At 24.4% G+C, this 66,908-nt stretch overlaps 2 protein-coding genes across 2 annotated transcripts; both read right to left on the bottom strand.

Annotated features, from left to right (window-relative positions):
* Positions 1-24,635: 24,635 nt before the first annotated feature.
* On the bottom strand, positions 24,636-30,470 carry LOC145841098 (aldehyde dehydrogenase, mitochondrial-like). Its single transcript, XM_082948471.1, has 9 exons — positions 30,461-30,470; positions 29,456-29,646; positions 28,906-29,019; positions 28,541-28,690; positions 27,812-27,949; positions 27,149-27,313; positions 26,669-26,826; positions 25,603-25,717; positions 24,636-24,755 (listed from the first exon to the last, which is right to left on the bottom strand). Exons 1-9 carry the CDS (start codon positions 30,468-30,470, stop codon positions 24,723-24,725), a joined length of 1,074 nt encoding a protein of 357 aa, XP_082804597.1. The 3' UTR covers positions 24,636-24,722.
* Positions 30,471-45,993: 15,523 nt separating this feature from the next.
* LOC145840585 (aldehyde dehydrogenase, mitochondrial-like) lies at positions 45,994-61,493 on the bottom strand. Its single transcript, XM_082947889.1, has 13 exons — positions 61,409-61,493; positions 60,660-60,764; positions 59,297-59,437; positions 55,957-56,036; positions 55,497-55,546; positions 53,063-53,253; positions 52,525-52,638; positions 52,160-52,309; positions 50,361-50,498; positions 49,781-49,945; positions 49,284-49,441; positions 48,521-48,635; positions 45,994-46,108 (listed from the first exon to the last, which is right to left on the bottom strand). Exons 1-13 carry the CDS (start codon positions 61,454-61,456, stop codon positions 46,076-46,078), a joined length of 1,488 nt encoding a protein of 495 aa, XP_082804015.1. The 5' UTR covers positions 61,457-61,493; the 3' UTR covers positions 45,994-46,075.
* Positions 61,494-66,908: the final 5,415 nt, after the last annotated feature.

The raw sequence follows: 66,908 nt of genomic DNA, 5'->3' as shown, positions 1-66,908 counted from the left end.
AAAACTTAGCTACTACAGTTTTCAATGTGGTCATTTGGATATCTATACTGTCTTAGAAATGGTGAAAGAGAAAAAAAAAATAAAAATGTTTATTTAATTCAACAAATTGGTGTAGATTGTGTGACCTGACACTAGGAGTAGCTATTTTTTGTAAAAAACTATATAGGACAAGATTTAGAACTTAAATTTTAAAAGTCTGTAGGCTTGGAAGTATATATAAATTTGATACTTATTTTAATTTTAACATTTGTATAAATATTTGTATTAATGACAAAACATTTTGGTAGCTAAATTAATCTAAAAAATAGTAACCATTTATTTTATTCAATAATTAAATCTGGTAAAAAAAAATTGTTAGTACTGTAACTTTAAAAATACTACTGTTTTTAACCAACATTGAATAATATAATTGTAAAAACTTATTCAATTTTAATAATTATAAAAAACAAATTTATGATTTAAAGCTTTAGTGTAGAGGTCAAAAATAAAATAATGATATATTTTTAAACCAATACTTTTAATAAAACGAAATTCAGGGATTTTAAAGTATTTTTAGCAAGTTTATTTTAACATGTGACATTAAAACTTTAATATGACAATTAAATTTTCTGTAAGAAAAGTAAGCACCTTCCATCATACAGTAAAGTTTCAGATTCATTTTTGAACTTGAAAAAATTTATTTTATTCCTAATTTATCAACTTAAATTTTTGCAATAGGTTTGAAAACTTTAGACTGTATTTTTGGGATGTTGTTTTTCATATTTTGATATCTGGTTAGAATTAGATTCTCAAACTTGTTTTGACTAAAATGCTCTTTTTCTTTTATTACTTAAAGTGGTGATCCTTACTTAACCTATATTTAATTTAAGTACACACTGTAAAAACAACCTTTTCTAGTTTAAAAAAAAATACATAAAAATAACAATTGCGAATACAAACTAAGAATACTTAGTGTCTAGTTTTTATTGACTATAATTACAGACAACGAATAAAATTTCATAATGCAAGTTAAAATAAATAACTTTAATTTAAGCTATTCAGCACATTTGGCCAAAATCAGGTAGAACTAGAAAAAGAGAAATAAAGTTGGTTAAATGTTTCTTTTTTTTAAATCTCTTCTACAATAAAATTTTTTTAATACCCAATATACTGTAATATATTATTTATAATGTAATATCAACTGAATATTTAATGTAAACTTTTTTTTCAAGTTTTTGAAATTAAATTGAAGACTTTTTTAGCTGTATTTGCTTTTTCCATTACACTAAAATTTTCATTTAAGCTTGAAAAAAAAAAAGAAAAAACGAAGCAAAGGTTATGTTTTAATTAATTTCGTGTCGAAAAGATTGTGCCCTATAGAAGGGCTGCTACAGTTTAAAAATAAAGATTTCTGAACACTGAAAAAGCTTTTTTTAAAACTAAAAAACTTATGCTCAAGATATAGTCTGGCAGTTTTATCATAGATATGAGCGTAATATAAATATAAGACTGATATATGATATTAATTTGTTTTACGATAAACCAACAACCGGAATTTATTCAATATAAAAGACTCGTGAGTTTCTCAATAGCATCATTGTAGCAATAAAAATCATTAAAAAAAAAACATTTGGTAACTTTTATGCAGTTAACATGGTAGCAATATACGATAAAGTTTAATTCTAACGTTAGTAACTACGCCACATTATACATTAACTCACAAAAATTGATTAAAAACCAATGATATAACTGACTAAACTCTTTGAAATAAAGACATAGGGAAAGATATCTTTCGTTTATTAAAAAAAAAAACATTTTGTTTTCTTATTCAAGAAAAGTTTATTCATTTTCTATAAACATAAATAGATTGCTTTCAGTTAAGAAATAAAAATGTGACTTTGTACATAACTTATGGCTTGCTTGCTGTTTTTATTTATACGAATTAAGACAGTTATTTTCAATGGTTTAAAACGTGTTTTTATTTATAAGAATTAAGACAGTTATTTTCAATGGTTTTAAACGTGTTTTTATTTAACAAATTATCAGAAGCTGTCCGGTCAGAAGCTGAAGTTTTAAAATATGTATAAATATAAATAATAATAGTGTAAACCATTTTTATTTATAGATTAAGAGTTACAACTAAGTACTAAACTAAAATTTTATTACAACATAGAGCTTTTTGATAAAAAATTGTTGTACACTATAAAACAGGGTACACAAAAGTCATTTTCATTGATGATCCCTTTTAAAAATTAAGCTAAACCGCTTTTTAATAACTGTTGCTCACTCTGGAAATCGTGTCTTGGTTTAAATCTTGCTCCAGGATAAAATATTTAAAATCAAATTGAAATTAGTAAAATAACAAGCTAGGAAAAAAACTGCCCGATTTTCAAAATTGATTTCATCTTTTTACTATTTATTGCTCCCCAACTTCTTAAAATCGCCCAAGAAAGGTAGATATGACACTTTTTGGGAAAACCTGCTTAATGGGAGTCAATTGCACTCACTTACTGATATAAGCCTAAAATAAAAGCAGTAAGTTACACATTAGAAATCAAAAAGTTAACGATTAATGTTGAAATCTGTCCTTTAAATTAAAAAAATTAGTACATAGTGTGAAGTAAAATAAAGAAGATTTCTTAAAAAGATAACTTTTGCAACAAAATTGCGAATTATTTCCGTAATTAAAAAAAAAATAGTTATTTTACATTCAACCTTACAATAACAGGCAAAAACATTTCACTATTTATAAGACTATACTTTTGTGTGTTTTATAAAACTTAATATCTAAAAAATAGACTTCAAGAAATAACAAAATATTTGTTTAATAAAAAACATTATTTTTAAGCTGTAGACAAATTTAGAGAAAATTCTTGAGAAATGTATTAATGTTTTTAACGCTTAGAACAAAATTAGCTTAACTCCAACAAAAAGTGTCGCTATCACAATTTTTGTTTGTAGCTTTATAAATATCAAGTTTATCAGAGCTTTAAAGCAATCATTTATGTCTAAAATGTTTACAGCTCAGTATTTAAATCGTATGCACATAAAAGTCTTGATGATAAGTTTTTTAAGCAAAGTTTCCAAAAACAAACAAAATAACTCGCTTTTTTAAATTTGATCTAACAGTTTAAATAAACTTGACGTGACAAGCGTACCAAATGTCTTGTGGACAATGTTTCAAACGTTGAACGGCAAAATACAATGCTGACGTCACTGATCATTGACAGCAAAGGGTTGCTTCATGTGAAAACATCACAAACCGTTTGTAGATTGAAGACTGCAAGTTTTTCGGTTGTAACTGACTGATGAGTCTTAATAAGGACGAAACCGGTCTCAGTCTACCGAAGGCTTGTGGTCTGATGATCGGATTGGCATGATCAATCCTTGTTGAGTTAAACTATCTTCTCTTGTAAAAGTACCAGAAGATAGTTATGCATTAATCATAAATTTTAATTAAACCAGAGTATAATATTTGTTAATGTTTCGATGAAAATTTCAGTATTAGAATTAAACTTGTTTTTTTTTTCTTTCAGTAATACAAGTTAAACTTGATGCTTTTGAGTTATACTTACTTGAATTACTTATAAAAATATAAAATTCTACATGTGATTGAGTAAATTAATTGTTCAAATATAATCATAATGGCAGTTCTGCTTTATTTATAAAACAAGTACCACAATAATTTTTTTTTGTTTTACTTCGTCCGGTTTGTTTATGACAATTGAAAGTTAAAGTCCCAAGGTAACTTCAAGAAGAGATTTAAAAATCTATTATTTGTTAGTTTAAGTAGTATCAAAAATTCTTACAAAATAAAAGTTTATTTTGTACTTGCATTATTTAGTTTAAAAAATGATAATTCTATAACACATTCTTTTTACGAGAGTTCATACCAAACACCCATTTGTTGTTTGAGTAAAGCTTTTACTTTTTTGTTGATGTGTTATGATTTTTGTTTAATTCTTAATTCAAGAATCAGCTATAACAGTAATTAGTTTTATAACTTGTCAAACAAAATTGTCAAAGCGTTGGAAAAAAATTGCTTATTATTTGATTGTGTGAATTTTACAATACTAGTTTATGAATATTGTTAAAAAACTACTGTTATTACTTCTTAGAAAAATTTTGCTTACATTCTAAATCGTTAATAAGTTACATAATTTATCAATTAGTATAAAAGAGAAAGAAAGTCGTCAGAGTAAATAAGGTACGTCAAACCAAACAAATTTTATCGCTTCGATATTTTTCAACTTTATTTAGTTGCAAAGGGCGTTGTTGAAGTTCAACAGAATGGCTGTTTGCATTTATAATTCAAAGCAAGCTGTAGAAGTTTAGAAAACAGATTAGTTTTGTTCGTTTTAGCCAAATTTATATTTTATTGCTTATTTTTAACTGATGATTTTGTTTTGATTGATAAATATTTTTTACAATATAGTTAATTTTTTAAATAAGTTCAGAACTAAGTTGTAGAACTAGATGAAAAAAAGTACTAAATATATATATATATATATATATATAACAACTGCTGAGGTAGATTAAAGGTTTTTTTCAATTATACTATGTAAAAGTTATTAAAAAGTAGTTAAATGATAAAGTTCAAAAAACTTAGAATAGTTACAATATTTGTTAAAAATACTTTATCATAATCTATTTTAAATATTAAAAATAAAATATGCGCACTATTGAGTAGAGCATAATAATAAAAAATAAAGAATTTAAAAATTATTTATCCATTTATATACTTAAATAAAAGTATTTTCTTTAAATCAGACTGTTTACAATTTTTAAGTAAAAAAAAAAAGCTGAAAACAATCGAAACCGTGTTATACTTTACAAAGACATGCTTATAATTTATTTTTTGCAGATGTTTTAAAATTTTCGTAGAAATCAATGCCATTAATGATTTCGATTTAAATTTAACTATTTTAGTAGATAATAGATTAGTAATATTAAAAAAAAAATTATGTAGTTTTATTTTTAGTGCTATTATTACTGTTAAATATAATTAACGTATTTTCACTGTAGTATATTTATGTTCAAAAAAATCGCTTTTAAAAAGGTATGAGTCATTTTAAAAACAACTAAATCTTATTTTTTGTTATAAAACTTATTTAACCGATTTTGATATAGTAGTAGAAACCAAAAACAACTTCATAAATGTTTATTGTTATACAGCTTAATTTATATGTTAAGTTAAACAACTAAGTAAAATTTACAATTAACTTCAATTTTTTTAACTAACTGTGATACTTTATTAACTATATTCAACATTTTTACTTTAGGAAACGGGTCAAAATTGCACGAAGACAAAATTGCACGAGGTTACTGAATTACACGAGGGGACAAGATTGCACGAGGTTACTGAATTGCAAGAAAATAATATTTAATAAAAAATAAGTTACGGACCGAAGGTTAGGGTTAAAAGTAACAGTGATAGTGAAAAAAAAACTAAATTAAAATAAAAAATTAATAATAATAAAAAAATCTTTCAAACAATATAAACAAGACTCTATTTTTAAAAACAATATTTTTTTTATGCTTCTTTCGTCAGTTGTATACTAAGCGATAAAAACAAAATTTCAAATCTAGCTTTTATAGTGAAAATGTAATCAACGTAATTAATAATAAAGCAAAGAGTAATTAAGAATACATAAGTACTTCTAACTACAATGCAACTAAAAAAAATATTAAAACAGAGCAACAACTTATAAAACAGTTTAAGAAAACAACGAAACAGTATAATCAAAATCTTTATGTTTACACAACTTAGGTATTCTTAACAAAATACAAATAGTCTCAAGTTTAATTAAATCAGAAATGTAAAAATGTTTTTTAATAATTTTAAATTTTTTTAAGTTATAATTACTAGCACAATCAAGGTTATTTACTAAGTGTTCAGCAATAGCAGATCTTTTTGAAGCATTTATTACTGTAGTAGATTTAGTTTTCTTATTACTCATACAAAATTCATTGATACTTTTTGGAATATGTTCCTTTATTCTTTTGCCAAATTGTCTTGAGGTAATTCCGACATAACTAGCTTCACAGAAGCAGTTAAAATGGTTAACTACCATACTTAGTTTAAATTCTGATACTTTTGCCCCCAGGTCTAAACATTGGTTTGGATATGAAAATAACGATCGGCTTTGCCCAATGACAAGTCATACTTACTAATTAACAGATATCTGTTTCTAAAGCTCCTGAGTTCTTATTGAAATAAGGCAGTACTGAAGGAATTAAGATATTTTTCCGGCTCTGCTGGCTTTATTTTGTTTAAACTATAAGGATATAAATTTATTATTTTATTAATAAGTTCTTGTGGATAGTCATTATTATTTAGTACCAATTTTATCTGTTAATAATAACGCTCTGCCATCGAGCACATAAAATCTGTTCAAGACAATTATTTGCTGACGAGATAAAACAGATAAAATTGATTCTAGATAATTAAATATAAATTAAATAATTATATATTAGAATTTATTATTAATTACGTTGATTACATTTTCACTATAAAAGCTAGATTTGAAATTTTATTTTTATTGCTTAGTATACAACTTACGAAAGAAGCATGAAATATATATTGTTTTTAAAAATTTAGTCTTATTTATATTGTTTGAAAGAATTTATTATAGTGTCAAAAATTGTTTGAATATCTAAAATAATAAAAAAATTAAAAAACAAGAATAAAAAATTTTACCCGTGCAAAATTGTCTACTCGTGCAAAAGTGACCCTTCGTGCAATTTTTTATCCTCGTGAAAATTTGTGCACTCGTGCAATCTTGTCCCCTCGTGAAATTTTGTACGCTCGTGCAAATCTGACAGCTACCCTTAACTTTTACTAGCAGTTCATCTATAATTTTTTTTTTGAATTATCATTTTAGCGTGAAACTTTTGAAGGTCAAATGTTAATTATGACGTGTGTTGATTTCTAATTGCTTTGTTTGAGTTCAAAGTCATTCCAAAATTTGCTTTGAAACTTTTGTTTGCAGCTTTTACTGACAAACTATAGGTAGATTAAAAAAAAAGGATAAGTTTTTATAAAGTAGCTTGAATAAGAGTTTGTTTTAACAAAACTGTTTTTATGAACAATTTTTAATTAGTTGTGTTAATATAAAACGTTAAATTAACTTGAGTGGTTCTACCAAACTGCAGAAATCTTAGTTGATACTCATGATATAAACTTTGTTTTAACAATGTTCTTGAAAATTTTCACTTACTCATATTGATTAAAATAAAACAATAGCTTTTTATAAATTAAAGTGTTGTAGAAATAAATCTACCATATAGAGTTTTTTTAAGACTGTATAGATTTTAAATTGTTATTTTTATTATAGAAGGTTAAAACATTGGTGGCTTAGTATAAAAAGCTCAGTGTGTTTGTACCTTTTTTAAACAAAATTTTAAATTTTTGTTATTCGAAACAATATTTACGTAATCATTACTAAACAAAATATTGTAAAAAGTAAGATGTTTGTTAAAACTAAAACAAAGTTTTTTCATTTGAACTGGTTTTAAATTTAAAAACAATCGAATTCTAGATAATTTTGTGGAGTTTTACTTAAGTCGCCATACTTATTTTCCATATGTTCACTTTAAAACAACTTACCACAAATTTTAAATGAGAAAAAAATGTTTTAAACGCGACTAAATGAAAACTTGATTCGTACTTAAGCGTTTTGCTTACGGATTACATTGTAAAACAAAATAATGTTTAAAAACATTGTTAAAAATACATACGTGTTAGTATTTTGCATTACAAAGTATTTTTTACACTATAGCTGTTTGTCTAAATAGAAAAATTAAATGATTTGAAAAAAGTATAACGGTTAAATTGTTGAAATAATTAGAAAAAATATTTTTGAGTATTTATTAAAAATGTGAGGGAATTTAAGAGACGATCTAGGATAGAAAATTCGATCAATAAATTTTGACAAAGTTTGAGCCTGTTAAAAACAAATAAAATAAAATTACACATTGAAAACTTTTTTAAATTTAAACTAAAAAAAACACTTTCAAAATACAAAGTAGTTGAAATAGATGAAGATGAGTTGTAATAAAATCAAATAGATTAGAGTAGTACGTGGTAGAGTATAGATATTTTTAAATATAGTAAACAAGCATTGATATTAAAAAAAGTCACTAACTTACTGAGATTACTTTTTCGTGTACTGTATCAGCCCATCCTGCGTAATATCTCTTAAATATAAAGTTTGAAAATAAATGTTCAAGTATTAAAAAATTAAATTTAAAATAAAACATTATGTACTTTTGGTACTCTTTAAAGCTACAATAAAAAATGTAAATAAAAGTTAAAAGTTTAAATAATCAATTAATGCAATGTTTGTTAATGTTTATTAACGTTAAAACCTAGCATACTAGATAGAGAAACAGTTTTTTAATTAAGAAATTTGTAAAAAGCAATCGTTACCTAAAAAAAACAACTGTAAAAAATAAACTTAACAGAACATATAAAATATGTAATAACTTTGTATCAATCAGCTATTCATTTTTAAAAATCTAATTATTATTCTGAATCTTGTTATTTAGTTAGTTTTCCACTGTATTACACTTGTAGAAAATAATAGTTACGTAAGTACCATTTGCTATTTTTTTATAATTTCGGCCTGTTTTATAAAACTTGATGTCTTTAAAACATACTTTAAAAAATTAAATGAAATATTTGTTAAGAAACTATAGTTTTAAGCACTAAACTTTTAATAAATATATATAATGCTTTTAACGCTTAAAATAAAAATAGTTTAACTCAAACATTTTTTTTAATAAAATTTTAAATATGTAATTGTTCCAAGTTTTAACATATTCATTATTATGTAAAATGTGAACAGGTCAGTATATTTTAATTTAATCGTTTCGTAAAGGACATATAAGTTTTCATGGTGAAACTCTAAAGTAAAGTTTTGTAAAAACTAAACACAATTACTTACTTTTTTTTTATCGCCCTAATAGTGAAAATATAATACCTACTTTTGTAAGTTTACTAAGATATTTTTACAGTAATAATAGATAAGCATTGAGATTATAACTTATTTAAACTTTTACTTTTATGAAAAATAAAGACAATTCTTCATATCGTTCTTCAATGGAAATTAAAGTTTATAACTAATTTTAAACTTTTTTAGTAATTAAGAACTAAATTTGCTGCTTTTGAATTATATTTACTTGAAATAGTTTGAAAATCTTTTGAAGTTTTAATGTCACGATTAGTATTCAATGTTGTTTTTTAAATAAACTTAATTTTGTGATATATTTTGTCTTCTAATCAACAAAAAATGTTTTTATAAATCTGCTATACTGAAGAACGTAGGCATAAATGTATAGAGTTAATGCTAGAATATAATAGTTTATAATATTGTTTTAGATATTTAATAGCTTCAAAATAAAAATAAATTTTAACAAATGTCTCCTTTATGTTAAAACTCTACATAAATCTATATTAAAAGTTGATAAGCTTTATGACTATTAAATTTAAGAACACAATTGATTACTATTTGATTGTTTGAAATTTAAATTATTATTAAACTAGTTTTTTATTTTGAAAAGTTTTGATTATTGCTTCTTATAAAAAATTACCTTAATAATCATTAATAAGTAACAAATCTATCAATTAGTATAAAAGAATAATAAAAGTCATCAAAGTAAATAAGGTACGTCAAACCAAACAAGTTTTATAGCTTCGATGTTTTTCAACTTTATTTAGTTGCGAAGGGCGTTGTTGAAGTTTAACAGAATTGCTGTTTACATTTATAATTCAAAATGGTCATTTAAATTTTTTTTTAGCTTTGTTCATTTTATCAAATATATATTTTATTGCTTTTTTTTACATGATGATTTTGTTTTGATAGATAAATATGTTTTCATAATGTAGTTAACTTTTTTAAACAAGTTCAAAACTAAATTATCACATTAGTTTAATAAAAAAAGCATAATATATATAGCAAAAGATAAGGAAGTTTAAACTTTCAATTATACTATGTAAACGTTACTAAAAGCACTTTAACATAAAACTTTAAAAAATTTAGAACAATTACAATATATATTAAAAATACTTTATTAGTCAAAAATATTTTTGTTGAAAAAGTATTGTCTATTACTTCTTATGAAAATTGTATTTAATTCATAATCGTTAATAAGTTACATAATCTATCAATTAGTATAAAAGAGAAAGAAAGTCATCAGAGTAAATAAGGTACGTCAAATCAAATAAAATTTATCGCTTCGATTTTTTTCAACTTTATTTAGTTGCAAAGGGCGTTGTTGAAGTTTAACAGAATTACGTTGCTGTTTACAATTATAATTCAAAATGGTCATTTAAAAACTTTTTTAGCTTTTTTGCTAAACAATTTTAGCCTTTTGTTCATTCTAGTTACAGTTGTAAATAAGTGTTTTTTTCAAGTAATGGTTTTGTTTTCATACGTATTTTACAACGATTTAGATAGTTTTATAAACAACTTTAAGCCTTTATTGTCACATTTACTGAAAAAAACATGATATAGCAACAGCTATAAAGGTGTAAACGTTTCTATTGAGTATTGGTATACGAACGTAACTGAAAAGTATTAAAATGATTGAGCTCCGAAAAACCTAAAATATTTATAAAAATTTATTGACGAAAATAATTTTTGAAGTGGAATGTTTTTGGATACTATCGTGCCGAGCAAACTCTGGAAAAAAACTGATTAAAAAGCTTTGTCTTTTCTAGTTACCCAAACAGTTTTAAATAAATTTTAATTTATACTTTAGATAAAGCTGTTTAAAAGTTTATGAGTTCAAAATATAAACTTAATAGTAATTAAAATTATTTTATATCAATAAAACTATGCTTTTAAGTCATTTAGGCAGGTGTTTTAATTTCTCATAAAATAAAATATTTTAATGATTTAGATTTTAATATAACTGATTCAAAATTCACTCGAAAACCAAAAGGTTTTTTTGTATTCCAGGTAAATGGACAAACTATTTTGAGCGCCTTTTTGTCGTTCAATAAACAACAGGCAGCATTAATAAATACAATTTTTTTTTTAAAAATCATACAGTTACAGAATTGTTTTTTGCTGTAGTTTTTGTTCTACCTGTTTAAAAAACAATCACTTTTGAACATTTTAAATTCTTTTAAAATTTAAAATAGCTTTTTTCTTGTTTATAAAAATATAATTAACCCTTTCAAAGTAGTACTGGCGACTAAAATTTTGTTAATAGAAATTTTTCAGCGCATAAGCTAATTTATTTTCTGTCTAAATTTAACTAAATCAACTTACGTTTATTTCATTTTGTGTATTATATAAATAAAATAATTATTATGTTTGAAGTATCTTATAAAATAACAATAAAAACAGTTGTGTTATAAAATATAAAAACAATATTTCACTTAAAATGCTGTTAAGAACTAATATCTTCGTTTAAAAAAATTCACTTATTGTTTTTTTTTAATTTTTAACGTGAAATTTCCGAAGGTCGAGTGTTAATTATGACGTGATTTGTTTTTTATTTATTTAAATTCAAAGTCGACACAACTGTTTGCTTTACAAGTTTTGTTTAAAATTATAAGAATTTACATTAATGGATGTAGATTAAGTTTTCACAGAAAAAACTTACTGTATTTCAGTCGCCATAGAGAAAAAGGAATCAAGCATATGAAAATAACTAAACTATAAATAGTGATAGTTTGTTTAAGTACTGAGCTTTGGTTAAGTTTTTATTTTTCTTTAGACAAAACTTATCGTAAATTTTAAATCACAAAACAAGATTTTGTACAATTAGTTGGTATAAAACTTATAACCATAAAAACTTTGCAGTAATTTTCGTACATCATTCTGAAATATAAAACTTAGATTAAACATTAAAATTAAAATATGTTACATATAACAATGCATAAAGATCTTTAAATTATAATAACAAACAAATATTAGTGTATAAAACTATTCTATTTTTACTATATTTTTGACTTTAACTCAGCTTAAATTCTACAAAAAAATAAACCAATATTAAAATGTGAGCTAGCTTAACCAGAGCAACGACTTACTTGGTTTAAATACTTTGTGTATACATATTTATGTAAAACTTGAAAAAATAGTTATAGGTAACTTTGTAATAGCAGCAACTTTTATTAGAAGTTAATAAGCAAAACAACTTATTACAACTGATATAATGGCCGGTCAAGATAGCAACGATTCAAGAAATTGGTTGGTTTTTTTCACTTATAATTGAATTATAAGTTTTACAGTTCAAAACAGATCTCTACTAACTTGTTTTTTTGTTAAAACTCAATTAATTTTACTAAGTTTCAATTTAATTACTTAAAGTACAACAGTATAAAAACAAGTTAATAGCTGGTTAACTAATAACCAAAGTATTCTAATTAAACAGTAACTTCAATTAACTTAGCTAAATTATACTTTCTAGGTGTGACGATTTGCACGATCGAGTTTTTCTTTTTAAACTCAACAACGACATCGCTCTAAACACCAGATTTACAGAAAACTTCAATTTTTTCAACACAACAAGCACTATTGGAATGCCTCACGATTTGTTTGTTAGTTGTTTAATTATAATAGATGATTAATTTGTGAAATAATTAAGTTAAATAAATAAAAAGCTAAGATTTTAGCAGGTAAATATCATCAACAACTAAAAACTAGCTTTTTTATATATTGGAATTGTACTAAATAAAGGTTATTTTAACTAAAAAAGATTGTGATCTTAGAACAGAAGCTTTTAAAAGGTATTTTTTGTATTAAAAAAATATCGAATAACTTTTCTTAATACTGTTACTCTGTAAGAAATTTTTTTTTTGAAAACTGTATAACTAAATAACTTTGTAAATTGTAATTTTTTGGTAATTGATAAAATTGATATTTTTCGCCTTGATTATTGTTAATAATTTATTTATATATGAAAGTATGGTTAAAATTAATAATCTTTGCAGCGAACATGAGCTTACAAAACGAATAAACATCGTTGTAAAAAAACGTGTTAACCAGAATTAATGATTCTATTGTATAAAAAAAGGTTTTTTTAACATAACTAATGTTTTATTAGTTTTATGTTGGGAAACTTGAAATTTTTTGAATTCTTTTACAGAACGTAAATTAAACGAGCAAAATAAGTTAATAAAACATAACTTCTACCAAACTGTTATGCGATGCGTATTTAGTTTATAAAGAGTATCAAGTTTTTTTTCTAGGTTTCACGATTTTAAGCTATTAAATAAACTGTAAAAATAAAATACATTTAAGTATTTTGCTGTAGGTTCAACCAAAAAGCTATATTAAAAGTTTAAAACTAAACTCAGGCTTAAAAAAAATTCTGATATCAAATTTTTTAATTAAAGGTAAGTTTTACTACTAAGGTATTTAAATCATTTTTAGTCAATAACCACTGACTTTAAATTTAAGAACACAATAGAATAATTTCGAGTTTTATTTTCAAACAAATTTTTCAAATATTTAACAGTAAAAATGTTTAATTAATTAGCTAAGTTCAGGCACACAAAAGTTTATATTTAAACTATTAACGTTTTAAATTAAACTAAGGTCGAATTTGCCAACAAACACCAGTTCCAGAACGCAGTGCTTGCGTTACACGACTACCTAGTTCATGCGAGGAACAACAAACTAAACAGTGGATGGTCAAAGCTCCTCATTGATGTGATGAACAACAATTTCCAATCTGATCTTGCCAGTGAACTGAAACCAAGTTTGTTGTTAAAAGAATAAGAGTTTACAAAAAATACGTATTTTAAGAAAATAAAACTGTACGCTTCCATCTTACAAGTGAGCCTACACGTAGCTTGGTACGTTGCTGCAAATCTGTCTCTTTTATACTCGATAGAAAATACTTAATCAGAAAAGACTTATAGTTATTAACTTCAAATGTTCGGATAAAAACTAAAAGTTTAAAACTTTATAAAAGCAATTAGAAAAAATATATCTTAAGAAAAATTTAATGACATCTTTAATAATTAATTTATAACTATTTTTTTCTAGTAACTTTTTGTATAATTTAGAAAAATTGTGTTTAATTAGTATTATGTACATTACATTTTGTACATGTGACTTTCCACACATTATAGAAAATATGTGATAAAACTTGAAATTTTTTTTTTGATAACACCTAATACTACTTGTTAATCAAAAGTTGACACTTACTTTAACTTTTAAAATTTGGTTATATCTTTACTAATAGTTAGAAAAAAAAATCGAATTGTTTAACTGATCAAAAAACAAGGTTTCTTAAACATCATTTAAAACTTATTTTAGCATTAGAAGACAAAACATCATATGAAGTGTTTACAGAAAGAGAAAATTTAAGAAGAATGAGAATTAGCTCATCTACTAGCAATCGTGCCAATGAAAAGTAAATACATGCTTAATAATTAACCATCTGTAGCTAATAATTGATTTATATATCAGTTAAAACTTAATCATTAAATAAAAATATTAATCTACATCTAAGCTATTTTTATTGTTTTTTAAAAATTTTATACTCTTTGTGTAAAATTAGTGTTCGATCAACTTTTAAAGTTTTGCTAAAGTTTACTCAAAAAACGTTATCTTTGTATGATTTTATGTATAAATACAGTTTTACGTTAAAAATGTTTTAAAAAACTAAAAAACAAAATAAATTCTAATGTATATGAATTAATGTAAAATTTTTGAAAGTTTTGGTTTTTAAATAAAGTTTTTTTTTTGAATTTAAAACTACTAGAACATTTTTTTAACTTTTGATTATTTTGAGTTTGATAATAATTTTATAAAATTTAATGTGTCTAAACTTTCAATATCCGTATACTTTCGTACAAAAATTTAATATTATGTTTTCTAAACAGTGATCAATGTGCAAACTTAGAGAGCTATGAAATAACACCTGCCATATTATTAAACATTGTTAGTTTTTTACTTTAGATATTGTTTAAATTTTATTTGATTGTAGTTTTTATTAACTTTTTTAATATACTGTTCATTAAACAAAGTTATTGTCACTAAAAATACTAAAGTTAGAAAAAATACTTAAAAACGGACAAAAAAAAAACGAAATTTAAATGCTTATGATAACAAAGTTTAAACAGAACTTTTTTAAATTTACAAATTGCAATAAAGTAGTTCACCAGAAAATTTTAACTCATTGTCTAAATACTTAACAGTTTGTGATAAAATAAAGATCAACATAAAAAATACAGGCTACAATAGTTTCCCTGCCTGGAGTAGAGTTTCGAGCTAAGTTTATGGAAATGCTACAAGAAGACAAACTTGAGTTTTATTCCGTGTATAGAAAGATACTGACGAGCCAAGTTAATCAGAAAATTATTCCTAAAGGTACTATAATCAATCAATAGTACTTACAAACAAACAGTGAAATACAAGCTAAATAAAAAATCTCATAAAATATTATGTTGGTATTTTAACCAAGGTTACACAAATGTCTGAATATTTTTATTATTTTAGAAAAAGCGAAAATTTTTTGTGATGAAGTCGTAAAAGTTGTTCTAAATTCAAGTAGAGAAAATGCTGGTAAGTTTTTTTAGTAAACTTTTATTTTTGCTTTTACCATAAATTTTAACGTCTTAAAATATAAGTTTAGATTTGGTTATAACTACCTTCGGATAATTTTATTTTTAATTTGTGTTGTGCAAATTTAAGTTTAAAAGTTTATGAAATTAATTTTTGTATCGATTTTAACTTGTTTGCTCTCTAGAAAATAATGTATACATTAACATAATAAAACGTACAACATACACATTTTATACTTTTCAACTTAAAAGAGATTAAAAAAAGATAAGCTACAAAAAATTTAAAAAAGTTGTCTTAACAAGTTAGAAGGAACAAATTATTTTTAAAGCACTTGAGAAATAATATAAACTATTACTTGCTTTCTTTACACTAAGTTGTTAAATATAAGATATTGAAAATAAACAATTTTAGAGTAATTTACTATTCTCATTTAGCACAAAACATTGAAGCAATGAGGATTTTAACTTTAATCGAAGAAAGCGCGATCTTAATATCCAAAATTAAAAGCGAAAAAGTAGATTACGAACTCTTTCCTAAAAATAATGAAGAACTTGACATCATATCTCAATTCTTAGCAATTTTCGATATAAAAACTAGGGATTTTCGTTTAACTCTACCTACAAATGTACAAGATATGAAGCTTCTCGATTTCACAAAAAATATTGGAAAATATACTCACGTGGTAAAATAAATTTTTGTATTTTATAATTAAATTTATATTATAATGAGCTGTTATGAAATTTTAACGTTTTCTGTTTATAAAGTATCATTTAAAGCTATTTCATCAAACTAGATTTATTTCAATTATTTTTATAATATTTTTTTCTAACAAACTTGGAATTTTCAGATTACACATTTGTTTATTTATAACATTGAATCAAACAACAATGATGTCATTTCAATAGAAATCACAAAGACTGTGCGTAATATAATGTTTTTATACTTTGTAAACGATTTTACACCTGAACAATTTCAAAGTTTGAAAATTAAACTTAGAGAGTGTATGGAGAATTCTGAGGTTGTAAGAACTTGTTTTATAGTTTAGCAAAAACATTTTAGTTATTATTATTTTTTTAATAGTTTTATATTTCTGATTATGTGTTATTAAGTAGTTCAGCATTACTATATTTAACTATTGAAAATGAGAAGTTAAATTTGTGATTTCAAAACAAAATCAAGTATACTTTTCGAGTTTCATAAAAAATATTACTGTCACAAAAAAATATCTGTTTTATCTTGGACTAACTTTTAAAGTTTGATTAAGAAATTAGTGTTTTATTTCAAAAAAATTGGTAATTAAGTTGTACAACTTTTTTTCTTAAAAAAAGTTTAAGAGTATGTTATTATGTTTACAATTTATACGATAAAAAAACAAACAGACGTTAAGTTATTTGAATAAATTATTGTCTAAATGTTCACGTTGTTTATTATTTATGTTTTAATTAGTTTTTAGTGAAACTCACTTATTTTTAATTAAATTTTACTTACAATTACTATAAGTAAACAAAGTTGAATTAAATTGTTAGTTAAACCAAAAATAAAGTAAAAAAAACATGTTTATATATTACAGACCTCGCTTTCTATTTTTGTAATTACAAATAAAAAACAACATTTAATCAGAAAATACTTTGTTTCTCGAACAAGGCATTATGAAATACGTTAGTTATATTTTGTTTAAATAAATTTGCGCCTTACATTACTACTTAAAAGTTTTACCTGAAAATTTACGTTTTTAATATACAGATTGTAAAAATTAAGTGTATCTGGCGTGATATCATTATTAAGTTTAGCATAATGTTTAAGAATTATAAATTATAAATATATCTAGCTTTTTAAGTACTAAAGCTTATTTTATGATTTCTAAACAACTTCAATATTTATGGTATATTTAGTCAAACGTTATTTTATTTTTATTTTAAAAGATAAATTATACAAGCTAACTAAAACAATTCTTGCTATTTAAACTCAGATAACTTTTAACAAAAAATACTTCGCAGCTGATTTTGATGAACCACCATGGAACCTTATAGATATTAGAAATTTGAAGTCAAACGAGATTAAAAATTTAGTTGAAAAAGTTTCAAAACTAAAATACGTCATATTTAGAATATCGAGTAAGCAGGAGATAGTACATTTGGATAAACTAGTTTCGTCTTTAAATAAACAAAAACAATTTAATGAAGTACGCATATTTTTTGACGATGAAACTTTTGAGGAACTAGCATTACATCTTCTTTTTATCGCCCTTACACGTGAACATTTTAAAGTAAGTAATTTTTATGAAAACAAATTATATACTGATTTGTTTATTTGTTTCAACTTACTTTTGTTTGTTTAACTGTAAGTGTTATGTTAAAACATTTTTGAAAGCTTTAATAAAATTAACATTTGCACTCCACAAAGATATATTGATATATAAAATATTTTACTAAAACCTATGTAAGTTTTCATAATTAGAAAAAGTTGAAACACAAAAAATCTAATTAATTAAATTTCTTAATGATGTTTGTTCGGTAACAGCTGTTACAAATAGTTCCTATTTTATTAAAAAAATTACAACAACAGGTCTCACATCTACGCTTGTACAATGTAAAATTCAACGAAAGTTTTTACGAAGGGGTACAAAAAGTAACTGAGAATGTAACAAATACGATATATATATACACTGAAGATAACTTTACAAATGAAGAACAAGAAGTCATTATAAACAAATACAAAAAGCTTAACAGAAACAATGTTAGTTTTTTAATATTTACAGTTATTTCGCATTGATTTATTTTTAGTTATTTAACTAATCATCAGGATATACTTACTTAAATGAGTATAAGTTGTAGTTTACATAAAAGAAATAATAGCAAATATTCAAACAAGAACTGAATAGTTTTGTAAGGTTTAACTGTTTTAGTTTGATTCTATTCAGTTTTGTTAAAAAGTTTGAAAGCTAAACAATATTTGCAATATACTTTAATTTGTTGTTTCATTAAAACTAAAAATACTAGTATGACTTTAACTAAAATTCTTAATCACGATAAGGTTTTTAATTTTTTTTTTTGAAACATCAACTTTAAATATATTAAAAGTTAAACACTTTAAATTACCTGTAACGACTATAGTTATAAAATATTGTTATAGTAAAATGTTAGTAACATTCGCTTACTTTAAATTTCACTAAATTATTATCTTAAGTATGTATTGTTATAAAAGCATTTTTTGTTATTTTAGATACTAAACTTTAAATTAGGTATGTATTTACTTGATATTTTACTTGAATTTCTACTTGAATATTATTTGTTTCTTGTTTAGTAAGACTTGAATAACTAAGAATAATTTAATTATTGTAAATGTTTATCAACTCAAGCACTTTTTGATTATACAAGTATGTAGTACTGCTTTACTTAACTAAACAATTAAGTACTAAAACTATTAGCTTTAATTTTTTCAATTCTTAGTTTTCTTTTTCTAATCAATTTGACTTTTTATTTAATATACATTAGGAAGTATTGTTAAAACTAGCTTTATTGCGATTAAGTTATACAACTAAATAAATACAACTAAAACTTGTATACATATATATCTTCAAAATTCTAACTTGAAAAATCTTAGTAAAAACACTATGCCAAAAAACTTCTGTAAATATTTTTGAGAAAAACTTCAGTATTCCTACTACTTAATCAATACCAAGTTGCACTTATTATTTATTTTTTTGATTAAAATATTTTTTGAACTGTTAATTTATTCATAACTGTTGTTACTATTTTGAAATGATAATCGTAGTTTTTTATACACTAAAACAATTAAAAGTTTTTTAGTGTTGAAAATGAATGAAAAGGTACTATTTTTGTCTTTTAATTTCTTAAGGTATACTTTTTTATTTTCTAAATATAGTTGTATACATAGAGATGTGTACTACACCTCATGATACTATTAAATGTACGTTTAATGTTTTTTTTTTAGCTTTCAAACAAATACAAAAATATTTTGCAGACCAAAAAGTTGGAAATTATTTTCAAAGGAGATTGGAAGACTGTGTGGTGACTTCTACTAAAAAAGGTATAAACTAAATTATCGAATGAATTTTTGTTGAAGCCTTATAGACACCTTGTTTAGTTTACCAACCAGTAAATTATTAATTTCTATAAATTCAATAATCTGTCTTTTAGTCAAAATTTTTTGAATCATTAAAATTTACTATTTTAGTTGATACTTTTTGGAAACAAAATACAAAAACGGTGTCAATATTGTCAAATACAATAAAACAAAAATTCAAAGTTTAACAAGCACAAACTATTTTGTTCCACATTTGATATTAGAAATAGAATTTTTATGTGAAAATACTTATAACTTTACAGATGAGAAATGCTAAGTAAGAAGTTGTACGCAATTGTTATCTGAAAAAATGTTTTGTAAACGGTGAAGACAACTGAATAGGAAGATTTTTTTTGAGACTGTTTTATTTTATATTTTTTACTTTTATTTTTCAACTCAGTCAAAATTGTTTTGTTTGTATGATTTTTTGATGTTTTATAAACAGCAACTTGTGAAGTTATTCCTAAATTATTTTTTACAAAGTTTTATATTTATTTACTTTTAATATTTTTTAAATCTTTTGTATTCTTTTTGCCCATTAGTCTTTCTTTATAAAAATATTTTGATATTTTGTTCAATAAGGATACTATTTAGTAGTGAATAAACATTAAATGTTTGTTTGAACTTTATAATTTAATGATTTGTAATGCAAAGTCTTCTAATTTTATAAAAAAATTACTGTTTGTATATTCGAAAAACATCAGATAAGTAGCTATATAAGCAACAAATACAAAATCAAAATAATTTTAAAGTTTATCAAAAGCTTTAAAGCTTTTAAAATGTGCTGTTTTTTTAAGTTAGATTTTTTTAGTACTAGTGATTTTTTCTTCAAATAAATTAATTTAATAAATTGAAAACGCTTTTTTTATATAAAGCTGTTTGTTTCTAATAATAAATCTATTTTGCTTTGGCATAGCTTAAAAAGACTCTATCATTAAAAATACAAAAATAAGTGTTTATATTATGCTTTTTATTAACTTGTATTGATTTAAAAATTAAGTTTATAGTTTTAAAATGTAATGAATTATAATTTAATTAGAAAACGTTTTAGAAATTAATTACTATATATACCCTACTAGCAACATATTTTTACAGCTTTTTAAATAGTTTTTGCTGGACCACTTTTAAACAATACTTAGATAGAAAAAACTTATATAATTAGTTTTTTATAGGTATAATTTCTCGATAAAACTCTGTAATTTATACCTTAAAAGTTTTTCATAAAAAACATTCATTTCCAGGGCTTATTTTGGTATTTATTAGTTGTATCTAGACAAATGAGGTTTAAAGTTTTAATTTTGACGTTTAACATTATAAAGTTTATCCTTTGTATTTAATGAAGAGATAAAATGTTTGCATTACTTCTAGAACATAATGATTCTTGATTCTAATATCAAAATCGTTAAAACTGTGAGTAATATGGTAAGAAGGCACAAATAAAATGATAACTATAATATACTTTTAACAGTTGTAAATTCTAAATTATTTACTGTTTTACAAACAATCGTTTTAAAAACTTTTCAAAAGTAGGTTTAAAAGTTAGTTTTGTGCAAAGCACGTAATGAAAGTTTTAACAAGCTATGTCTGCACTTAAGCTGTTTTTTACTTGTTGAAACATAATTCTTTATAAAACTTAAAATGATGCTAATAAGAAGTAACAACTAAATGCAAATTTTCGCTGAAGAACTCAAAAACATGTTATTTGATTATTTTACAAATAGTTTAAATTATAACCTTACTGCAAAGTATAAAGTTTTATTTTTTGGTATGATTGTTTAGTATAATTTTATTTTATATTTATTAACTAAAAACTCAATTCAGAAGATTTCAAAATGCCTAAAAACTAATACGTTGCTAAAAACGCTTAAATTTTTCCCATGAAACAAAAACAACGCACAAGTACTAACAAAATAAAATAAGAGCGTTTTTTAACTTGTAACTTAGTCAAATACAATCCGATAACTATATTTATATGCAAAAAATTAGTATCTAATTTTTAGCTTTATCTAGAACTACTATTCAAAAATTTCATTACATTTTAAAACTCTGGAAAAACTGTGACGTTTTAAAACAGTTTCAACTGTTTTAAATGCCAGTTTCTCTTTAAAAGCCTTTAAAAGTTATTTTAAAAGCTAAACGTAAAGAAATTATTTTTAGCTTTAGTAATTTAAAATATCTAATTTAAAACAATGGAGTCAACAGGTTAGCTAGAATAAAATATAATAAATGCTAAGATTCACTTGACAAAGTTGTTATCTTTTTTAATAAAAATGTTTTTTTACGAGAACAATGAACGTAGAACAGTTTACTTAAAATGCTTAAGTTTGCTGTATGTACTGCTAAATACTAATTTTGAATCTAGATAGTATTCAAAAGCTTTATTTTAAGAAATGTTATGCAAATTACTACTTAAGAAATTGATATACATTTTTTATCTTTACAAAATATTTTTTTTAGTTACAAATTACATTCGAATGGTTTATTAATATTCATTACTTTTTACTATTAAAAAACACATATATGTGTTTTAAATAAATACCTGGAAAGATAATATAAGACATATCACTTTATAGGTTGTTTCATTATTCCGAAAAGTTAAGCTTATATAAAATGCAAACAAGACTTTTAAAGTTTTGACTGTAAATGACAAGTAAGTTTTATTTTCAAAAAATGTTTTATGACACCATTATTATTATTGTAGCACATCTAATATACTTTATAAGTACTATTATAGGAAGGTTTTTGAACGTATTTATATACCATTTGCAACTTAATATCAATAGATTATTCATTTTGTTTTTTATATATTTTATTTTTTTATTTTATTACACAAAGCTTTTAAAAACCATACAAGTTTCTTTGTCAAGTGATAAATTTTAAATGAAATTTGAATTTTTTTTTGTTAAGTGAATAGCTTAAAAAATAACTTTAAATTATGACGTATGAATAAATTCAAATAAATACAAAAATTAGAGATACAGTAATTAAAACTAAAGGTATGTTTATTAATAGATTGTTAATAATTTTGTTTTACCATTTAATGCAACTTGCGTATTTAAGTTAGGTCGCTCTTCTTAAATCAATATTGATTTCAGGCTGTAGAGTTCGATTTTCTTACATCGTTTTAAAACTTTAAAATTTTGAACAATGTCAGAGTTTTGACAGGATGTGCAATTAAAAAGATGTTTAAATATTGCGTTGTTTTTATCTGTTCCGCAGTGGTCTGTAATTCGTCGAAATATTTGCCGTGATGTTTCTCCAATGTAAGAGATGCTCTGATCTGCAGAGCAGGTATATTTTGAATAACATTTGCGTCAAATACTTCCGAGCATTTACTTTTGTTGTTGAAGTAGTCAGAAGCTTTTTTGCTGGTGTAGGCCGGTTTAATATTAATGTTGTGTTTTTGAAATATGGATGCTATTCGTTTTTGGAATCTTATTGAACAACTACCAACGTAAACTGTTGTGAAATAAGAGTAGTTTTCGGTTTCTTTTTTCTTTTCATTTTTTGTGTTAATATTTTCATTTTGTTTAAATGTTGAATTGTCGATTTTGTGAGCTTCAAGAAATTTGTTGGTTTTGGATACTATAAGGTTTATTGGACACTGATTCTTCAGTAATAAGTTTTTAATTTTTGTAAGTTCATCTTTAAAAGCGGTAAAAAACCAACAGACACAGGTCTAATAATGCAATATACTAGTATTTGTACTAAATCTTGGAAACTCGGTTTAATAAACTTTTATCTAAACAGAGCGCTTAATATATGCTCAAGTTTAAAAAACGATAAAAAAATCGAAGTGATTGTATTACATTGAATTTGAAAGTTCATTTTTTTGTAAGTAAACAATATAACATCATAAGTTTACTTTTAATAGTATAAACTTATTTACTAAATTGTTTGATGGACACAATTTTTTAATGTTTATGTGCACATATTTTGGTAAATTTAGGAACAATAAGTTAAATTTGCAGTAATTAATTCTAAACTTTTACAACTTAATAAAAGTAGATAACTTTTGAAAAAACAAAAATTAATAAATGTACAGTGGGACGCTTAGAAAACTTTGTTTGTAAACAAGTAAATAAATGTTTCACTATATTTTTTGTTAAGTCGCATAGTATAACCAAAAATTTAATTGAAACTTCTAATAGCTACTAAAAAATTGTTTATAAACCAAACATAAAATAAAACATATACAGCTGTAAGAAAATATTTGAACACATTATAAAAAATACTGTTTAAACTTTGAGAAAAACTAACTTAGGATACTTACTAAACTTATGTTAATAATGCATTGATACAAAACCTTGAATTAAAAATTCACTCAATGAATTAGGTTAAGATTTATAGCGTAGAAACAAGCATTTACTACCAAACAAATTTTACTTATATATTTTTATACGTTTTCGACTACTGTCCTGTACAAGACGTTAAAAGGTGCCATGTGGTGTGTGACCCGATAATTAAAAGGTCTTAAGACACAAGGTCTTTCGTACACCAGGTCTTAGGACCAAATTATTTTAAGCGCTTTTTTGTTATTGTTAAATAAAGAACATATTCTATTTACTATGGTGTTAAAAAAGTGTTGCTTTTCAAAGAACTATGACCCAAAGTTCACGGTTAAAATTGTTTTGAAAAGTAAACAAAATGTATTTTACTTTGAGGTGTACTTTTCAAACTATATGTTCTTAAAAGTAATTTTGACATACTTAAACTATTTTTATCTTTAATGCATTAGTCACATAAAACCATTTAGAATTATTTTCTTATTTTTGCATTACTTGCAAATATTTTGCTCGTTGCTTAAGCATAATTGTATTCGAACTGATTTCAAAAGACTTAAAAGACTCGTTTGCTTACATATTTATAAACGTCTTGTGCATTAATTTGTATAATTATTAAAATATATAATAAATGTTTAAATGAATGTGTTAAAAGTGTTTAAGTAGTAAAAAATGATTATTAAACATACTTTAAACACTTTGTAAAAACATAAATCTTTGTTTAACATTTAAAAAATGTAATTTGAATTACAAAAAACAAAGTTTCGAAACAAATATTTATTTAAACAATTTAATTACGACTATACAACCACGTCATTTGACATTTAATTTATTTGAATTTTTTTTAGGAGTTTTTCTTAGAAATCTTGGTTGTAACCTGTAAATTAAATAAATGATCACAATTTGTATTTTAAAATACTGTTTTATTCTAAAATAACTTTATTATAACTTAGTTCAAGTTTAAAAAAAATTCAGATTAAAATATTAAAATTAACTTCACTTTTACCTTCACTGTAGCTTTAAAGCTTGCTCATTTTATACATATAAAAAAAATATTAATAAATTAAACATACTCAAACAACTAAGATCAGTGTAATTTTCTATGAGAATAATTAAATAACAATGAATTAAAAATATTTACACACTTAACTTCAGTATAAAATAATTATGCTAACACATTTAACTTCAGTACAAATCACATATTATTAAACATTTAACTACAGTATAAATTAAATGTATAACACATCTAACTTCAACATAAATTAAATATACTTACACATTTAACTTCAGTATAAATTAAATATACGCACACATTTAAGTTAAGTGTAGTTTTTAAATGAGTAATAAATAATTAATATCATATTAGATACACTTACCCATTTAAGTTCAGTATAAATTAAATATACTAACACATTTAACTTCGGTGTAGTTTTCAAGTCCATATTATTAAAAAAATAGTAGTAATTATAATAAATTAAATATACTAACACATTTAACTTCGGTGTAGTTTTCAAGTCCGTATTATTAAAAAAATAGTAGTAATTATAATAAATTAAATATACTAACACATTTAACTTCGGTGTAGTTTTCAAGTCCATATTATTAAAAAAAATAGTAGTAATTATAATAAATTAAATAAACTAACACATTTAACTTCGGTGTAGTTTTCAATTCCATATTATTAAAAAAAATAGTAGTAATTATAATAAATTAAATAAACTAACACATTTAACTTCAGTGTAGTTTTCAAGTCCGTATTCACCCAACTCTCTGCCTTGCCCGCTCATTTTATATCCGCCAAACGGCGTCATTGCGCTGAACTTGTCGTAATCGTTAATCCTGTTTGAAAATATATTAAAATAATTATAAAGTAAGTAAGTGTATTAAAATTAAAATGTTTCTAGCTTTCTATGACCATACGTAGCTTATAAATGTTTTTGAATAAACAAATAAAAAAACTAAAAAACATAATAATAAAACATTTACAAAAATAGATTTTATTTGTTTATTTTGTCTTTCCTTGTAAAAAACCAACGAAGAGACTAATTTAAAACAAACTTATTCTCCCTCCTTATACAAAACCGAAATATGAAACCAACCGTATTGACCTTCCTTAGAAAACCCAAATATGAAACCAACCATATTGTACCTTTGAATACAAAAACCCAAATAAGAGACCAATGATTTTAGTCCCTTCTTACAAACACCCAAATATAAATCCAACTGTAATGACCCAATGTCAAACCTCAATTATGAAATCAACCATTTTTCCTTCTAATATAAAGCTTGAACATGAAACCAACCAAATTGTTCCTCCTAATATAAAAAACCCTATTATGAAACCAACCATATTGTCCCTAATATCAAAAACTCAAAAAACTTCTTCATACAAAACCCAGAAACGAAACTGACCATATTGTTCCTCCTCATACATTAGCCACAATCAAAACTGACCATATTGTTCCTCCTCATACAATAGCCACAATCAAAACTGACCATATTGTTCCTCCTCATACATTAGCCACAACCAAAACTGACCATATTGTTCCTCCTCATACAATAGCCAAAATCAAAACTGACCATATTGTTCCTCCTCATACAATAGCCACAATCAAAACTGACCATATTGTTCCTCCTCATACATTAGCCACAACCAAAACTGACCATATTGTTCCTCCTCATACAATAGCCACAATCAAAACTGACCATATTGTTCCTCCTCATACATTAGCCAAAATCAAAACTGACCATATTGTTCCTCCTCATACAATAGCCACAATCAAAACTGACCATATTGTTCCTGCCCTGAGTGACTGTGCAACCACGTGAGCCTTATCCAAATCGGTGGTGAATATGGATGCTGCAAGCCCGTATGTTGAGTTGTTGGCTCTCTCCACCACTTCGTCGACTGTCTTGAACTTCAGAATCTGCTGCACCGGTCCGAAAATCTGCGTACGGAAAATTTTAGCTAACAATTAGTCAAACAAAAATAGTTCATTATTGTTTCCGACAATATTTGTAAGTATTTAAAATAAGAAGTTACCAGAAGCTTAACTCTTGAGAAAATAATTACAGTTATAATAAATATTGTTTTTCTAATATTTGTTGTGTTATTAAAGGTTGCATTTCAATGTTATGCCAGAGTCCAAAAAAAATTATAACTATTAAAAAAAAAGTTAAACAAAATATTTATAACTTTCAATTTTACTTTTTCAAAAAAAAAACAGTTTTATAACAAAATCTATTTAACAATATATTAAATTTTCCTACTTCTTCCTGTGCGATCCGCATGTGGTCTTGTACGTCTGCGAACACCGTCGGTTGTATGAAGAACCCCTCGTCACCATGGCGACCGCCCCCGCACATCATCTTGGCCCCGTCGTCCACTCCCGATTTGATGAGCGAACAAATCTTGTCGAATTGCTCCTTGTCAACCTTAAGTATAGAGCATATATAATTGTATTGCTGTAATGTTTATTTACTATACGTTTAATAACCCAATAAGCAATTTTTTTTGTCAATTTTTTTGCTCATTGTCGACCTTAGACGATCATTGTAACCAATTTGAATTTGTGTCGTTAAAATTACAATAATATAATTTTACTATAACTTTGTCGACCTAGTAGAAATATCGGTTTTGTATGTGAGGTATTTTGTATACAAGGCAGTTTTAGATAAATATGATGATCATACTTTATAGTACTTCAATTATCTTACTTATGGAATGCTTCAAACATACAGTGTTACAAGTAATTCTAAAACTACCTGAGGTCCTTTTCAAAACTAACAACTGCAATAAAAACATCTCTTATATTCATATCAAACCTGCGGCCCTTGTTCGACGTCCACCGTGCTTCTAGCTTTTTAATTTATCAAAATAAAGAAGTTTAGAGAAAAGATGAGAAAGTGCAGTCAACACAGCTAATATCAAACCTGCGGCCCTTGTTCGACGCCCATTTCCCACGGGCTTCCAACCTTCCTCTTCTGAGCTCTCTCAACGCTCCTCTTAACAAACTCCTCGTATATGGACTCCTGAACAAAGATCCGGGACCCAGCGCAGCAGCATTGACCCTTGAAACAATTTGGTTGTGAAACTTTTACAAAGTGTTTATTTGTTAATTAAAGAATGAGATACGAACAGTGTTCACCATAGGAAACGTATATACTTAAGTGTAAAAGCTACGTGTTTACTCTAAACTTTATAACTTTTTTAATGATAAAATACTTTTAGCTTGTATGTTTAAACTGTCTAAGCAGAAATCTAAGCAGAGTTTTGGTACGTTTTATTTTGAGGTAAGATATGTAAAAGTGTCTTTTTTACTAGTGATCCTGTATCAAATTCTTAATTTTGAATATTTCACTGTTTTTAAAGTATATTAGCAAAAAGTTTAACAAAACTAAACAATCTACATTTTCAAAAGTAGGTACCTTATACTACAAATTTTAATACTTTTTAAGCATTATTGTTCGATGTTAGTAGTTTAAGTTTTATGGTATAGTATTATATAAGTAGAATCTTTGATAATAAAACAAAAGTGACAAGTATTAACTAAAAATGTATTTCGTTTAAGAGGTTTAACTGATAAATAAAATTAATTTAGTTTGAAAAAAAGGTTCACATTTAATTTCAAAAAAAAATCTTACAACTTCATTATCGCGTACCTGGTTAAAAAATAGTCCAAAATGGCTTTTTTCTACAGCCAGATCGAGATCGGCGTCTTCAAATACTATATTAGGGGATTTCCCTCCGAGCTCCAAAATGACCCTTTTCAAATTGGAAGATGCGGCAGCTTTCATCACAATGTGTCCGACCTGTTAGGCTGATACTCACTATAAATACTTTTTATCAACTCAACATAGAACTACTTTTAGCACTTTAAGAAATCATATTTACATTTGTTATATAAACTTGCTTCAGTCAACCCAGTGACTGCGACCTTATCTACACCAAGTTTAACTTAAGTTCTATAGAAGTTTTATCTTTTTAAATATCAATTAGTCTCATATGGTTGTTATTCAAAACATACTTCGGTCGACCCGGTAAACGCCACTTTGTCAACGTCCAAATGTTCACTTAATGCAGCTCCTGCTGTTGGTCCGAATCCTGGAACCAAGTTGACAACCCCGGCAGGAAATCCGGCCTGTTGATTGGTTAATAAAACTAAAAAAATAGCAATGTTTATAAAACAACTACATTTTCTAAGCAGCTTAAAGTATAAGTAAGTTAATTGAAAAAATTTGTATACCATTACAAAATAAGTAGTATTAAATTTACTAATTTTAAGCTGCTTAGTACGGCTTGAAACTTGGAGTATTCAAATATTTAAAACAATATCTTTGGTTAGCTATCTGAAAAATGATACACTATGCAGTAAAATATTAAATACCTAAATAACAACGTTACCAAACCTCTTTGATGAGTTGTCCGACGTTCAGTAATTAGAGTGAGGAGTTTATCAGAAAGTTAGTTTAATTAATTTGTAAACTTTAAGTGTTATTTTTAAACCGAATCATAAAAGATTCAATTAAACTTATAACATTTGTTTACAATGTTAAATATATTCTGATAATTAAAACCTCTTTGATGAGTTGTCCCACATACAGCGCGGTCAGCGGGGTCTGTTCGGCGGGCTTCATGACGACGGTGCACCCGGTTGCTAGGGCGGGCCCCAGTTTCCACGCCTGCATGAGCAGGGGAAAGTTCCAGGGGATTATCTGTCCGCACACCCCTACCGGCTCGTGACGGGTGTAGGCGAAGTAGTCGCCAGCTGGAGAAAAAAAAACTTATCAATTATATTTGTTTTTTACATTGAAAAAATTTCACATTAAAAGTAAGTTAAACAACCGCTGTCTTTAAAGTATTAATTTTTTTAATCAATTTAATATTTAATTTTGATGCTTTCTTTTGTCTATCGCAAACTATTTTGAACTCAAGTGAAATTTATGTTTTTAAACTTTAAGTTAGAAATTCTATTAATAAAGCTTTTTCATTAAAAAAAAGTATAAGCAAAAACATTTAAGTTGCTTAATATTTTGTTAGTAAAAAAACTAGTTTAGTTTTATGAAGTTTTTTAGAAAATAAAATTATAATTTTAAATAAAAACTAATTAATTATTTAATAAAAAACGTTTGTACTGTAACTAGCTTATAATATATAAGTTTTCTTTGATCTATTGTTTAAAAACTTTTAGTGCAAAGATTTTGTTTCATAAGGTTAGTTAATGACTTAAAAACTAAATCTTAAATCAAACTGTTATTCAAAAAAAAAACTATTTTACTTTTAAGTATTAATATCCAAAATTTACAAGAATACAGCAAAAAAGGCTTTTAGATTTTATAGTTCGTTAAAACTTCTTAATGCTTGTACAACTTTTCTGATGGTTGATAATGTAATTTGTAAATTTTATATTTATTTCTAATAAAACTTTATTATTGTACTTAAAAGTTTTCACAGCTCTTATACAAACTATATTATAATCTTCTAACAATGTTGAAAAAACTGATTTAAATCAAAGTAGTGATTTAATTCTTGTAGAAAATTAAAAAGTTATTTTTCTAATAATTTTGTTAAAGCTTAAAAACTGTCAATCATCTTTACACGATTAAAGTTAAAACTCATGAACAATATCGTTTAGATTTTTTGGTGCTGCTGTTTAAAAAAAAAAAATTAGTTGTTAGTTGAATTTTTAATTGATTTACATATATTATATGTTTTTGCTTTAAGAAAACAAATAAAGAGATCTCAACTTAGTTTGATCTTAACTGACCGAAACTTATTTTGTAAAATAAATTGTTGAAAGAATAAATTCATTGATTTACATACTTTAGAAATAGTATTTACAAATTTAGAAATGATTAATTTTACAATTTTTAGTGTTAGTATTTCTTAGGTAAATAATTAGAAAAACTTTACAGATATAGAAATTTCGTGATAATGTGCTTTTTATTCAAAATTTGTTCAAAACTTTTGTTTTAGGTAGTGTAAATTGATCTCCGTCTAAAACATTAACTGTTAATACTTTTTGCAGAATTATATTAAAATTAGCTTTTTTTTAGTTTAAAACTAATGAAAAATTGGTGGATTGAAATGTTCTATTTTGATGAAAAATAACTGTTTTATTTGTATTTAAAGGACGAAAAAATTTACTTCGATAAACAAATAAAAAATGCTTGTTACATGAGTAGTAGAAGAAATATGTTATCTTTAAGTACCAAGAACTTATTTGTAAAATCGTATTGAAATTAAAAATAACCAACTATAAACAAATAATAATAATGGTTTTTAATCAATTTAAGATAGCTGTCATACTTTGTTGAGTATTAATATTAAATAAGCCACGAGAAAGTAAAAATTTATTATTTCTAATAGAAATTTTACACGCCGACCTAATAAAAATTTGTTTATAATCAAAATATTTTGTTCACCGAGTACATTAAAAACAAGTTGATGCATATAAACAAAAACAATAAGACAATTTTCAAAATAAAAGCAAACATGCACACGTGTTATTTTTGCAGTGCAAAGTTTTGTTTAAACTACTATTAAAACGAGGTGTTCCTATTTATGCTAATTATATAGCTAAAGCTATCAGAATTAGCTAAAGTCATCTAAGAACTGTTTGTAAGTAAGTTAAAAGTTTTAGTCATCTATAAACACACTGTAATGAGTTTACAGAGCAACCAATTGTACAAAAGAGAAAGAAAGTCATCAGAGTAAATAAGGTACGTCAAATCAAATAAAATTTATCGCTTCGATGTTTTCAACTTTATTTAGTTGCGAAGGGCGTTAGTAAAGTTTATTGCAATAACATTGTGTTAAAATTTCAATTCAAAGTGGTCATTTAATTTTTTTTAAAGCTTTTTGAGTAAATAATTTTAGCTTTTTGTTCATTTTAGTTACAATTATATATTAATGTTTTTTTTTCGAGTAATGGTTTTGTTTTGATAAGTATGTTACAACGTTTTAAATAGTTTTATAAACAACTTTAAGCCTTTATTATCACATTTACTAAAAAAAAATGATATAACAACAGCTATAAAGGTGTAAACGTTTCTATTGAGTATTAGTATGCGAACGTAACTGAAAAGTATTAAAATGATAGAGCTCCAAAAAACCAAAACTATTTATAAAAATTTATTAACAAAAATAATTTTTAAAGCAGAAGATTTTTAGATACTATCGTGCCAAGCATACTCTGAAAAAAACTGATTAAAAAGCTTTGTCTTTTGTCTGAGAAAAAGGAATCAAACATATGAAAATACCTAAACTATAAAATAGTGATAGTTTGTTTAAGTACTGAGCTTTGGTTAAGTTTTTATTTTTCTTTAGACAAAACTTATCGTAAGTTTTAAATCACAACACAAGATTTTGTACAATTAGTTGGTATAAAACTTATAACCATAAAAACTTTGCAGTAACTTTCATATTTAATGCTGAAATATAAAACTTAGATTAAGCGTTAAAGTTAAAATACGTAGTATATAACATCGCTAAAAAATTATAAAGTTATAATAACAAATAAATATTACTGTATAAAAATGTTTTATTTTTATTATGCTTTTGACTTTAACAAGTTTAAAATCTTAAGAAAAATAGACCAATATTAAGAAGTAAGCTAGCATTACCAGAGCCTTGATTTACTTGTTTTTAAGATTTAGGAGTTTTCTATACTAACTTATGTAAAACTTGAAAGAATAGTTATAAGTAACTTTGTAAAAACACCAACTTTTATTAGAAGTTAATAAACAAAACAACTTATTACAACTGATATAATGGCCGGTCAAGATAATAACGATTCAAGAAATTGGTTGGTTGTTTTACTGATAGTTAAATTATAAGTTTTACAGATCAAAACAGATCTCTACTAACTTGTTTTTTTTTTTGTTAAAGCTTTCTTTTACTAAGTTTCATATGAAAAATTTACTTAAAGTACAATAGTATAAAACAGGTTAGTAGCTGGCTACTAATAACCAAAGTATTTTAATTAAACAGTAACAAAATTCGACCTTATTTCAATTAACTCAACATAAAAATATACTTTATAGGTGTGACGACTTGCACAATCGGGTTTTACTTTTTAAACTCAACAACAACATCGCTCTAAACACCAGGTTTACTGAAAACTTCGATTTTTTCAACACAACAAGCACTATTGGAATGCCTCAGGATTTGTTTGTTAGTTGTTTAATTATAATAAATAATTAATTTCTGAAATAATTAAGTTAAAATAAATAAAAAGCTAAGATTTTAACAGAAAAATATCATCAACAACCAAAAGTAGTTTTTTATTTATTGGAATTGTACTAAATAAAGGTTATTTTAACTAAAAAGATTGTGTTTTTATAACAGAAACTTTTAAAAGGTATTTTTTGTATTAAAAAATATTAAACAACTTTTCTTGATACTGTTACTCTGTAAGAAATATTGTTTATTGAAATCTGTATAACTTAATAACTTTGTAAAAAGTTATTTCTTAGTTTTTGTTAAAATTGACATTTTTCGCCTTGATTATTGTTAATAATTTATTCATATATGAAAGTATGGTTAAAATTAATAATCTTTGCGGCGAACATGAGCTTACAAAACGAATAAACATCGTATTAAAAAAACGTGTTAACCAGAATTAATGATTCTATTGTATAAAAAAAGCCTTTTTCAACATAAGTAATGTTTTAGTAGTTGTATGTTGGGAAACTTGAAATTTTTTGATTTCTTTTACAGAACGTAAATTAAACTACCAATATAAGTTTATAAAACATAACTTCTACCAAACTGTTATGCGATGCGTATTTAGTTTATAAAGAGTATCAAGTTTTTTTTCTAGGTTTCACGATTTTAAGTTATTAAATAAACTGTAAAAATAAAATACATTTAAGTATTTTGCTGTAGGTTCAACCAAAAAGCTATATTAAAAGTTTAAAACTAAACTCAGGCTTAAAAAAAAATCTGATATTAAATTTTTTAATTAAAGGTAAGTTTTACTACTAAGGTATTTGAATCATTTTTAGTCAATAACCACTGACTTTAAATTTAAGAACACAATAGAATAATTTCGAGTTTTATTTTCAAACAAATTTTTCAAATATTTAACAGTAAAAATGTTTAATTAATTAACTAAGTTCAGGCACAAAAAAGTTTATATTTAAACAATTTACGTTTTTAATTAAACTAAGGTCGAATTTGCCAACAAACACCAGTTCCAGAACACAGTGCTTGCGTTACACGACTACCTAGTTCATGCGAGGAACAACAAACTAAACAGTGGATGGTCAAAGCTCCTCATTGATGTCATGAACAACAATTTCCAATCTGATCTTGCCAGTGAACTGAAACCAAGTTTGTTGTTTAGAAAAATATTTATTTAAATTGTTTTTAAATTAATAAATTTATAGTAATTAACAACAACAACCAATCTAAACTCGCTAGTTAACACAAGCCAAGTAAGTGCATTGAATGTTTTAACACATAAAAATTAATGATAAAAATGCACGCTTTTATATTAAACTTACTTCATCTTACAAGTGAAGCTACCAGGCACGTAGTTAGCACCTTTCCTACAAATCTACATTTTTGATACTCTTTATAAAAAACTTTAATCAGTTAACTAAACACTCGAAGCTACTAATTTTCAAAGATAAAAAAAAAGTTTTAAAGCTTTCTCTAAGAAAATCTATATTTTCTTAATTAAGGTTTTAAGATAAGTTTAATAAAACAAGTATACAACTATTTATTTTGTAGCTGTTTTTAAAAAATAACTTTCGTATTTTAAAAATTATTTTTTTAATAAAAAGTTGTACACGAGATTCATGTATACGATCTTCAAAAGTTTATTATAAGTTTGAAAAATTTCAGTTTATATAGAATAGAGTAATACTAAATAAACAGGAGTTAGTACTTTTTTAATTTGAATTTTTTTATTACAGCATTAGAAGACAAAACATCATATGAAGTGTTTACAGAAAGAGAAAATTTAAGAAGAATGAGAATTAGCTCATCTACTAGCAATCGTGCCAATGAAAAGTAAATATTTGTTTAATTATTAAGTTAGTAATTAACCTTGAAAAATTTAATTTTGTTGATTTCAATCTACCTGAGTATGAAATGTTTTTACTTTGATTTAACCTAACTAAACTCCAATAGTAGTTAAAGATAAATAGTATATTTACATTTTTCTAAATAATAATAACTAGTTTAAATAAACGAGTTTTAAAATATTCTACTAAAAGATAGTTTCAAAATTTTAACACACTAGTAATTATTATTATGTAAAAGTATACATTTTTTTATGTTCTCTAATAAAATCTGGTACTTTTAATGTAAACGAATATTAGTTTGTCTTATTGTCTACTGAATAAACTAAAAACATTAACCATTTCAACTTAACTTCTTCTTTAAAACAGTTCACCTTTTTCTAACAGTGAAAATTTCGAAATATCTACAAACGTCGTGAGTTTTTGTTTTTCTTATATACTTAGAATTACTTTATTTGTTATTATTTTAAATATGTTTGTTCTTAGTTGTTAAAATTGGTGTTTCAACTTCTTATGATGATAATCTTTAAATCTAACTTTTAATAAAATGAAGTTGTTCTAAGTAAATAACCAATTATAAATAAACTTTAGGTTAACGAAGTTTGAAAGAGTTACACTATGTTTAATTGTATTTTGTAAGCGTAACATAAGAGGTTATAAATCTAGAACCGAAGTTTATCCTAAAATAACCAATTAGGAAAGTTAAAATAAATGACAGTTCAGAAACAGCTACCTTAGCTTGCAAAAAATTAATTTATTTCTTTGATATCAACTTTTAGTTTTACGTAGTATTAAAGAAATTTCAGAAACTTTAGCACACTTTTCCACAGATTTAAAATTTATCTACTATATGTTTTTATAAATACCTTAAGAAAATACATCATCCAGGCTACAATAGTTTCTCTTCCTCAAGAAGAGTTTCAATCAAAGTGTAAGGAAATGTTTCAAAAAGAAAAGTTTGAATATTACTTCGTATATAGAAACAGCATTGCGAATCAGATTAATCAGCACATATTACCAACAGGTTTCTTATGCATAATTTTTGAATAAATTAACAATATAATATAAATTATACAAAACATAAGATAGATTTTAACTAAACTTCGCATTTCTTTTAATTAAATATATACAAAATATATTATTAATAGTTTTATTTTATTAAGGAAAAGCGGAAATATTTTGTGATGAAGTCGTAAAAGTTGCTGTGAACTCAAGTGAAGAAAATGCTGGTAAGTATTAAGCATTAGTTTTTACATTGAAGTTTGATGACTAAAACTTTTAATATTATAAAGTTAAATTTAAATTTAGTAGCTACTGTAGTTCAAAACTTAAGTTTAATTTTACTATACATTGAACAACTTTACTTATCTGTTATCTAAATTTCTTTTAATCTTCTACCAAAATAGACAAAATTTGCAAAAAAGTAAGATAAAAAGTAAAATATAAAACATAAGCAATTTTAAACATGTTTTAAAACTAACCTTTGAAAGTTAAGTTAAATAAAAACAACCAAAAAATAAAATTTGATAGACATAACATTTAATTAACTATTCGAAAGTTATATTTTATATTATATATAATATATCTTTTATATATTATAGATAATATAAACTAAAAATCAATATGTTAATTTATAAATTTTAATTCAGCACAAAACATTGAAGCAATGAGGATTTTAACGTTAATAGAAGGAAACGAGATAATAAAATCCAAAATAAAGAACGAATTAGTATATTACGATCTCTATCCTAAAAATAATGAACAACTTGACATCATCTCTCAATTCATAGCAATTTTTGATATAAAAACTAGTAGTTTTCAAATAACTCTACCGACAAATGTACAAGATATGAAGCTTCTCGATTTCACAAAAAATATTGGGAAATATAGTCACATGGTTAAATAAAGTTTTGTATTTTATAATTAAACTTATATTATAATGAGCTGTTATGAAATTTTAACGTTTTCTGTTTATAAAGTATCATTTAAAGCTATTTCATCAAACTAGATTTATTTCAATAATTTTTATAATATTTTTTTCTAACAAACTTGAAATTTTCAGATTACACATTTGCATATACGTAACATCGAATCAAACAACAATGATGTCATTTCAATAGAAATCACGAAGACTGTGCGTAATATAATGTTTTTATACTTTGTAAACGATTTTACACCTGAACAATTTCAAAGTTTGAAAATTAAACTTAGAGAGTGTATGGAGAATTCTGAGGTTGTAAGAATTTGTTTTATAGTTTAGCAAAAACATTTTAGTTATTATTATTTTTTTAATAGTTTTATATTTCTGATTATGTGTTATTAAGTAGTTCAGCATTACTATATTTAACTATTGAAAATGAGAAATTAAATTTGTGATTTTAAAACAAAATCAAGTATACTTATCGAGTTTCATAAAAAATATTACTGTCACAAAAAAATATCTGTTTTATCTTGGACTAACTTTTAAAGTTTGGTTATGAAATTAGTGTTTTATTTCAAAAAAATTGGTAATGTAATTGTAAAACCTTTATTCTTTAAAAAAGTTTAAGCTCATATAATAATGTTTACAATTTATACCATAGACATACAAACAGACTTAAGCTATTTATTGTCTAAATGTTCACGTTGTTTATTATTTATGTTTAAATTATTTTTTACTGAAACTCACTTGTTTTTAAATATAAATGTTACTTAAAACTACTATAAGTAAACAAAGCTGAATTAAATTGTTAGTTAAACCAATAATAAAGTAAAAAATACCATGTTTATATATTACAGACCTCACCTTCTATTATTCTTATAACAAACAAAAGACAACATTTGATAAGAAATAAATTTGGTTTTGCAACAAGGCATTGTGAAATACGTTAGTTATATTTTGTTTAAATTAATTTGCGCCTTACATTACTACTTGAAAGTTTTACCTGAAAATTTACGTTTTTAATATACAGATTGTAAAAATTAAGTGTATCTGGCGTGATATTATTATTAAGTTTAGCATAATGTTTAAGAATTATAAATTATAAATATATCTAGCTTTTTAAGTACTAAAGCTTATTTTATGATTTCTAAACAACTTCAATATTTATGGTATATTTAGTCAAACGTTATTTTATTTTTATTTTAAAAGATAAATTATACAAGCTAACTAAAACAGTTCTTGTTATTTAACCTCAGCTAACTTTTAACAAAACATACTTTGCAGATGACTTTGATAATCCACCATGGAACCTTGTAGATATTAGAAATTTAAAGTCAAACGAGATAAAAAATTTAGTTGAAAAAGTTTCAAAACTTAATAACGTCATAATTAGAATATCGAGTAAGCAGGAGATAGTACATTTGGATAAAATAATTTCCTGTTTGATTAGTGAAAAACAGTTTTTTGAAATACGTATATTTTTTGACGATGAAACTTTTGAGGAACTAGCATTACATCTTCTTTTTATTGCCCTAACACGTGAATATTTTAAAGTAAGTTCTTTTTATGAAAACAAATTATATACTGATTTGTTTATTTGTTTGAACTTACTTTTGTTTGTTTAACTGTAAGTGTTATGTTAAAAACGGTTTCGAAGTTTAAAGAAAATTAAACTCGGCGCTATAAGAATAAATTCATGTAATTGTTTATATTTTACTTAAAGTTATTTGAAATTTACTGTTATTAAAGAACTATAAAACACAAAAGGTTTAGCACTTTTAAATTTTTTGAAATATAAATAGATAGTTTTCTAATTAATTACATTACAACAACAGGTATCGTATAAGCTTGTTCAAATATAAAATGTTTTATTAAAGTCTGTGTAAGGGTTCATAATTAAAAAATTTAAACACAAAAATTCTAATTAATTAAAATTCTTAATGGTGTTTGTTCGGTAACAGCTGTTACAAATAGTTCCTATGTTATTAAAAAAATTACAACAACAGGTCTTGCATCTACGCTTGTACAACGTCAAATTCAACGAAAGTTTTTACGAAGGGATGCAAAAAATAACTGAGAAAGTAATAAATACGATAAATATATTCACTGAAGAGAACTTTACAAATGAAGAAAAAGAAGTCATTTTAAACAAATACAAAATGCTGAACAGAAACAATGTTAGTTTTTTATATCTACAGTTATTTCGTATTGATTTATTTTTAGTTATTTAAATAATCATCAGGATATACTTACTTAAATGAGTCTAAGTTATAGTTTACATTAAAAGAAATAGTAGAAAATATTCATCTTTTTTATATTCAAACAAGAACTGAGTAGTTTTGTAAGGTTCAACTATTTTAATTTGATTCTATTTAGTTTTGTTTAAAAATTTGAAAGCTAAACAATATTTTGCAATATACTTTAATTTGTTGTTTTATTAAAAGAAAAAAATACTAGTATAACTTATTAGAGCACGTTTGTAGAACATTTTATCTTATTAATATTAACTAACATTCATTAGCATGATAAGGTTTTTAAAATATTTTTTTTGAAACATCAATTTTAAGTATATTAAAAGTTAAACACTTTATATTACCTGTAACGACTTTAGATATAAAATATTGTTATCGTACAATGTTAATAAATAATTGCTTACTTTAAATTTCACTAAACTATTATCTTAAATATGTATTGTTATATAAGCATCTTTTGTTATTTTAGGCTTTTAACTTTAAATTAGGTATGTTTTTATTTGATATAAACTTGAATTATATTTGTATCTTTTTTAGTAAGACCTGAATAACTAAGAATAAATTAATTATTATAAATGTTTATCAACTCAAGCACTTTTTGATCATAAAAGTATGTAGTACAGCTTTGACTTTAACTAAACAATTAAGTAGTAAAATTATTAGCTTTAATTTTTTTTTTAATACTTAGTTTTATTTTTCATTTACTTTGTAACTTAAAATCTTAATTTTTTTTAATATACGTTAAGAAGTACTGTTGAAATTAGCTTTATTGCGATTATGTTATATAACAACTAAAACTTGTATATATATCTTCAACATTCTAACCTAAAAAATCTTAGTAAGAACATTATGCCAAAAACTTCTGTAAAATATTTTTGAGGAAAACTTCAGTATTCCTACTACTTAATCGAAAGCAAGTTATACTCATTATTTATTTGTTTTTGATTGAAATATTTTTTGAACTGTTAATTTATTCTTAACTATTGTTACTATTTTGAAATGATAATCGTAGTTGATAATACAATAAATCAATTAAAAGTTTTTTAGTGTTGAAAATGAATAAAAAGTTATTATTTTTGTCTTGTTATTTTCTTAAGGCGTACTGTTTTATTTTTCTAGATAAAGTTGTATATATAGAGATGTGTACTACACCTCATGATACTATTAAAAGTACGTTTAATGTTTTTTTTAGCTTTCAAACAAATACAAAAATATTTTGCAGACCAAACACTTGTATATTATTTTCAAAGGAGATAAGACTGTGTGGTGACTTCTACTAAAAAAGGTATAAACATAAATTATCGTAAGAATTTTGTTGTAGCCTTATAGAAACTTTGTTAAGTTTACAAACCAGTAAATTATTAATTTCTATAAATTCAATAATCTGTCTTTTAGTCAAAATTTTTTGAATCATTAAAATTTACTATTTTAGTTGATACTTTTTGAAAACAAAATACAAAAACGGTGTCAATATTGTCAAATACAATAAAAAAAAAACTCAAAGTTTAACAAGCACAAACTATTTTGTTCCACATTTGATATTAGAAATAGAATTTTTATGTAAAAATACTTTTAACTTTACAGATGAGAAATTCTAAGTAAGAAGTTGTACGCAATTGTTATCTGAAAAAATGTTTTGTAAACGGTGAAGACAACTGAATAGGAAGATTTTTTTTGAGTTTTTTTATTTTATATTTCTCACTTATATTTTTCAACTCTGTCGAAATTATTTTGTTTGTATGATTTTTTGATGTTTTATAAACAGCAACTTGTGAAGTTATTCCTAAATTATTTTTTACAAAGTTTTATATTTATTTACTTTTAATATTTTTTAAATCTTTTGTAATCTTTTTGCCCATTAGTCTTTCTTTATAAAAATATTTTGATATTTTGTGCAATAAGGATACTATTTAGTAGTGAATAAACATTAAATGTTTGTTTAAACTTTATAATTTAATGATTTGTAATGCAAAGTCTTCTAATTTTATAAAAAAATTACTGTTTGTATATTCGAAAAACATCAGATAAGTAGCTATATAAGCAACAAATACAAAATCAAAATAATTTTAAAGTTTATCAAAAGCTTTAAAGCTTTTAAAATGTGCTGTTTTTTTAAGTTAGATATTTTTAGTACTAGTGATTTTTTCTTCAAATAAATTAATTTAATAAATTGAAAACGCTTTTTTTTTTATAAAGCTGTTTGTTTCTAATAATAAATCTATTTTGCTTTGGCATAGCTTAAAAAGACTCTATCATTAAAAATACAAAAATAAGTGTTTATATTATGCTTTTTATTAACCTGTATTGATTAAAAAATTAAGTTTATAGTTTTAAAATGTAATGAATTATAATTTAATTAAATAACGTATTAGCAATTAGTTACTACATATACCCTACTAGCAACATATTTTTACAGCTTTTTAAACAGTTTTTGCTGGACCTCTTTTAAACAATACTTGATAAAAAAAACTTATATAATTAGTTTTTTATCGGTATACTTTCTAAAAAAATGGATAAACCTCTGTAATTTCTACTCTAAAAGTTTTATAGAATTTATAAACCTCTGTAATTTCATTCAATTCCAGGGTTTATTTTTGTATTTAATAGTTGTATTTAGACAAATGAGGTTTAAAGTTTTTATTTTGACGTTTAACATTATAAAGTTCATCCTTTGAATTTAGTGAAGAGATAAAATGTTTGCATTACTTCTAAAACATATTGATTACTAATTCTAATACTAAAATCGTTAAAACTAATGAGTAATATGGTAAGAAGGCATAAATAAAATGATTATTATAATATAATTATAAAAGTTATAAATTCTAAAACATTTTACAGTTTAACAAACAGTCGTTTTAAAAATTTTGCAAAATCAGTTTAAAAATTATAATATTTCGTGCAAATCACGGTATAAAAGTTTCAACTAGTTTTGTCTGTACTTAAGCTGTTTATTACTTGTTAAAATTTGCTTTTTTATAAAACTTAAAATGATGCAAATAAGAAGAAACAACTAAAATGCAAATTTTTGCTGAAGAAGACAAAAACATGTTACAGTAACCTCTCGCATCGTTTCACTCGTGACGTTACGCACTCTCGTCTAGTTACGCATTTTAAAATTCTAAAAAAATAATTTTTTTTTAATCTTGCACAAATTAAGTCTATAGTATTTTTTACTTTGAAATATGTTTTTAAATGCTAAGTCACATCTCTTTTTCATTTTAGACTTTGTAAACTTATGTTTCCTGATTAGTTGATAAACATTTAGTTATACGTCAGTATATCAGAAATTTTGTTAACAATAAGAGATTAAATTAAAATTCTGAAAGAAATATGACTCTGTCAAATAATGAAAATATAATGAAATAATGAGAGTTTAAAATACAAATAAATAATACACCACTGTATATAGACATCACGCCATTTTTTAATTGTAAACAAATGCTTAATTATAAATTAAATTTGCTAAGTATAACAGAATATAAATGTTAACTATCAAATAAGTAACATATAAATAAGATAAAGATAAAATCTACTTATTATTACAATTAGTAAATTAATCTACAAATTAAATATTGATCTACAAGTATTGTTATTTTTTGTAAATCTAAATCCTTTTTTTTTAATAAATGTACAGTTTTATCTTTTGTTTTCATATTTTAAATTAAAGTAAATAAATTTTTAAAATTGGGAAAGTCCCCAGTCTGCTTTTAACTAGAAGCAATATCAAAAAACAGCCATTATAGTAAGTATATTAGGTACCTCTCGTATCTTTACGCACTTTTTCTGTGGACACAATGTGCGTAAATAAGCGAGAGGTTACCGTATTTGATTATTTTACAAATAGCTTAAATCATAATCTAATGCAACGTCTAAAATTTCGTTTTTTGGTATAATTGTTCAGTATTAACTTGTTTTATATTTGTTAACCAAAAACTTAATTCGGAAGACTTCAAAATGCCTAAAAACTAATTATGTTGCTAATAACGCTTAAATTTTTCCCATGAAACAAAAACAACGCACAAGTACTAACAAAATAAAATAAGAGCGTTTTTTAACTTGTAACTTAGTCGTATACAATCCGATAACTATGTTTATATGCACAAAATTAGTATCTAATTGTTATTCTTATCTAGAAAAACTTTTCTACAATTTCATTAAGTTTTAGAACTTTGGAAAAAATGTGACGTTTTAGAACAGTTTAAACTGTTTTAAATGCTAACTTCTCTTCGAGAAAAAAGCCTTTAAAAGTTATTTTATAAGCTAAACGTAAAGAAATTACTTTTAGCTTTAGTAATTTATCTAATTTTTAAACAATGAAGTCAACAGGTTAGCTAGAAGAAGATATAATAAATGCTATGATTCACTTGACAAAGTTGTTAACTTGTAAAAAAAAGATTTTTTATACGAACAATAAGCTTAGAACAGTTAACTTAAAATATTTACGTTTGCTATAATGATAATTAGTAGAATAATAAATAGAATAAAAAAAAAAATATAATAGAATAATTTACTAATATTCATTACTTTAACTATTAATAAACACACATGTGTGTTTTAAAACAAAATCTGGAAAGATAATGTTAAACAAATCACTTTATACGCTGTTTTACTACAGCAGAATTACGAAAAGTTAAGCTTATATGCAAACAATTCATTTAAAAGTTTGACTACAAGTAACAATTAGAAATAAGTATTGTTTTTTCAAAAAATAATTTTGTGTATAAGACTACTATTACAGCATATGTAATATATTTTGGTTTTAGGAAAAGAATAAATTGAGTTATAAAAAAAAAGTACTGAAACAAAATAGATTGCCTCTTAAGCCAAAGTAAATTTACGGGCACTTTTATTTTTAAACTCAGTTGTAACAAATTTTTATTTGAAATGGTTTTAACAATACTTCTCAACTTATGCAAAGGTTATTTTATTTTTTGAAAAAGTTCTTTTAAGTGTTTTCATGAAATATAGACTTACTAATTTGTACGAAAAGTAAGTTAGGCAGTTAAAATACTATGCATATTTTTATAAAAGCAACCAAAACTTTAAAGGTTCTAATTAACTTAAAAATTTCCTTAGTTTGAGCAAAACTTATATTAAATATTTTAATGTCTAGTTGATATTCTACGCATAGCTTACAAAAAAGTATTCTAAACAACATACAAACTTACACTTGAAGATTTTTCTAAAAGTGGTTTAAATTGCAAAATACCTACTTTAAAATATATATGAATTAAAATTTCATTTACACTAACTATGAGTGTTTATACTACTACTTTCAAGTTTAAAGCTACTTTTATGAGCTAAATAAGTAGTTTTAAAAAGTAGATTTACTGATATTAAAATTTATTTTATAGTTTAGATTTTACTGTAAACAAACAATTTTTGATTCATAACTAGTTTAGGCTATTAAAAAAAAAGTACTGTTACTAGAAGTAATTAAATTTGAATCAACTAAAGCTTGCTCCAATAACAACAAACAAACAATTTTTGAACGACAGTTATAAAAAAAGAGTGCTAGTTTTATTTATATTAGCAATATTTGAATAATTTTGTAGTATGTCTTAGTTTAAATATACCTATAAGTTGTTATTAAAGCTTATGCAATTTAGAATCACAAAAAAATTACTTAAAAATTTTAGTCTAGTGTTTTGCTGTTTTTGATTTACTGTTATATAAAAATAGTTTCAAATAAATAACACACATTATAAACGATTATTAAAGTGCAGCCTTAAATTTTACATTTGTACACTGTCTACAAACATTTTATGGATGATAAAAACGTTCAAAGTATAAGTTTAATGTTTATTTTAAAAGTTTAGCTTTTTGTATATGTATAGTTATAAAACAAAAACACCATAAGTTTAGCTTAGATAGTAAAATCTTATTTACTATTTTACTAAGTGGTTACTTTTTTTAAAATAGTTTATGTGCAAATATAACTTTAGTAAATGTTATAAATGTAAGTTAACTAAGAAGTAGTTATTCCTAAATTTTCTAACTTGTTAAAACTAGATCACTTATAAAAATTAATTAATATTAACAAGATCAGTTAAATTTTATCAAAAAATATGTTTTTGACTAGTGTTTGTTAACTAAATTATATTAGGTATTAATAAAAGCTATTGTAAAACATTTTTTAACAAAGTAGAATATATACGTACACGTGTGAAGAGATATTTGCACTAACATTAGAAATTTACTAATTGCTGTACAATGTTAACATTTTATGAAAATCAACTTAGTAAACTTATAGTAATTTTGATTAACAAAACTTAAACGAAAATGTTCAGCAATTGGGAGCAGGCTCAGTTCTTTTATAAGTAAGAACGTGCATTCAATATTAAACAAAATTTGCTGATACATCTACATGTATGTATAAATTTTATAGGTTCTTTACTCTTATTATTTACTATGCTATTATAAAGTGTTGCCTTTCATAGAACAATGAGCAAAAGATCAAGGTTATAATCATTTTGATCAAAAACAAAATTTCTAGAAGTAAAAACAAATGTATTTTTTTAGGTGTACTATACAAATTAAAAGTTCGCATAAACATTTTTGAAAAGCTTAAACTAAGCTCAGTCTTTTTTTTTCTTATAGCATTAGTTAGATAAAAATATTTAAAATGTATTTCTATTTTTCATAACTTGCAAATATGTTGCTTATTTCGTTAAGCATATTTGTATTCAAACTGTTTTAAAAGACTTAAAAGACTCGTTTGCTTACATATCTGAAAATTTCTTCTGTATTACTTTATATAATTTTTACAGTATATAATAATTGTTTAAATAAATATGCTAAAAAATTTTAGTAGTAAAAAATTATTATTAAACATACTTTAAACACTTTGTAAAAACCTAAATCTTTGTTTAACATTTCAAAAACATAATTTGAATTACAAAAAAACAAAGTTTCCGAAAAAATATTTATTTAAAGAATTTAATTACGAATATACAACCAAGGCATTTTACATTTAATTTTTTTGACATTTTTTTAGGAGTTTTTCTTTGAAATCTTGGTTGTAACCTGTAAATTAAATAAATGATCAGAAATTGTATTTTATTACTGTTTTACTTTAAAATAACTTTATTATAACTTAGTTCAAGTTTTACAAAAAATCAGATTAAAATATTAAAATTAACTTCACTTTTACCTTCAGTGTAGCTTTAAAGCTTGCTCATTTTATACAAATAAAAATAAATATTAATAAATTAAACATACTCAAACAACTAACATCAGTGTAATTTTCTATAAGAATAATTAAATAACAATGAATTAAAAATATTTACACATTTAACTTCAGTATAAATTAAATGTACTTACACATTTAACTTCAGTATAAAATAATTATGCTAACACATTTAACTTCAGTATAAATTAAATATACTTACACATTTAACTTCAATGTAGTTTTCAAGTCCATATTATTAAAAAAATAGTAGTAATTATAATAGATTAAATATACAAACACATTTAACTTCGGTGTAGTTTTCAAGTCCGTATTATTAAAAAAATAGTAGTAATTATAATAAATTAAATATACTTACACATTTAATTTCAGTACAAACTACATAAACTAACACATTTAACTTCGGTGTAGTTTTCAAGTCCGTATTATTAAAAAAATAGTAGTAATTATAATAGATTAAATATACTTACACATTTAACTTCAGTGTAGTTTTCAAGTCCATATTATTAAAAAGTAGAAGTAATTATAATAAATAAAATATACTAACACATTTAACTTCAGTGTAGTTTTCAAGACCATATTATTAAAAAAGTAGTAGTAATTATAATAAATTAAATATACTAACACATTTAACTTCGGTGTAGTTTTCAAGTCCATATTATTAAGAAAATAGTAGTAATTATAATAAATTAAATATACTAACACATTTAACTTCAGTGTAGTTTTCAAGTCCATATTATTAAAAAAATAGTAGTAATTAAAATAAAATAAGTTAACACATTTAACTTCAGTATAAATTAAATATACTTACACATTTAACTTCAATGTAGTTTTCAAGTCCGTATTATTAAGAAAATAGTAGTAATTATAATAAATTTAATATACGCACACATTTAACTTCAGTATAAATTAAATGTACTTAAACATTTAACTTCAGCATAAAATAAATATACTCACATTTAACTTTAGTATAAACTAAATATACTCACATTTAACTTTAGTGTAAAATAAATATACTAACACATTTAACTTCAATGTAGTTTTCAAGTCCATATTATTAAAAAAATAATAGTAATTATAATAAATTAAATATACTAACACATTTAACTTCAGTATAAAATAAATATACTAACACATTTAACTTCGGTGTAGTTTTTAAGTCCGTATTATTAAAAAAATAGTAGTAATTATAATAAATTAAATATACTAACACATTTAACTTCAGTAATAGTTAAATATACTAACACATTTAACTTCGGTGTAGTTTTCAAGTCCGTATTATTAAGAAAATAGTAGTAATTATAATAAAACAAATGTACTTACACATTTAACTTCAATGTAAATTAAATATACTCACACATTTAACTTCAATGTAGTTTTCAAGTCCATATTATTAAAAAAAGTAGAAGTAATTATAATAAATTAAATATACTAACACATTTAACTTCGGTGTAGTTTTCAAGTCCATATTATTAAGAAAATAGTAGTAATTATAATAAATTAAATATACTAACACATTTAACTTCGGTGTAGTTTTCAAGTCCATATTATTAAAAAATAGTAGTAATTATAATAAATTAAATAAACTAACACATTTAACTTCGGTGTAGTTTTCAAGTCCATATATTAAAAAATAGTAGTAATTATAATAAATTAAATATACTAACACATTTAACTTCAGTGTAAATTAAAAATACTAACACATTTAACTTCGGTGTAGTTTTCAAGTCCATATTATTAAAAAAATAGTAGTAATTAAAATAAATTAAATATACTAACACATTTAACTTCGGTGTAGTTTTCAAGTCCATATTATTAAAAAAATAGTAGTAATTATAATAAATTAAATATACTAGCACATTTAACTTCGGTGTAGTTTTCAAGTCCGTATTATTAAAAAAAATAGTAGTAATTATAATAAATTAAATATACTAACACATTTAACTTCGGTGTAGTTTTCAATTCCATATTATTAAAAAAGTAGTAGTAATTAAAATAAATTAAATATACTAACACATTTAACTTCGGTGTAGTTTTCAAGTCCATATTATTAAAAAAATAGTAGTAATTATAATAATTTAAATAAACTAACACATTTAACTTCGGTGTAGTTTTCAAGTCCATATTATTAAAAAAATATTAGTAATTATAATAAATTAAATAAACTAACACATTTAACTTCGGTGTAGTTTTCAAGTCCGTATTATTAAAAAAAATAGTAGTAATTATAATAAATTAAATAAACTAACACATTTAACTTCAGTGTAGTTTTCAAGTCCGTATTCACCCAACTCTCTGCCTTGCCCGCTCATTTTATATCCGCCAAACGGCGTCATTGCGCTGAACTTGTCGTAATCGTTAATCCTGTTTGAAAGTAAAATATAATATTTATAAAGTAAGCAGTGTCTATTCAAATGTTTCTAGTTTTTATGACCACATGTCACTTATATATATTTTTGAATTAAAAATAGAAAAAAATAAAAAATATAATAACAAAACATTTATAACAATAGATTTTATTTGTTTGTTTTCTCTTTCCTTGTAAAATACTATGGAGACTAATTTAAAACTAACTTATTCTCCCTCCTTATACAAAACCGAAATATGAAACTAATTGTAATGTCCCTAATGTCAAACCTCAGTTATGAAATCAACCATTTTTCCTTCTAACATAAAAACTTGAACATGACACCAACCAAATTGTTCCTTCTAATGTAAAAAACCCTATTATGAAACCAACCATGTTGTCCCTAATATCAAAAACTCAAAAAACTCTTCATACAAACCCAGAAACGAAACTGACCGTATTGTTCCTCCTCATACATTACCCACAATCAAAACTGACCATATTGTTCCTCCTCATACAATAGCCACAATCAAAACTGACCATATTGTTCCTCCTCATACAATAGCCACAATCAAAACTGACCATATTGTTCCTCCTCATACAATAGCCACACCAAAACTGACCATATTGTTCCTCCTCATACAATAGCCACAATCAAAACTGACCATATTGTTCCTGCCCTCAACGACTGGGCAACCACGTGAGCCTTGTCCAAATCGGTGGTGAATATGGATGCTGCAAGCCCGTATGTCGAGTTGTTGGCTCTCTCCACCACTTCGTCGACTGTCTTGAACTTCAGTATCTGCTGCACCGGTCCGAAAATCTGCGTACGGAAAATTTTAGCTAACAATTAGCCGAACAAAAATAGTTCATTATTGTTTCCGACAATATTTGTAAGTATTTTAAACAAAAAATGACCAAAAGCTTAATTCGTGAGAAAATGTTTTACAGTTTTTTTTGCAGTTATAATAAATATTGTTTTTTTAATATTTATTGTATTTTCAAAGATTGCATTTCAATGTTATGCTAGAGTCCAAAAAAAAAAAAAACCATAACTATTAATAAAAAAAGTTTAACAAAATATTTATAACTTTTACTTTTACTTTTTCAAAAAAACACTTTTATAATAGAATTTATTTAAAATTAAACTAAATTTTCCTACTTCTTCCTGTGCGATCCGCATGTGGTCTTGTACGTCGGCGAACACCGTCGGTTGTATGAAGAACCCTTCGTCACCATGGCGACCGCCCCCGCACATCATCTTGGCCCCGTCGTCCACCCCCGATTTGATGAGCGAACAAATCTTGTCGAATTGCTCCTTGTCAACCTTAAGTATAGAGCATATATAACTATGTTGCTATGATGTTTATTTACTATAATGTTTGAATGACCGGATGAGAATTTTTTTGTCGAATCGTTCGCTGTCGACCTTAGACGATCATTGTAACCAATTTGAGTTTTTGTCGTTAAAATTTTTAATAATATAATTTTTTTACAACTTTGTCGACCTAGTAGAAATATCGGTTTCTGTATATGACGTATTTTGTTTTAGAAAACTAATGAAGGTAATACTTTATAGTATTCCAACTATCTTACTTGTGTAAGATACAGCATTGCAAAGTAAAACTTAAAACATACAGTATTAGAAGTATTTCAAAAACTACCTGAGGGCTCTGTTAAAACTACCAACTCTAACAAGAATACTTTTCGCTTTATCAGCACCTTTATCCCAAATATCAAACCTGTGGTCCTTGTTCGACGCCCATTTCCCACGGGCTTCCAACCTTCCTCTTCTGAGCTCTCTCAACGCTCCTCTTCACAAACTCGTCGTATATGGACTCCTGGACGAAGATCCGGGACCCGGCGCAGCAGCATTGACCCTGGAAAATTTAATTAAGGTAGTTAAAATATCACAAAAAGCTTTAAAAATCGCTGAAAGATGAGATACGAACAGTGTTCACCATAGGAAACGTATATACTTAAGTGTAAAAGCTACGTCATTACTCTAAACTTTATAACTTTAAAAATGATAAAATACTTTTAGCTTGTATGTTTAAACTGTCTAAGCAGAAATCTAAGCAGAGTTTTGGTACGTTTTATTTTGAGGTAAGATACGTAAAAGTGTTGTGTAATTTACTGGTGATGTTGTATCAAATTCCTAGTTTAGAATATTTCACCGTTTTAAAAGTATATTAGCAGAAAGTTTAACAAAAATAAAAAACTTACATTTTAAAAAAATGATACCTAACACCAGGGGCACAGCGTGGGGAGGGACACTGGCGCATGTGTGCCTAACAAAAAAAGAAAAGAAGTAAAAAAAAAGAATGTAGTGTTTTTATCCTTTATTGTTTACTTTTTCTGCTTAATTTGTCTTTTTTTAACTATGTTTATCTAGTATTCAAAAAGTTAAACGAAAATTTGAATACCAAATAGTGACAAACTAAGAAAATTACCAAATATTCTAATTCGGTGCGCAAACGAAAGTGTAGACTCAAAAAGCACGCAACTAACTAGTGCACCGCTGTAGTATAACCTTATGGCAGATTTTTCTACAAAAAGTTTACAAAAATACGTCACGCTTAAAGAAAAATTTAACAATTTTACAAGCTTTTTTTTTTGCTACAATAAATGTTAAGACAGTCTACTATTAGTTTTCTGAACTTTATTTTGTAAACATACAAGAAAAAGCGTGTTGGCCTATGAGAAAAATAAACTTTGTTTGTAGTTTTTATTTTAAACGAATACAATCAGATGAATTACATTTAAAAAGTATACTTTGAACAATTTTACAAAATTGTAATAAGCTGTAATAACAGTTATAAAGTTGGTCTATTTAACTTCTGTGTAACTTCATTTAAATAATGTGCAATGAGGTGTTCTTATCACTGTATAATGTCATTGTATATTAAAGAAATTAATATTTTTTTCGTAAATAAAACAGATACTTTCGTTTTACTGAATATATTCATTTTTACAGATATAAAGTTTACTGTAAGTAGTAAAAACAATTTTTATTTAGTAAGTTTACATTTGCGCAAGTATAAGTAATTCTAATAAAGTTTATGCTTTTTTTTAATTGTAAAATTTTGTAGTATATAAGTATCTTTTAAAACAATTACTTCGAATTTCTTTTACTTAATGAATTTATTTTAATCATGTTACTTGTAAAAAAAATCTTTTTATATTTTTATATTTTTTAATTTATAAATAAAAATGTTATAGCTAATTACAAAAGTTTTAGTTTAGGAGACTTTTTGAGAAAAAAGTTTTTGCATCCCCTGACCATTACAAGGCTACGCCACTGCTTTATACTTCAAGTTTTAGTACTTAATAAGCATGATTGTTCGATGTTAGTTGTTTAAGTGTTATGATATAGTATTTTGTAAATAAAATTTTAGATAGGAAAACAAAAAAAAACTAGTATTAACTAAAAATTCACTTCGTTTTAAGAAGTTTAACTGATAAATAAAATTAACTTAGTTTGAAAAAAAGTTTTACGTGAAAATTCAAAAAAAAATATTACAACTACATTATCGCGTACCTGGTTAAAGAAAAGACCAAAATGGCTTTTTTCGACAGCCAGATCGAGATCGGCGTCTTCAAATACTATATTAGGGGATTTCCCTCCGAGCTCCAAAGTGACCCTTTTCAAATTGGAAGATGCGGCCGCTTTCATCACAATGTGTCCGACCTGATAATTTGATACTCACTATAAATACTTTTTATCAACTCCACATAGAACTACTTTTAGCACTTTATAAAATCATATTTACGTTTTATTATACAAACTTACATCAGTCAACCCAGTGACTGCGACCTCATCTACACCAAGTTTAACTTAAGTTCAATAGAAGTTTAATTTTATAAATATCAATTAGTCTCATATGGTTTTTAATTGAAACTAACTTCGGTCGACCCGGTGAACGCCACCTTATCAACGTCCAAATGTTCACTTATGGCAGCTCCAGCTGTTGGTCCGAACCCTGGAACCAAGTTGACAACCCCGGCTGGGAACCCGGCCTGTTGATTGGTTAATAAAACTAAAAAAATAGCAATATTTATAAAACAACCTTTTATTTTAAAATTCTAAAAATATAAGTAAGTTAATTAAAAAAGCTAAAAACTACATCATAACTATCATTAACCTTTCTTATTTTAAACTGCTTAGCACGGCTTGAAACTAGCAATATTTAAACAATGTTTTTAGTGAGCTGTCTAAAATACAATACACTATGCAGTAAAATATTAAATACCTAAATAACAACGTTCCCAAACCTCTTTGATTAGTTGTCCCACGTACATTAATTAGAGTAAGGAGTTTATCGGAGTTTTAGTTTAGTAAATTTGTAAACTTTAAGTGTTTTTTTTTAAGCCAGATCAAAAAAGATTCGATTAAACTTATAACATTTGTTTACAATGTTAAATATATTCTGATGAAACAAACCTCTTTGATGAGTTGTCCAACATACAGTGCGGTCAGCGGGGTCTGTTCGGCGGGTTTCATGACGACGGTGCACCCGGTTGCTAGGGCGGGCCCCAGTTTCCACGCTTGCATGAGCAGGGGAAAGTTCCAGGGGATTATCTGTCCGCACACCCCAACCGGCTCGTGACGGGTGTAGGCGAAGTAGTCGCCAGCTGGAGAAAAAAAAACTTATCAATTATATTTGTTTAAACATTTAAAAATACTTTAAAAGATAGTTTTACGACCGCTGTTTGTAAAATATTAAATATTTTTTAATCAGTTTAATATTTAATTTTGATGCTTTCTATGCTAGTATTACAAACGTCTTTGAATTCAAGTGAAATTTATGTTTTAAACTATAAGTTAGTATAATATATAAGTAAAGCTTTTGCATCAAAAAAAAGTACAAGCAAAAAAAATAAGTTGTTTAATATCTTGATAGTCAAATATAAATAGTTTAGTTTTATGAAGACTTTTCGGAAATAAAAAATAAAAAAATTTATTATTTCAAATAACAACTAACAAGCTCATATAATAAAAAACGTTTGTACTGTAACTACCTTATAATATAAAAAGTTTTCTTTGATCTATTGTTATAAAAACTTTTAGTGCAAAGTTTTTGTTTTGTAAGGTTAGTTAATGACTTAAAAATTATATCGTAAATCAAACTATTATTGAAAAAAAAAAAATATTTTACTCTTAAATACTAATATCCAAGTTTACAAGAATACTGCAAAAAAGGCTTTTAGATTTTATAGTTCGTTAAAAATTCTTAATTCTTATACAACTTTTCTGACGGTTGTTACTGTAATTAGTAAATTTTATATTTATTAATAATTAAATTTTATTATTGTATTTAAAAGTTTTCACACTTCCTATACAAACTGTTTTATACTCTTCAAACAATGTTGAAAAATACTGGTTTAAATCAAAGTAGTGATTTAATTCTTGTAGAAAATTAAAAGATTATTTATCTAATAATTTAGTCAAAGTTTAAAAACTGTCAATCATCTTTATACGATTAAAGTTAAAACTCATGTTTAGTGAACAATATCGTTTAGATTTTTGGTGCTGCTCTTTTTAATTGGTTTACATATATTATGTGTTTTAGTTTTAATAAAACAAATAAAGAGATCTCAACTGACCGTAGAGTTTGTAAAATAAATTCTTGAAAGAATAAATTCATTGATATACATATTTTAGAAATAGTATTTACATATTTAGAAATGATTAACTTTACAATTTTTAGTATTATTATTTCTTAGGTAAATAGTTAAAAAAACTTTACAGATATTGAAATTTCGTGATAATGTGCTTTTTATTCAAAATTCGTTCAAAACTTTTAGTTTTAGGTAGTGTAAATTAATCTCCGTCACAAACATAAACTGTCAATCTAAATTGAAAACATAAACTTATTTTTTGCATAATTATATTAAAACTACTTTTTCTTTAGGTTAAAACTAATGAAAAATTGGTGGAGTGGAGAGCCTATTTTTATCAAAAATAACTATTTTATTGGTATTTGAAGCACAAGTTAGTGTACTACGATAAACTAATAAAAATGCTTGTTACAAGAGTAGTAGAAGAAATATGTAATTTTTAGCTCAAACTATTTGTAAAGTCGTTTTGAAACTGAAAGTAATCAACTAAAATCAATTTTCCACAAAAGTTATTTATTTAGTTTTTTGTCTTAACTGAAAAATAGTGCTCAACTTACTGGAATGTAAAGAGTTTATTTAAATAAATATGAATTAAATAAATAAGTATTATTTTAATAATTTAGGAAGTTTTAAGCTAGCCGTCTAACTTTGTTTGCATATGTCAAAAATAATATAAGCCACCAGCAAATGTGAACAGTTATTGGCTCTAACTAAAATTCTACAAGCCGACCAACAAAAGTTTGTTTTGAATTAAAATGTTTTCTACATCGATCACATTGCAAACTAGTAGTTGCATGTAAACAGTAAGGTAACTTATAAAATAAAAACAAACATGCAAACGTGTTATTTTCGGTGCAAAGTATTGTTTACAAAACTAATAAAACGTGCTCACATTTATTCAAATTATTTAGCCTTTGCTAGTAGAATTAGTTTTAGTCATTTAAGGAAAGTTTCTAGGTAAAATTAAAGTTTTAGTTGTTTATTAACAGACTTTAATCAATTTTCAAAAGCATACGCAGAAAAATAATAATTTAATTTACACATTTGAAACTTTATAAAAAATAGAGACATAAGTAAGGTAAGTATGTATTTACATTGTTAAAGTTTAATTAACTTAACTAAGAAATAAATTACGCTCTGAAAGTACTCCTTTTAAACAGTTTTAAAATAAATTTAGTTTTTGTTTATAGTCTAAAAGAGGTAGTAATATTAAAAAATCTTTAAAAATATAAACAAGTATGAAAAAAATCACTAACTTACTGGGATGACTTTTCCGTGAATCTTATCAGCCCATCCAGCGTAGTATCTATTTACATAATAAATCGTGTAAAAAATTTTAAATTAATATAAGTTAGTCAAACTTCATTAAATTTAGTTTACAGTTAGATCTTTTCCAAAAATTAAACTGATGATAAACAAAAACTATGTCCAAAAGTATTTTCTGCAATGTTATGTAGAAAAGTATAACTATTTTTATTAGAAAAGTTGTAAACTTCACTCATTAAATATACGAATGTAACTGTAATAGTTAAGCATCGTATTATATATTAGAAATACTCCTTTTATAGATCATTAAGTTTATAAACTTTTAAAACTTATAATGTTTTTACATAGCTAGTTATAACAATAAATTTAATAAAATTATTAAAATTTTTGTTTCTAAAAAATAAATGTACAAAAGTGGTAAAATTACTACTTTTTTTTAATAAACACTACCTGTAACATTCAATAGACAAATGGAGATCAGCGGCATAAGAATCGGTGTATGGTTTTCCGTTATCCAGGGTTTCCAAACTCTAAAAACAAGTATTTAGTTATTATTTTTTATAAAACTATAAGAATCAGTGTATGGTTTTCCGTTATCCAGGGTTTCCAAACTCTAAAAACAAGTATTTAGTTATTATTTTTTATAAAACTATAAGAATCAGTGTATGGTTTTCCGTTATCCAGGGTTTCCAAACTCTAAAAATAAGTATTTAGTTGTTGTTTTTGATAAAATTAAAAGAATCAGTGTATGATTTTCCGTTATCCAGGGTTTCCAAACTCTATAAATAAGTATTTACTTTAGTTATTAATTTTTATAAAACTATAAGAATCAGTGTATGGTTTTCCGTTATCCAGGGTTTCCAAACTCTACAAATAAGTATTTACTTTAGTTATTAATTTTTATAAAACTATAAGAATCGGTGTATGGTTTTCCGTTATCCAGGGTTTCCAAACTCTAATAACAAGTATTTAATTTAGTTATTAATTTATATTAAAATAAAAGAATCAGTGTATGGTTTTCCGTTATCCAGGGTTTCCAAACTCTAAAAACAAGTATTTAGTTATTATTTTTTATAAAACTATAAGAATCAGTGTATGGTTTTCCGTTATCCAGGGTTTCCAAACTCTAAAAATAAGTATTTAGTTGTTGTTTTTGATAAAATTAAAAGAATCAGTGTATGATTTTCCGTTATCCAGGGTTTCCAAACTCTATAAATAAGTATTTACTTTAGTTATTAATTTTTATAAAACTATAAGAATCAGTGTATGGTTTTCCGTTATCCAGGGTTTCCAAACTCTACAAATAAGTATTTACTTTAGTTATTAATTTTTATAAAACTATAAGAATCGGTGTATGGTTTTCCGTTATTCAGGGTTTCCAAACTCTAATAACAAGTATTTAATTTAGTTATTAATTTATATTAAAATAAAAGAATCAGTGTATGGTTTTCCGTTATCCAGGGTTTCCAAACTCTATAAATAAGTATTTACTTTAGTTATTAATTTTTATAAGACTATAAGAATCAGTGTATGATTTTCCGTTATCTAGGGTTTCCAAACTCTATAAATAAGTGTTTAATTGTTTGTTTAATTATGTTTTAATCAGGATCAATATAAGGTTTTCAATTATCAAAGATTTCAAAACACTAAAATTAAATGTTACTAGTTTAAGTAAAGCAAGAATTAGTATAAGGTTTACCGTTATCCAGGGCTGCTCTAAAAATTAAAACTTTACTGTTTCTTTTAAGTATGTTTCAATTAGAGTTGGCAAAAAGTTTTGAATTCATTTATTTCAAAAACGTTTAAAATAATCTGAAAATAAGTAGGTTAGTTGTCTAATTTAATAAATGTATTTGGATTTGGGTAAAACTATGGACAGTCAAGTTCAAATGTAACCTATGTTTAAACTACAACTTTTTACTATTGAATTTTTTTTTCAAAAAAAGTAGAATTTCTTTTTTTTTATAAGTATGTTTTATTTTCAGTCATACTAAGGTTTAAATTTTTCATTTTTTGATTTACAGTTGATTTTCTAATCTTTCAACTTACACAAATAAAAAAAATTGGCAACAAGTAAACTGCAAGAAATAATTACTAAATAATGTTATAACATACTTTAACTATTTACAAAATAAGCAGATAAAGTTAACCTACTTATGACACAGAAAACATTACTTCAAATGTACAATTGTTCATATGGCTTTATTTTTTAGTTTAAATTCATATTTAAACCATCAGATAAGAGAGTAACTATTATTATTTTTTCTAACTTAAGAATGTACTGATAAAGTACTTTCAGAGTGTAGTTAACAAGTGAAAAATAGGTTTTTCTCACTAGTATATAAAGAAAAGGTTCAAAAATCAACGTTTTACCTGAGCAATCGATAAGAATTATTTTCAAAGCTTTAGTTTTAGTATGCTGTAGATGTTTAAATCAAATTTTATTGATAAAAAAGAACAAGTTCATTAATCAAAAAGTAACTGATTACAATTTTGTTAAATTTAAATTGAAGATTAATTCTGTAAAATACGATTAAACATTTTAGGCTGCTTAATTTATACAAAGTAAAGTTAGAAGAAAGTACTAACAAAAAATGTAATATTAAATGTGTTTAGTTAGAAAACATAACTTAAAATACAAGTTTAAAAGTTCATAAATTTAAAACTAATAAAAAAACTGTAAGTTCAATTTTTTTTATTGAAAATATTTTTGTAAGTTTAAAATACCATGCTAAAATGTTCATCTTTTATTTAACTAAATAAGTTTCGTTGAATGTAATACATAAACTATAAGTACTATGTTTAACTTATATTAACAGACTAATTGCAGTTTAACATCATTTGTGTTAATTTCTTTAAAATGCTGAAACAAAAAGTAGCCGGTTAGATTTACTGAGTTATAAGTAGAATTTAAACTATTTTAAAACGAATATGTTGAATTGTATAGCTTTTTTTATATTTAGATAATAAATAAACAAATAAATTTTGAAATTTTTTTTCAAAGCAAGTTCTTCTGCTTATCGTTAGACAGCAAGTTTTTATATTAACAAAGTGCAACAAAACAAATAAAAACAAATAGTTTCAACGACAAACGTTTAACTTATAGCTAGATTAATTTTTACAAAGATGAGTATAACGGTGAACTTTTACATAAAATATAAAACAACAACCTTACTTTAAATAGTATCAATGAAATTATGTTAGAAATGATATCAACTATCAGCAAGGCTAGCCTGTCTCGGTCAAATTTATATTAAAATATAGAACAAACACTAAAAAACATAATTGGAATTAAAACAACAAAAATCAGCTAACTTTAATAGTAATTAATTACACCAAAACTTTTATCAGCTTACAGCGAAATAAAACTACTACAAACATGATTGTAGTATTAAGAAACGAATAGAAGTATTAATAGTATTATAAATATAATACTAACAGCGAGATAAGTCCTATCTCTCTCCATAAGTTTTTACAACAACCTTATAAATAAGAACCATCATAAAATAAACAACAATCTTATATACAATAACATAAACATTACGTTAACGTAGGAAGATTAAATAACAATATAAACACAATACTAAATAAATTATCATTAATAATGATAAATAAACATAATAATAAATGAAAAAATATAAACATAGTATTTACAAATAAGTATAAATAAAAATATAAGCATAATGCTAACATTGACATTACAACTAATAGCATAAACAATTTCACAAACGTAGTACTATAAAAATGAATTAACGTAATCTTATAATAATTAAAATCAAAAAGTACTAACAGCTAGGTAAGTTCTATCTCTCTCCATAAGATCAGCCAACTTGTACAACAATCTTCCCCTCTCCGTGGCATCCATCCTCCTCCACGGAGAGTCGAGTTTGAACGCTTGTCTTGCGGCCTTCACTGCCAGTTCCACATCGGCCTGAAAGAATATGTTATAATAATATTTCTCTTTATTTATTATTGTTTGTTACTAAAAGTTATAACGCTTGTCTAGCTGCTTTGTTAGCAAGCTCAACATCGTCCTTAAGAATTTTAAAATAAATTGTTTATTGTATTATAGCTCTAAATCTTGTCTTGCCGCCTTCACTGTCAGTCCCACATCGGCCTGAAAGAGGAAAGATATTATATCACTCTTTTTATTTTTTTTGTATTTGTTATTAAAGTTTTAACACTTGCCTTGCTGCTTTAACTGCTAGTTCAACATTAGCCTTAAGAAATTTAAAATAAGTAACTTAATGTTTTTTTATGTTATCTATTGATTGTTTGTAATTTTAGTTTATCACCCCTTTCGCTGAACTAACTGCAAGTTTAACATCGGCCTTTAGAAGTTTAAAATAAAATAATTTTTAGTTAAAGATATATTATTTTTGTTTTGTGTTATAGATTGAACGCTTGTCTTGCTGCTTTAACTGCAGCTTTAACGTCTGAATGTGTATAATAACCTTTTGTAGTACAAAAAATGTCGATACTCTGGTTTTGCACTCAATAAAGATAAATTATCAAGTAGAAAGTATGCAGTTATAAATGATTTTAGTAAGTTAATAAACATTAATAAGTTTAAGTTTACTTTTACTTAGTTTACTTAAATACTTTTTTTTATTTATTTACTCAAGTTCGAACAAGGTCGAACATTTTTTGATATTAGTCATTCTAGTCAAACGAAAATTTTGATGTATTTAGTTAAAAATTAGCTACTTTTTATAATTTTGTTTTTTTATTTTACGAGTACGTTTATAAAAATGCTAATAAATCAAGCTTAAGAACCGCAAAGGTGTCAAAATTTTTTAATTAATTAAATACTTTTGACATAAGAAATATTTCTCACCTTCTATGCGGTTACTGTGTCAAAAATATAGTTAAAATAAAATATACTTTGTTACATGTTTAAAGAATAAATTTTTTGTAAACGTTTTTCCTAATAAAAATACATTTTAAACTTTAAAAAAACTTTTATACTTTTGTTAACTACTTAAAATATAAAACAAGTTCTTTTATTCTTCTACGTTCTATAACTTTTTTAGAGCATTGATTTAATGTTGCGAAATTTTAAAGCAAATCAAATAAATTTTTGTTTAATTTTTACTATCTTTTAATTTTAAACACATATTTAAATATTTTTTTATTTAATTACTAATTACTACCTTATCACCTTCTTGAACTTGACATATAACTTCTTCAGTACATGGGTTCAATGTGGTGAAAGTCTTTCCCGAAACTGAATTCCTCCATTCATTGTTTATGAATATCTGAATATTTTTATTTTATTCAATTTATACAGAAAATTATGTTAGGCTAAAAGGCGAGCGGTTATTTATAATTTATTGAACAATAACACACATATAAGGTTCAAGATAATTTGAAAGATTATTAACAGTTATTTTAATTAAGAGCTATTTGGTTTCCCAGTTAAAAATAATTTTTTATACAAAATGTACGTATTAGTCTAAGCTTAAGCGCTTCAGAAACTTTAGTATCATGACTAAAATATTAGTTACTTTAGTCAACAATAAAACATTTTTAATATTCAAAGTATTTGACTCGATAGCAATAAATATTTAAAAACAACTTCTATTTAATTTTTGTTTACTGTTAGTTTTTATTTAGATCAAAAACTATAGATAGAAATTTAGGTTGTACAATTTAAGTGTAACAACTAAAATATTTTTTTTAATTTTAGTAAGACTTTTGATTTTTAAAAACTTTAGAACATGTATTTTCATTGGTGAAAACAGTTTAAAAAATTCTTATACAATGTTTAAACTTAAGTAAAATTTATTTTTATATATTTTAAACGGTTTATCGAAAAAACGAAACTCTACAATTTTAGTTGTACCTTTTATATCAAATACTGATAAAAAATTAATAGTTTAATATAATTTACAAAACTAACTTGAGTGCACTTGATTTCAGGATTTTTAATTGGTTCCGGGATTCCCATTTTGTTATTATTTGCAATTAAATATTAAACTACAACTAAAAAGTCAAAACGTTTAAAGTTTGGATAAAAACATTTTTTTTCATAGGCACATTTTGAAGTAAGCAAACAGTAACATTATGCAGTTAAAAGCTAATTACTAAAAGGATATATCTAGCTAATATGCGAAACGTTACATGTACAAATAAAGATAATTTACAATGTAGTGAAACAAAACATAAATCTGACTATATCACGTGGTTAAAAATGACGTTATACCATACCAATCAACTAAAATATAGAACAAAAAAGTGCGATTTAAACAAGTTAATTTTTAATATAGAGCTTCGTAAAATCAAGTTCTAGCTACTTTACAAAGCTGATTTAAAATAATGTCATATGAGTAACGCAAGATTTTAGACAAACCTAAGTGCAATTTAAGTAAATAAAATTAAAAACTCAACTTTTAACATCTACCAAAAAAGCTGATTAAAAATGTTATTATACCAACTAGTAGCAATTTAAAAACAAAAAATATATATTTAAGTTTTTAAATATTAATATAAAGCTTCTTAATCCTAAAAAATAAATAAACAAAAAACTAAACTACGTTACATAGCTAACTTTAAATTCTACTTTACCAATTAACTTCAAGTTAAAACAAAGTAAAAGTACAGTCTAGAAAATTATTATGAAGTTAATATCATGTTCTCTAAATAAAAACTTAAACTAATGGCACCGACTAACATGGATTTTTTAGAATACTATCATATGAATCAGCTGCAATTAAAAAATAAAAGTTTGTACCATCTAATTGAGTTGAATTAAAAACTACTAACACCTACCAACATGGCTGATTGAAAATGTTATTATAGCAACTAGTAGCATGTAAACTGTTTGCACAACTGCGCTGAAGCTTATCAAAACAAATATTTGTGCTAATTTACAACCCAGTTTCGTGTGTGAACAAAAACATATGACATTTGTTTTAAAAGATAAGAATTTGGTGAGGGAGTTAGTTTAAAGCATAAAAATTTTGTAGTTGTAAAAATTTAAGTTCACTCAATTTAGTTAAAGCTTGTTGACTTCATAGAATTTTTTCTTTAATTAATTGTCTACTAGATCATTACACATTTATACTTTAAAGCCTTGGTTAATATAACTTGTACATACTTTTAATTAGTTATACAAACAATACAGAATAATAGGTTAATTTTAGATACAGCTAAGATATAAAACACAAACCCAAAACAATTTGTGATTATTTTATTTTAAATTAATTGTTGCTTTAAACTTTTAAGCATGTATAAATATGTAAAGTATTTTAAACTCAAAATCATGGTGTTGACAGATTTAGAACTAAATCATGATTAATAGTTTAAAAAAAGATAAAAAAGCTGAAGCTGATTATACCTGTAAATAAAATAAAAATATTAAACTAACAATAAAGGAATTAATTTAAATTTAAAGTAAATAAACTAGTTTTTGTTTACTTTAAAAATTTATAACAAAAGCTTTCTGTACACCCACGAAACTTAAATATTGTTTTTTAAAATCTACCTCAAGCATTATAGAAAAATACTGTTAATAAGCTAACTTTCAAAATCTATCAACATTTTTAAGTATAATATCCAAGCAAAATAAAGACTTAATAAATTTAAAGTTAACTTTTTACATAAACAAATTTATGTCTTAATTTACTTTTCAACATAAATTTAGTGAATTAACATTTAAACATCAATAAAACTATCTTTAATCCGATTAAATAATGGTATTAATTGAGAAGTTTTACTAATTAAATATAAAAAATTCTACATGACACTAATGTGAAAAGTATTCTGGCATAAATGTATAATAACAAACTCTGTTTATTTTTCAAACATCATATATTATTCAATTAAACATATTATATTACAACTGTTCATTATACTGCCTTTTACTTGATTGCTCATTAATGAAATATTAAACTTTCTTATTTGTAAGAATTTACGAAGTCAAAGCGATCTGTTCAACATAAAAAAATGTACACTCGTGAACAAACTAAACATAAAAACTCAACTTACAAAAGTCATAAAAAGAAAAGTTTTTATATTAAAACAACCACCAACAAATCATCAACTGCTCACTTAAATTGAAATACTTAAATTGAATAGCTCAATACAAAAGATTAAACGATTATAACGCCAAAAATCAAAATCTACATTCATCAATTACATGCTTAAGGCAAAATTTTGTTCAAACAATTAAACTGTTTACGTATAAACAGTTCTAAGCCACAAAAATAAAAAGTGTTTTGGTTTTTTAAGTGAAAAATAAAACGGTGTGTCATTTTTGTTTTCGGCTTTGATGGATTATATTTAACCTTGACTTTTTAAAAACGTATTAAACTTTTTTTTTACGTTTAAAAGCTTCATAACTTATCTGTTTTTATGTATAAAATTATTTTTCAATTAGCTTTGAGCTTTTTGTACATAATAACTTTCTTTTCGTTTGTTCTATTTTAAAAAAATTACTTAAAATTTATTCTCAAGCAACACAGAGTTATTTTCTTTTAGTTTAAAACAGGAAATAAAACAATATTTTTTGTTTAATTTAAAACTTTTTATTGACCATACAGTAGCTAAAACGACAGCCTACTTGATTTGATTTCTTTCCAATTGCTCAATTAAAAAGATTAAACGTTCAACACCAAGTTACAACGTAACAAGCACTTGTAACGGCCGAAAACAGGCAAAGTTTCACTTATTACAACAAACATTTGTTTACAGAATTCAACCTTTTCACGTGATTAGTTGATCTTTTACAATAAAAATATTGTTTCGTCTAAATAGCAATAAAAACATAAAGCATTTGCACCGTTGCAATACTTTGAGCTATTTTTTGTAAACTTACTTTAAAGTTTTTAAAATGTATAAATCAAACTTTACTAAAACTGTTCGTACATTCTAACTGTAACAAAGAATTTCTACAACTATAGTCATATGAAAAAGCAGTAAACAAAATTTTATAAAATCGGCTACTTTTTTAAGACTGTTTAGTTTTTTTAGTTTAAAAATCACTAGGTATGTATTAAAAATTATAATATTTTTTAAAAGACAAAAAATAACAAGCATACTAGAGTAATTGAATTTACAAATGACATTTTGCAAATGACAACATTGCAAATATTGTAGCAATACTAGTACAACGTGTAAAATCACCATAAGGTTCAATTCGCATGAGCTAAAATGACTAATTGATTTTGCAGAATAAAGAGCAGCAAAGTGAGCCTAACCTTTGACGTTATAGTTTTTTAAACTTTCTTTAATAATTCGTTACAAAAAAAATCATAAGATTCGAAATCAAACGAACCTAACTAAAGCTTTAGTAGCAAAACCAACTTAAATTTTTTAAACACAAAACTATCAAAAAGTATTGAAGCTTATTATTTTCACTTATTTCACCATTGAAGCGTAAATGTGCTTAATTAGCCGGTAATGACAATCTTTTAAAACTTTATCGTTATCTTTGTACATTTTTGTACTACATTGCTTTTTTTTATCAATTAAGCTAAAATAGATATAACGAATTTTACTTATACACTGTGCTTTTTATCTTTCTTAAAACATAGCATAGCTATCAAAAAATTCGATATACTGTAAAACTTATAAAATTGAACAAACTGTTACAAAGTTACAACTGAGGTAAGTTTTAATACTGTCTTTTTAAAAGCATTTTTATAAAATGTTGCAACAAACTTGAAACCAAACTCATTTGAATTTATTTAAATAGCTGCGAACACTTGAAAAGTACTCTTATAAAATCGTTTTGAAAAAATCAAAGTTAATGATGAGCAGGTGATGCTATCTAGAGGTTATACTTTTTGAGTATACGGATTAGTTTAAAAAGTTATTTTACTACTGGATATATAACTTTCAAATTAACAAACTAGTGCTATTTAAACTCAATAAAAAAAATCTTGAATACAGTCAGCTATCAAAGAGTTTTTACAATGAAGTACTTCAATTAGTATGAACATAAATTTTTAACTGATATTTGTAAGTTACTATATTAGTTAAGAATCTAATTAACAAGTTCCGATACTAAAATTCTTCATGGAAGCATTTAAAAATTATATGAAAAGTTTTTGAGTTAAAATTTATTGATTAAAATAATATTATTTCTAAGTACATACTTTGTCGCACTTGAAAAATTTTAAAGTCTTTGTTAACAAAAGAGTTGACAAGTGATCTCGTAAAAAAGAACATTTAAAAGTGTATTAAACTTAAATAACGCTGTTTAATTATTTTTATTTTTTAAAGCTGTTATTGGTCGGCTATGCAACGCATATCATTTTTCTTGTACTAACTTTGCAGTAGGCTTAAAAAACATATTCTGTTGCTAGAGTCAAGTAACAAAAGCGCTCGCTTTTCAATGAACCTTCTTTAACTTTTGTTAACGCAGTCTTAAAAGAAATCAATTTTGCTTACTTCAAAATAGCTGTCTGCTTTTAGCTCCATTAACAGCAATTATTTTAGCATAAGATCAACTTAAAATTTAAAAGTGCTCAAAATGAGTTAAATCAGTTTTTACAACTGGCAGGTTGAAAAATATAAATTTTAACATTTTTGTTTGTATTTTACAAAAGTAACTATTGTTAACTTAATAACCAAGTTTAATTAAATAACAATGTTTACTTAACCACAAAGTTTAATTAAATAGTCTCCACAGTCTTATTTAATTTGTACCCTATATTGAATACACAGCTAGTATCCGGAAAAAACTGCAACAGTTGTTTAGAAATTATAAAGTTTTTAACAGCTAGATCTGAGGAAGATTCATTTTTAAATATTTTAAATATATTTTCTGTGTTTGTTAGGATTTGTTTGTTATCTTAGTACTTTTTTAGCCTTGGGTTCAATAATTTTTTTTGTAGCCTGAATTAAGGGATATTAAAGTTTTTAGCAACTAGTTTTAAGCTTACCGTTTATTTTCTATCATACAAAATACACCTACTTAGTACATTAGCTTCAGAAAAGCCTTTAATAATATTCTTTTATCAGTTGAAGTTGCATTTAAAACAAAAAACTTTTCTATTAGTTGTGGATAATACAATACGTAAATAATAGTATAACAACTGCAGGCTAAAACTCTAAACGTTGGAAAAACGAATGCTTTTTCATATTCCCTAAATAGTATCCACTGTTTAAGAAAAAGGTGATACTGTATACCGAAAAAAAAACTTGTAATTAATCTTTTTATGTTGTATGTTAAATTTTTCAAAGTATTGTAGTCAAATATTTAGATTATACTTTGTTCAGTTGATTGTGTGAATTTATTTTTTTGATAAACTAGTTTTCAGTCATTTATTTGATTTCAATATCTACATACTTTGTACAAAATGATATTTTTTTTTTTGTTTTTTATAACTTTATTTCTTAGTTTTTTTAACGTTTAGTACGGTTAAAAATATTGTTGCTTGTTATTTTAAATAAAT

The sequence above is a fragment of the Thalia democratica genome, chromosome 7, assembly GCF_965202585.1.
Source record: "Thalia democratica chromosome 7, ktThaDemo2.hap1.1, whole genome shotgun sequence".
Classification (NCBI taxonomy): Eukaryota; Metazoa; Chordata; class Thaliacea; order Salpida; family Salpidae; genus Thalia; species Thalia democratica.
Note: the sequence above shows the minus strand (reverse complement) of the source record. Positions and strands in the feature narration are given on the sequence as shown.

Coding starts and splice junctions, on each gene's coding strand:
- LOC145841098 (XM_082948471.1), bottom strand. Junction 27,950..28,540: donor TTGGACTATTTTTTAACCAG/GTACGCGATAAT, acceptor AATTGTTTCAAG/GGTCAATGCTGCTGCGCTGG. Junction 26,827..27,148: donor TGCGGATCGCACAGGAAGAA/GTAGGAAAATTT, acceptor TTCCGTACGCAG/ATTTTCGGACCGGTGCAGCA.
- LOC145840585 (XM_082947889.1), bottom strand. CDS start 61,456: ATGGGAATCCCGGAACCAATTAAAAATCCTGAAATCAAGTGCACTCAA. Junction 56,037..59,296: donor GAGATAGAACTTACCTAGCT/GTTAGTACTTTT, acceptor ACTTGTTTTTAG/AGTTTGGAAACCCTGGATAA. Junction 55,547..55,956: donor TTGTCTATTGAATGTTACAG/GTAGTGTTTATT, acceptor TTATGTAAATAG/ATACTACGCTGGATGGGCTG.